The sequence below is a fragment of the Myotis myotis genome, unplaced genomic scaffold (genome assembly GCF_014108235.1).
Source record: "Myotis myotis isolate mMyoMyo1 unplaced genomic scaffold, mMyoMyo1.p scaffold_m19_p_4, whole genome shotgun sequence".
Lineage (NCBI taxonomy): Eukaryota > Metazoa > Chordata > Mammalia > Chiroptera > Vespertilionidae > Myotis > Myotis myotis.
The window spans coordinates 79,406,632-79,478,720 of NW_023416346.1; the positions used below are offsets into that span (position 1 = coordinate 79,406,632).

The following is a 72,089-nucleotide window of genomic DNA, read 5'->3' on the forward strand; positions in this document are numbered from 1 at the left end:
TATAAGATAATTGAAGAGAAAGTCCTTTGAAGAAGGTTCTGACCTTGGAGATCCTTCCTACCTTCTTTGGTTCAAAAGTTTGATGGGGGAGTTATATACATTTGGATACTTTATTAACATATCAAAGCTCTACCTGCCCTTCCTCCCTTTTCAAAACCAAACTAAACTAAATTGTTTTCTTTTGTTATGTTGTTTGTGGAGAATTTTAGCATCAGTAATTTTATTTACTTAAGGTCCCCATTTTAGATAACCATGGCGACCCATTGAAGTTATGGTTCCTGGACTAGAAATGAAGCCTATTTACAGTGCAGTATACTTTCAGATATGTTGCTATTTTCTTGAAATCTCCTTTTTCTAAATTTTAAGCCAGCTAAACCACAAAGATGTCTAGCTTTCAATCTTTTAAGACACGCCTTTTCCACTCCCTCTGCACCCAGTCTCCACCCCCTTGCTTTTTAAAGCCCTGCAATTTGCTGCCACCGCCATATTTCTTCTTCTCCTGAGGTGGAATGGAATCTTGCTAATGAAGATGTCTTCAGCCATGTGGTTCTTTCTGGAACATTTTCCAGCTCTCAACCACTCTTTATGGCGCATTTCTTTTAGAATATTCACCAAAATTCTATAAAATATTTTGAAAATTCTAAACTTTCCTCCAGCATTTTATTGAGACCTCCATATTTTTTAGGTATTTGGGATATTTTTATGACATTTTTCATTTTGAAAAAATTTTTGTTTGCAACAATTTTTGGTCGAGTCCTCTGTTTTATGATTTAGTTCTCTGTTTCCTCCACTTTTCTATATTTTGCCCATCAGGGTTGCGGATACCTGATTTTATTTATTTACTTTAAAAAATGTGCCCATCGGGGCCGCGGATACCTGCTTTTAATTTTTTTTCCCCCCCCCTTAGCCCATCGGGGCCTCGGATACCTGCTGTGTCCTCCTTTTCCCCAAACCACTGGCCCACCGGGGCCTAGGATACCTGCTTTTTTTTTTTTCTTCTTCTTCTTCTTCTTTTTATTGCCCATCGGGGCTTCGGATACCTGCTTTAATTTTTTTCTTGTCCATCGGGGCCGCGGATACCTGCTTAGATTTTTTTTTTAATCGCTCGAAATTTTGTTGTTTTCTGGGGTTCGTTATACTATCTGGAATGTCTACAAATTTTTGCTGCTAATCTTTGGTGTTGTGTGAGTGAACCTACAGCTTTGGCTGGGAGATGACTGCAGTTAGGCTAAGGGGTTTGTTCGGCTGGGGAGGAAATATGGCGGCTATGGCGGCTATGGCGGCCGGACGACTCGAGGTTTGCTTCGGAGCTCAGCTGATGGTAGTTGGTTGTGCTTGGTATAAATTAGGGAGGCAAGAGGCTTGAGCTAAGTATTTTGAATGACCTAATTTGCATGCATTGTGGTCTCCGGAGGTAGAAGAATAGGATTATCCTGTGCCGCATTACCGGAGGCTAGTTGAAAATGAGATCGAGAAGACTTACAGGGAGGGGTCAAAATGGCGGCTTGACTTTCGGTATTGCTCAGCATGGCTGTCTGCTTTGTTAGTGTCCAAGATGGTGGCTCCAATTTTGCGAGAGGCCACATCATGGTAGTGTCTTTGTTCTAATGCACAGCATGGCGTTGGAAATATTCTATTACATGGTGTAAGATGGCGGCTCAAGGACCTGACGCAGTGTTAAACATGGCGGACTTTTGTGTTTGCGGCAAGGATTGCCGGACCGGTTATGGCGGGCCTTTGTCTTCGCAGCAAGCATTTCCGGACAGGTTTTGCCGCAGGGGCATATAAGGGAGGACTTGTCTTGTGGTTGAGGACATCCTGGTGTTTGCGCGGGATTTGCTCCTGGTGGGGCTGCCGCATTGTTAAATATGGCGCACACTTCCGGCTTGCTGCAAAAAGTGAAAGGTGGCGTGATCTTTGCCGCCTGACCCACCCAATCAGACAGGGTGATACAATTGGGTGCAGCCAATTAATGGAGTATAGAATTAGACCAATCTAGCATGGCTCCTGGCTGCCATCTTTTCAGGAGGCAGAAGCTGAGGGGCCACTTACATAACAGCTGCTCCCAGTCGGAGGTGCTCAAGGTCTTTCCAAGGTCATTTGGCCTTTCCAGCTCCCTCCCCTCTAACCTGCTCCCTCCCCTCCAGCATTGCCTCTTTGCTCTCCCGCCCGGCCAGGGCTCCATGCCTGCCACGTGTAAATATGGCGGTGAGTTCAACATGGCGGTGAGTCGTGGCAAGGACCAAAATGGATCTTTGGCCAACAGGTGGCAGAAGAGGAATCCCTCCCTTCTTCAAGAGGAACACCTACCCTGTGGCTAATGCTGGGGTTGGATTTTGATTTCTACTTATTTCTTGGATGTCAGCCATAAATAGTTCAATTATGTGGTTTGCTAGGGTGATATTTAAGCCTCAAATGACTATTATGGCATTGTTTGTAGACTTCATTTCAATTAGATTTAATAAGCTTTTTTGGGGGGCCCTTAAAGTTTTCAATTGCTTTTTTATAAAAATGGCATACTTATTCATATCCAAAGTCAAATAATTTGGCGATAACATTTTTCATTAATCTTTTTTACTTTGAGAGTGACTTAATAACCTACTTCAGTTTGGATTTTTCAAGTCTTCTAACACATAAAAAGTTAATTAAAAAGTAAACTTTATGACTGAATATAAAAATATTTGAAGTTCCATTCCACTTCAGGCCTTGCTTTGTTCCCATCTTTAATGCTGCACTAATTGACTGTCTAACCTATCAGACAGATAACATGACTTGCTGTGGAATTGTTTCCTCTATTCAAACTTATCTTGGAGTATTAAATGCACACATAACAAATATTGTGATGCTCTGCCTCCACAATCCCCAGTTCCTCCCCACCCCTGCTCTCACAACCCCTACATCTAGCCCCAGCCCTTACCCCTTACCTGCCAGCCCTGCCCAAACCCCAGCCCCAGCCCCAGCCCCAGCCCCAGCCCCAGCCCCAGCCCCAGCCCCAGCTATCCCCTTCAGCCCTGCTCCCTAAATCATATACCATGGTGACCACCTAAAGTCTTTGCACTGAGTGAAATTTTGATTATCCATAATTCTGCCCATCATATTATATTCCAGGCAAAAACACCTTTGCATTAATCGTGGATGCAGAAAAAAAACAAATATTTTAGTCCTGTGCAAAAAAAACCAACAAAACAAAAAGGAATCCTACCCCATCACACTGTCTAGGAGTGAATATTGTTCAAGAACTCAGCTCTGGGACAATTTGCACAGTCATAGTTATCTGGAGTACTGTCCATTTAAAAGGTCCAGGGTAGCCCTAACCGGTTTGGCTCAGTGGAGAGCGTCGGCCTGCGGACTGAAGGGTCCCAGTTTCGATTCCGGTCAAGGGCATGTACCTTGGTTGCGGGCACATCCCCAGTCGGGGGTGTGCAGGAGGTAGCTGATCGATGTTTCTCTCTCATCGATGTTTCTAGCTCTCTATCCCTCTCCCATCCTCTCTGTAAAAAAAATCAATAAAATATATTTTAAAAAAATAAAAAGTCCAGGGTATCTCATTTGGTAGGTATAACGTGGTCCCATTACTCAAGGGTTCTTCTTTTTAGTTAATATATTATCCATACTTGCATTTGCAATCATGTGCAAAATTACAATCCCCAATAACTCCCTTCTGTTAACCTCTTTCCCCTTCCTAACTGCATTACCACAGAGGATTCTTCAGACAGTTAATGTGCTTATATGCCACTACTGTTCTTATCTTACTTTGGAACCCAGGGATCCTCAGTTTGCATTAAAACAGACTCCTTGGGGCAGTTAATGTTCTTAACTGCTACTACTATCTTTATGTTACTATAGATTACACCCATCCCCAATTTGCATTAAAATAGAAGAGGGTACAAGGGACAGTTGATGTACATAAATGGCACTACTGTCCTTATGGTACTGTAGAACCCATCTAATCTCACTTTGCATTAAAGCAGTCATTGGGCGATTAATGAACTTAAATGCAACTAGTGCTATCTTTATGTCACTATAGAACCCATCTATCCTCACTTTGCATTAAAATAGAAGGTCCTTGGGGCAGTTCATGTGCTTAAATGCAACTACTGTGCTTATATCACTCTAGAACCCGCATAGCCTCACTTTGCATTAAAACAGAGTCCTTGGGGCAGTTAATGTATTTAATTGACACTACTGCCTTTTATTGTGGAACCCACTCATCCTCACTTTGCATTAAAGCAGAGGGTGGGGAGGGGCAGTTAATATGCTTAAATACCACTGCTGCCCTTCTGTTAAGGTGGAACCCCACCCATCCTCACTTTGCATTAAAACAGTCTTAGAGGTAGGTAATGTACTTAAATGCCACCACTGTCCTTATCTTACTTTGCAACCCATCCATCCTCACTTGGCCTTAAGAGAGGGTCCTTGGGGCAGTTAATGTTTAAATGCCTCTATTGTGCTTATGTCACTATAGGACCCATCTATCCTCACTTTACATTAAAACAGGGGGCCTTTGGGACAGTTAATGTGCATAAATGCCAGTACTGTTCTTATGTCACACTAGAACCCATACTTTGATTTTGATTTAAAACAGAGTGCTTGGGGCAATTAATGTGCTTAAATGCCTCTTGCCATTATGTTAATGTGGAATCCACCCATCATTTAGCATTAAAACGGTCCCTAGAGGCAGTTAATGTGCTTAAATGCTACTACTGTCCTTATCTGTCTTTGCAACCCACCCATACTCACTTTGAATTAAAACAGGGTGCTCAGTGCAGTTGATGTGCTTAAATGTAACTACTGTGCTTATGTCACTCTAGAACCCATATGTCCTCACTTTGCATTAAAACAGGGTCCCTGGGGCAGTTAATGCATTTAAATGCCACTACTGCCTTTTAGTGTGGAATCCACTCATCTGCACACTGCATTTAAAGCCCAGAGTGGGGAGGGACAGTTAATGTGCTTAAATGTCACTGCTGTCCTTATGTTAAGGTGGAACTCACATATCCTCAATTTGCATTAAAATAGTCCTAGAGGCAGTTAATGTGCTTAAATGCCACAACTGTTCTTATGTAACTATAGAACCCATACTGATTTTGATTTCAAACAAAGTCCTTGGGGCAATTATTGTGCTTAAATGCAACTACTGTGCTTATGTCACTATAGCACCCAAATAGCCTCACTTTGCTTTAAAATGGGGTCCTTGGAGCAGTTAATGTGCTTAAATGCCACTACTGTTCTTATGTCATTATAGAACCCGTTCACACTTTGATTTTGATTAAAACAGTCCTTGGGGCAGTTAATGCATTTAAATGCCACTACGGCCTTTTAGTGTGGAACCCACTCATTTTCACTATGCATTAAAACGTGGTCCTGGGGGCAGTTAATGTACTTAAATGCCACTGCTGTCCTTATGTTAAGCTGGAACTCACATATTCTCACTTTGCATTTAAACAGTCCTAGAGGCAACTAATGCACTTAAATGCTACTACTGTGTTTAGGTTAGTGTGGAACCCACTCATCTTCACTTTGCATTAAAACAAGGGGTCCTTGGAGCAGTTAATATGCATAAATGCCACTGCTATCCTTATGTTAAGGTGGAACCCACCCATCCTGGATTTGAATTAAAATAGAACTTTCTTGGGGCAGTTAATGTACTTAAATGCAACCACTGTGCTATGTCACTATAGGACCCATCTATCCTCACTTTGCATTAAAGCAGAGGGTCTTTGGGACAGTTGATATACTTAAATGCAACTACTGTGCATATATCACTCTAGAACCCATAGCCTCACTTTGCATTAAAACAGGGTCCTTGGGGCAGTTAATGTGCTTAAATTGCACTGCCATCATTATGGTACTATAGAACCTATTCTTACTTTGATTTTTATTTAAAACTGAGTCCTTGGGGCAGTTAATGTGCTTAAATGCACTACTGCCTTTTAGTGTGGAACCCACTCATCCTCACTTTGCATGAAAACAAGGGGTTTTGGGAGCAGTTAATGTGCATAAATGCCACTACTGTCCTTATGTCACTATGGAACCCATCCTCACTTTGATTTTGATTGAAAACAGAGTTCCTGGTAGTTAATGTGCTTAAATTTAAATGCCAGTACTGTGCTTATGTCACTATAGAATTCCTGTATCCTCACTTTGCATTAAAGTAGAGGGTCATTATGCCACTGCTGTGCTTGTGTTAAGGTGGAACCCACTCAACCTCACTTTGCATTAAAACAGAGCATCTTTGGGGCAGTTGATGTACTTAAATGCAACTACTGTGCTTATGTCACTCTAGAACCCATAGCCTCACTTTGCATTAAAACAGGGTCCTTGGGGCAGTTAATGTATTTAATTGACACTACTGCCTTTTATTGTGGAACCCACTCATCCTCACTTTGCATTAAAGCAGAGGGTGGGGAGGGGCAGTTAATATGCTTAAATACCACTGCTGCCCTTCTGTTAAGGTGGAACCCCACCCATCCTCACTTTGCATTAAAACAGTCTTAGAGGTAGGTAATGTACTTAAATGCCACCACTGTCCTTATCTTACTTTGCAACCCATCCATCCTCACTTGGCCTTAAGAGAGGGTCCTTGGGGCAGTTAATGTTTAAATGCCTCTATTGTGCTTATGTCACTATAGGACCCATCTATCCTCACTTTACATTAAAACAGGGGGCCTTTGGGACAGTTAATGTGCATAAATGCCAGTACTGTTCTTATGTCACACTAGAACCCATACTTTGATTTTGATTTAAAACAGAGTGCTTGGGGCAATTAATGTGCTTAAATGCCTCTTGCCATTATGTTAATGTGGAATCCACCCATCATTTAGCATTAAAACGGTCCCTAGAGGCAGTTAATGTGCTTAAATGCTACTACTGTCCTTATCTGTCTTTGCAACCCACCCATACTCACTTTGAATTAAAACAGGGTGCTCAGTGCAGTTGATGTGCTTAAATGTAACTACTGTGCTTATGTCACTCTAGAACCCATATGTCCTCACTTTGCATTAAAACAGGGTCCCTGGGGCAGTTAATGCATTTAAATGCCACTACTGCCTTTTAGTGTGGAATCCACTCATCTGCACACTGCATTTAAAGCCCAGAGTGGGGAGGGACAGTTAATGTGCTTAAATGTCACTGCTGTCCTTATGTTAAGGTGGAACTCACATATCCTCAATTTGCATTAAAATAGTCCTAGAGGCAGTTAATGTGCTTAAATGCCACAACTGTTCTTATGTAACTATAGAACCCATACTGATTTTGATTTCAAACAAAGTCCTTGGGGCAATTATTGTGCTTAAATGCAACTACTGTGCTTATGTCACTATAGCACCCAAATAGCCTCACTTTGCTTTAAAATGGGGTCCTTGGAGCAGTTAATGTGCTTAAATGCCACTACTGTTCTTATGTCATTATAGAACCCGTTCACACTTTGATTTTGATTAAAACAGTCCTTGGGGCAGTTAATGCATTTAAATGCCACTACGGCCTTTTAGTGTGGAACCCACTCATTTTCACTATGCATTAAAACGTGGTCCTGGGGGCAGTTAATGTACTTAAATGCCACTGCTGTCCTTATGTTAAGCTGGAACTCACATATTCTCACTTTGCATTTAAACAGTCCTAGAGGCAACTAATGCACTTAAATGCTACTACTGTGTTTAGGTTAGTGTGGAACCCACTCATCTTCACTTTGCATTAAAACAAGGGGTCCTTGGAGCAGTTAATATGCATAAATGCCACTGCTATCCTTATGTTAAGGTGGAACCCACCCATCCTGGATTTGAATTAAAATAGAACTTTCTTGGGGCAGTTAATGTACTTAAATGCAACCACTGTGCTATGTCACTATAGGACCCATCTATCCTCACTTTGCATTAAAGCAGAGGGTCTTTGGGGCAGTTGATATACTTAAATGCAACTACTGTGCTTATGTCACTCTAGAACCCATAGCCTCACTTTGCATTAAAACAGGGTCCTTGGGGGCAGTTAATGTGTTTAAATTGCACTGCCATCATTATGGTACTATAGAACCTATTCTTACTTTGATTTTTATTTAAAACTGAGTCCTTGGGGCAGTTAATGTGCTTAAATGCACTACTGCCTTTTAGTGTGGAACCCACTCATCCTCACTTTGCATGAAAACAAGGGGTTTTGGGAGCAGTTAATGTGCATAAATGCCACTACTGTCCTTATGTCACTATGGAACCCATCCTCACTTTGATTTTGATTGAAAACAGAGTTCCTGGTAGTTAATGTGCTTAAATTTAAATGCCAGTACTGTGCTTATGTCACTATAGAATTCCTGTATCCTCACTTTGCATTAAAGTAGAGGGTCATTATGCCACTGCTGTGCTTGTGTTAAGGTGGAACCCACTCAACCTCACTTTGCATTAAAACAGAGCATCTTTGGGGCAGTTGATGTACTTAAATGCAACTACTGTGCTTATGTCACTCTAGAACCCATAGCCTCACTTTGCATTAAAACAGGGTCCTTGGGGCAGTTATTGTGTTTAAATGCCACACCTGTCCTTAGGTTAATATGGAACCCACCCATCCTCACTCTGCATTAAAACAGGGTCTTTGGGGCAGTTAATGTGCTTAAATTGCACTGCTGTCTTTATGTTGCTATAGAACCTATTCTCACTTTGACTTGGATTTAAAACCGAGTCCTTGGGGCAGTTAATGTGCTTAAATGCACTACTGCCTTTTAGTGTGGAACCCACTCATCCTCACTTTGCATTGAAACAAGGGGTTTTGGGAGCAGTTATTGTGCATAAATGCCACTACTGTTCTTATGTCACTATGGAACCCATACTCACTTTGATTTTGATTGAAAACAGAGTTCTTGGTAGTTAATGTGCTTAAATTTAAATGCCAGTACTGTGGTTATGTCACTATAGAACTCACTTTGCATTAAAGTAGAGGGTCATTATGCCACTGCTGTGCTTGTGTTAAGGTGGAACCCACTCATCCTCACTTTGCATTAAAACAGAGGTTCCTTGGTACAGTTAATATGCTTAAATGCCACTACTGTCCTTATCTTACTTTTGCACCCCACCCATCCTCGCTTTGAATTAAAACAGAAGTTTCTTGGGGGCAGTTAATGTGCTTAAATGCAACCACTGTGCTGTGTCACTATAGGACCCATCTATCCTCACTTTGCATTAAAGCAGAGGGTCTTTGGGGCAGTTGCTGTACTTAAATGCAACTACTGTGCTTATGTCACTCTAGAACCCATAGCCTCACTCTGCATTAAAACAGGGTCCTTGGGGCAGTTAATGTGCTTAAATTGCACTGCCATCCTTATATTACTATAGAACCTATTCTTACTTTGGTTTTTATTTAAAACCAAGTCCTCGGGGCAGTTAATGTGCTTAAATGCACTACTGCCTTTTAGTGTGGAACCCACTCATCCTCACTTTGCATGAAAACAAGGGGTTTTGGGAGCAGTATTGTGCATAAATGCCACTACTGTCCTTATGTCACTATGGAACCCATCCTCACTTTGATTTTGATTGAAAACAGAGTTCCTGGTAGTTAATGTGCTTAAATTTAAATGCCAGTACTGTGCTTATGTCACTATAGAACTCCTGTATCCTCACTTTGCATTAAAGTAGAGGGTCATTATGCCACTGCTGTGCTTGTGTTAAGGTGGAACCCACTCAACCTCACTTTGCATTAAAACAGAGCATCTTTGGGGCAGTTGATGTACTTAAATGCAACTACTGTGCTTATGTCACTCTAGAACCCATAGCCTCACTTTGCATTAGAACAGGGTCCTTGGGGCAGTTATTGTGTTTAAATGCCACACCTGTCCTTAGGTTAATATGGAACCCACCCATCCTCACTCTGCATTAAAACAGGGTCTTTGGGGCAGTTAATGTGCTTAAATTGCACTGCTGTCTTTATGTTGCTATAGAACCTATTCTCACTTTGACTTGGATTTAAAACCGAGTCCTTGGGGCAGTTAATGTGCTTAAATGCACTACTGCCTTTTAGTGTGGAATCCACTCATCCTCACTTTGCATTGAAACAAGGGGTTTTGGGAGCAGTTATTGTGCATAAATGCCACTACTGTCCTTATGTCACTATGGAACCCATACTCACTTTGATTTTGATTGAAAACAGAGTTCTTGGTAGTTAATGTGCTTAAATTTAAATGCCAGTACTGTGGTTATGTCACTATAGAACTCACTTTGCATTAAAGTAGAGGGTCATTATGCCACTGCTGTGCTTGTGTTAAGGTGGAACCCACTCATCCTCACTTTGCATTAAAACAGAGGTTCCTTGGTACAGTTAATATGCTTAAATGCCACTACTGTCCTTATCTTACTTTTGCACCCCACCCATCCTCGCTTTGAATTAAAACAGAAGTTTCTTGGGGGCAGTTAATGTGCTTAAATGCAACCACTGTGCTGTGTCACTATAGGACCCATCTATCCTCACTTTGCATTAAAGCAGAGGGTCTTTGGGGCAGTTGCTGTACTTAAATGCAACTACTGCGCTTATATCACTCTAGAACCCATAGCCTCACTTTGCATTAAAACAGGGTCCTTGGGGCAGTTAATGTGTTTAAATGCCACAGCTGTCCTTAGGTTCATATGGAACCCACCCATCCTCACTCTGCATTAAAACAGGGTCCTTGGGGCAGTTAGTTAATGTGTTTAAATGCCACAGCTGTCCTTAGGTTCATATGGAACCCACCCATCCTCACTCTGCATTAAAACAGGGTCCTTGGGGCAGTTAATGTGCTTAAATTGCACTGCCATCCTTATGTTACTATAGAACCTATTCTTACTTTGATTTTTATTTAAAACTGAGCCTTTGGGGCAGTTAATGTGCTTAAATGCACTACTGCCTTTTGTGTGGAACCCACCCATACTCACATTGCATTAAAACAGGGTCCTTGAGGCAGTTAATGTGCTTAAATTGCAGTGCCATCCTTATGTTACTATAGAACCTATTCTCCCTTTGACTTGGATTTAAAACAGAGTCCTTGGGGCAATTAATGTGCTAAATGCACTACTGCCTTTTTGTGTGGAACCCACTCATCCTCACTTTGCATTAAAATAAGGGGTTTTTGGAGCAGTTAATGTGATAAATGCCACTACTGTCCTTATGTCACTATGCAACCTATACTCACTTTGATTTTGATTTAAAACAGAGTTCTTGGTAATTATTGTGCTTAAATTTAAATGCCAGTACTGTGCTTATGTCAGTATAGAATCCATGTATCCTGACTTTGCATTAAAGTAGAGGGTCCTTACTCCACCTCTGTTCTTATGTTAAGGTGGAACCCACCCATCCTCACTTTGTATTAAAACAGTCTCTGGGGCAGTTAATATGTTTAAATGCCACAGCTGTCCTTAGGTAATATGGAACCCACTCATCCTCACTTTTCATTGAAACAGGGGGTCTTTGGGGCAATTAATGTGCTTAAATGCCACTAGTGTCCTTATGTCACTCATAGAACCCATAATTACTTTGATTTAAAACGGAGTCCTTGGACAGTTAATGTGCTTCAATGCCACTACTGCCTTAAAGTTAAGGTGGATCCCATCCATCCTAACTGCATTAAAGAAGAAGGTCTTTGGGGAAGTTAATGTGTTTAAATTATGACACTACTGCCTTTTAGTGTGAAACCCACCCATCCTCACTTTGCATTAAAACAATCCTTGGGGCATGTGATGTGCTTAAATGCCAGCACTGTCTTTATCTTACTTTGCAACTCACCCATCCTCTCTATGAATTAAAACAGGGTTCTAAGGGGAAAAAAAAAACACAGAGGGTCCTTGGGGCAGTTAGTGTGCTTAAATGCCACTATGGAACCCATCTATCCTCACTTTGTATTAAAACTGAAGGACCTTGAAACTGTTACTCTGGTAACTTTTATCCTCCCATTCCTCTGCTTTGCCTGAGAGTAGATCTGTTATTGAAATGTGCTTATTTGGTTGCTGTGGCACCTTCTTTTTGTCTCTTTCCATTTCCTCCCACTCCCTTTGCAGTATAGCAGAGGGTACTTAGGCCTGTTAATGGGCTGAATTATAGGATTCCCATGCACTCCTAGGCAGTTTGCATTTACTAGACATATATTTGGTTCTGTGAAGTTGCCTAATTGCAGCAGTGGTCCTTTTTGTCTAGGTTCCCAATCCACCTTGTAGCCCTTTTACAATACCTGGATGGGCATTTGGCACTGTCAGTGTGCTCAATTGAAGTTGTGGTCCCTTCTGTAATTCCAGGATCACATCCTGCCTTTTCCCTTTTCATTACCTAGGAGCGTTTGGGGACTGTTAAAAGCCCTTGGGGCTACTGTCCCTTCTACTTGTCTAAGATCCATCCCTCCCTCCCCCATCTCACTTGGCATTACAACAGTGACTGTTGTGCTTAATGTGCTTAAAGGCAGCTATAGTCCCTTTCCTTAGGCTGGGATCCATCCAGGCCCTTAAACATCTTTTGCATTACCATAGAAAGTACTTGGGACTGTAAGTGTGGTTAAATGCAATTGTGGTCCCTTTTGTTAATTTAGGAACATGACTTTTCAGTTTCTTTATATCATCTGGAAGTCATTGTAGATAAAGTTCTAATTGTAGCTGTGGTCCCTTTTGTCAATCTAAGATTCCTTTTTCTCCTGCTTCATTTGCATTACAACATAGGGTTCTTGGAACTATAAAGGGGCGTCTTGTCCTGTCACATATATTAAATTTTACAAAAGAGGATCTGAACACCAAAACCCCTTCTTTTGTACTGTTAATGTGGAATATTGCTTTTATCCTTTCTCCTCTGCAGTAGATATAGGCCTCACTCATTTTCCTTATATTCAGCAGTTGATGCCCTTTACTAAGGACCTTTGTACTTAATATAGTTAAAAGTGAGTCATAGTAGTTGACCACAATTATGTCTTTTATGAAAGTGGTTGACCTTCTTCATTTTACAAGAAGGTGTATTAATTACCTGTTACTTGCCTTATGTTAGAATAGCATCCCATTTCATTGCCCCATTTATATTATTGCAAGGGCTTCTGACTAGCCAAGATTCACTCTCCTGGACTGTTAATGTGCATACTTACATTTGCTCCTGTACCTGTACACCAGGTAATGCCACTTCCCCATCATATTTATACTCTAGCAGGAGGTGCCTACTACTGAAGACCTTACACATTTATGCAGTTAATGTACACAACTTTTATCTTGTACACACTCTCAGTAGTCCATAACTGTGCCTTTTCAACCTCTTGTACTTATGGAAGCAGAGGTTACTGACCTTAAAGCCCTCTCTTGGGACTATGGATATGTTTAATTAGTTGTCCATAATCTTTCGAATTAAGATGGGTTCCTGACTCTTCACACCCTCTTTGCTTTACTGCGTGGGGTACTGTCCACTTAAGGCCCCTTTCTCAAACTGTTAATGTGTATAATAATTACATTAGAATCCTTCCTCTGATTTCAATCTCTTTAAAATACCAGAGGGATTCTGACTCTGAAGGACCCATTTCTTAGCTCGTTAATGTGAATGTGCTTGTCTGGGTTTCTGTGTACTAGACAATGACACCTCCTCTCCCTATTCCCTTTCAGCATTGAGTGCCCTCTGCACAAGACTGTTAACACTTGGACAGTCAAGGTGTGAAATTATAGTTGATTACAACCTTACACCTGGGACATTAATGTGTGTAATTTCACATGGCTCATCTCATTTGAATAAGATCCTATATCCTCTCAGACCCTTATTATAGTATAGCAAGGGTACTGATCACATGAAAAGGTATCTTTTCATGGCTTATTGTGCATAATTGCATTTGTACATGCTCTTGTACACCAGATAAGGACACCCCTCTCCTTATTCCCTTAGCCTTTTAGCAAGGAGTGCCCACTACTTTAAGATTTTTATATTGGTACAAGGTACAAGGTTTTAATTAACTATACCATATCCCTTGGACATTAATGTACATAATTTCAACTTGGTTCATCCTACCTATTGCTCTCCGTTGACAGTATACCATAGTTGCTGAACCCTAAATCCCCTTTACTTGGCCTATTAATGTGCGTAATTGCATTTGTCTGGGTTCTTGTTCACTAGACTAGGACACTGACACACAACATACCCCCAACCTCCTTTGCCTTCTAGTAGGTAGCACCTACTATTGAGACCTTTGCATTTGGACAGTTAATGTGCAGAATTGCTGTTTTCCATATCCCTATCACTTCCAGGACTATTGTACCTCTTTTGCACTATTGCAGGGGATACTATTTTTTTCTCCAAGGCCCCTTCTAGTGGACTGGTACTATACATATTGAAATTGTCTGTTGTCTTTATTAGTAGGCACCTCCCCCTCCCCCGCCCCGCCCCCCGCCCCCCCAACTTCCCTTTGCAGTACAGCAGAGTGCTGATCAACCAAAGCCCTCATTGGACCTTTAATATCTGCAGTTACATTTTCTCCTGTTCTCTGCACTAGATAAGCGCATCACCTACTTCCTTAGCATTTGCATCAGACAGTGCCCACTATTCAAAAGATTTGTTCACTTGGAAGTTTCATGTGCACAAATGTAATTTTGTAAGTAAATCTTATATCAGAATGACTGTACCCTCCTTGCTTTAGAGCAAGGAGATGCTATTCAATGGGCCCCTCCCTCCTTTTCACTTTAATGTGCATAATTGCAATTGTCCTTGCTTCTGTTGGAGTAGGATTGCATCTCCTCATTCCCCCCTTTGTATTAGGGGCATGTTAACTATGAATGAGCTCTTCTATTGAGATTATTAATGTGCATAATTAATTGTATTTGTCTGTGGGCCTATGCAGTAGGAAAGGTGCTGTGTGCTCTATGCCCTTACCACTGCCTTTGAATTATTGCTGACCTCAGCTCTCGAACATTTATCCAAAATTGTAATTATTATACAGGACCCCATGCTTTCTTTGTATACATCATGTATGACCCCTTCTGTTGGAATAGGATACCATTCCATTATATCCCCTATGCATTACTGCAGGGGCTGCTGACCACACAAAACTTCTGCAAATGTTAATAGACACAATGGCAATTAGCAATGGGTTTGTCCTCCCTGATCTTACTAGGCAAGCACTCCCAGCCCCAATTTCTCATGGCATCATAAAGTGTAAACATTGCAGTATGCCCTTAACTTGTCCTTAAAAGAGCAACCCATACGCCCACTCCTTTTGCAATGCTCCAGGGCATACACTTCCAAGTAGTCATGGTCCTACCCTTATCTTCCCTCTCCCTACCTCTTGCCTGTCCTTGGACCCTTCGGTGGACCATTAATAATCACAATTTCAGTTGTCCATATATCCAGCCATTAGATAATATTGTGATCCCTCCTGCCCCTGCCCCTGCTCTGCCCCACCCCGCCCCACCTCATCCCGCCCTTTTGAATTGCTGGTGGGGAATGTTGACTGGGCAAGGCGCCCTTTCACTTGGGCTTAAATGTTAACAATCCCAGATGTCATTGGTTTACCCAATTTATATTGCTGTGGTGCTTCAGTTGCTCATCTGACATGGACCCTCCATTTCCCTTTTTGCATTGCTTTTCAGTAATGCTGACTACCCAAAGGCCCTTCTGTGTTTTTACTCAACACAGTACTGATTGTCCCATTTTCCAACCCATCAGCTCAAGACATCCCTACCACTTTGATGTTGTGTTTGTTTGTGCAGTGTTGTTTACCAAAAGCAGGCCTGAACTAGGTGGATGGGCCTTCACTCCTTTTCTTGCATTTGTTAATAATCTGAATTCCAATTACTGTCCTATTCTTAGGACAGGAGTTATCTCTGCCCACCTCTGTTACTGCTTTACTGGGCAAAATGCTCAAGGCAAGGCAAGCCCAAGGAGCTGGATTGCCACCCTTTACATTCTGGATTTTTAACACACACACACATATATATATATATCAGTTGAAAGTTGTCTACCCAGGAAGGAAGGTTAACACTATCTCTGCATTTTTCCTTCCGAAGCAGGTTGCCTGGCTGAGAATCTCTCCTCTTTGTATATTGCTATTCTACAGAGTCAATTGCCAGGATACAACCAAAAGTTATCGCTATTTTTTATTAAGAAAGACATCTGGATTGCAAGGTGGAATTGATGAACTGGGCATTAAACTTTTGAAGTTAAAAACCCATTTATACCATGTACCTGATGACCAGTGTCTCTCATTTTACTAAGGGTGGTGGGTCTGTGGATAGACCACTGTGACTCTTGCTATACCACCATTCTAAAACCATGCCATTTGGGTTTAACCACCATTCTCTTTTAGAAAAACTACTTAAATTTCCTAATCCTTAAATTTCTTCATCTGGAACACCAACCAGCCCCTACTTATTTCAAGAAGATAATAACTGTAAAAGGATGAAATGAGACAACATATACTGAGGTGCTTTTGAAAACCAAAGTTCACCTTATTTGATTAATCTATTACATAATGAGGACTTAAAAATGATGGGACCTGTTTCCCTGTTTTATATCAAAAGAATAGTAAACTAAGATCTAGCCATTCTTCCGGATATAAACTTGTTTGACAGTGCGCTGCCTGGTAAAAATGATTAGCCTAGCCTCTACTGTACAGGTTTTGGTGGCAGAGAAATATTTAATAAAGAGCTACTGAAGCAAATAACTAATCATCACAACAGCAGTTCTTTGTAATCACTGAAAAAGAATACTATTCCTCTAAGAAGGATGTCAAAAGGTCATCCCAGGTCAGGGTGCAGTTTATACTTCTAGCTCCTTGGACAGCTGTAAGAAGAGTCTCTGGCTCTTTAGAATTCTGTAAGTACTATTTTGTAGTTACTAAGTAATCTTTCCCCTGTTCTGTTTTCTCTTAGATACTACCCAGAGGTTTCCTGTTAAGTCTCTTTACCAATTCTCGCCTCATCTATAAATGTAGTCTCACCATATGAGTGAACCAACAGAATTATAAGAATTAATATTGTGTACCTGGTCCTATGCTAGGTTACACCTAAGTGAGGGTTAGAAATAATATAGTTCTATATATATAATCTCATCCCATAGATGGTAGTATTGTTGAGCTAATATAAGCACACTTGAAATAATTTTAGGAAATGATAATCAAGTGCTATCTTGTATGAATTATGTTAAGCTTTTGTAAAAGGAGCTCACCAGGGTTTGAAGTTGACAGGGTAAATTTAAAGAAGAAGTTGGGTTTACTTCTTCTCTTTGGTTCAGGATATGATTAATATTGCAGCCATCTGGGTAGTCCAGTTGGTTTATTTAATGCCATTTGGTTTTTACTTCTTTTGGAGGCATGGAAATTGATTAAAGAGATAGGCTTAGTCATTGTGTTTGGCTACATGCCAAATTGTTGATTGTTAAATCTCATAAGTTTGAGCTTTTCAAGGTTTGGGAATTGGGGATATAAATATGATATATTGGCTCTTTGTACCTTTTTATTCTATCTCTGCCCCAGAACAGATGAGAGTAGCAATGATGCCTTTTTAGTTTGGCAAGAGGGCAATGGAGAAGCATAACTTTTATAAGAAAGCCATGACCTTGCCTACTTTATGATGAAGTTAATATACCTTCTTCCTCTTTGACTTTTTCAACAGGTACCTTGATAAGCAAAAAAGCTTAGCCTCCCTGATATAAAACAAACAAACATGCAGCTGAAAAATATTAACATCAACTTTGAAACATTTTTTGTTCATATCAATATATCCTAGCAAGAACAAGAAGAATCATAATGTGCTGGGCTTCTCTTACTGCCCATTTTAATTCATATCCATATTTCCTCACAGCTAAATGCCTAAAGACATTATTTGTCTGACTGACTGGGAGTAATATATAAATATTCCTGAGCCTTTTTGGAAGCATGGTCTGTGTCATTGTTTCTCAAACTGAAGTTCCACAGGAACAAAATTCTTTGAGATAATAAAGAACATGTGTTTTGAGGAACACTGACTTAACAAAGTTATTTGAAATGTAAACATGTTTTCCTAGTTCAATATACCTTTGTGAAAGATATATATATATATATATATATATATATATATATATATATATATATATATAATGTTTTATATGATTTATGTAGTGGGGGATCCATGAGGTCCACAAACCTCCAGTGTTATTATCACCCCAATATGAGAAACACTGGTCTATGCTTATGATATTTTTTATTGCTACTAATCAAATGATCATTCAGTGTTAATATATAACTATAACTATTTATTGGAATTTGTTTTAAAGGGATGAATTCTGAGCCAGTTCTGAACCCCTACTTAGGAATGATGGGTCAATTGTAGGTGGATTGAAGTCTGCACTAGAAAGCATCCAAAGGTGAATTTTGAAGTTGTTTTTCAATTCATTGCTTGAAATAAAATCTCTAGTAGCTGTAAAAACAGGTATTCTGGCCCTATCCAGTTTATCTCAGTGGATAAAGCATCAGCACTTGGACTAAGGGGGTCTCGGGTTTGATTCTGGTCAAAGGCATGTATGTACCTTGGCTGCAGGCTCAATCCCTGGACTGCAAATGGCAGTTGGGGTGCATGAAGGAGGCAACCAATCTATGTGTCTCCCACATTGATCTGGAGAGACCAGAAAATTTGTTTCCTTTTAGGTATTTTAACTAGACAATATAAATGGATTTGGGCTTGGATTCATTTTAAAAGTTCTTCGGGGAAAAATTGTTTCCGGATGGAGTGTCTATTTAGCGTTATTAATGGGGTTTCAGGAGGGAGCACAGTAAATATGTATAATGTATAACTGGACACCTGTATTTGGGGATGAAGTATCTAATCTTATGTTAAGTAAGGATGGGAAAGGATTTTCAAAAAGATTTTGAAGCTTGTTCTGTTCATGTTGAGAACATAGTCTATATTCTGTTCATCATAGAGTATCAGTTTAGATTTACTGGACATTTTATCTAGAGAATATAGAGTTGAGTAAGTGATCTTTCACTTACTATTAGAATTTGTTTGATGTTGATAGAAAGTTCCTTATAAATATATGGCAATTCCTGATTAGAAATCTGGAAGTCGTATCTGATTCTTTCCACACCATACCACACTATGCAAAGTACTTTCAAGATTGCAAACCTGGCTTATACCTGCCCCAGTGAGCTCCTATCTTATAGTAAAGACAGCTAACTAAATATTAAAAATAGTCAAGGCAATTGTACCTCCAGGCAATAGTAGCAGTTTCTCTGTTACATTGCATCTTGAAGTATTTTCAGCAAGAGCATGACCTGTAAACCACAAATTTAGTCACCCACAGGTGGGTATTGGTTTGACCCATATTTTCATTTAGTTCTTTTTTTTACACTTGCCTAACCTTCAGTGATACTACCAGTGCTTGCCATTAATAGGACCTTAGGGAGACTGTACAGGAGAGACAGGACACACTTGTATCTAATGATTCGGGTTCATGCTTCCTAGGTTTTTTTCTATGTTGTTGAGACTTTCTCAACCTTTTTTGGTATCCTATCCTATCCTACTGAGGCCTTTTTTTTTTTTTTTTTCAAGGACATTCTGGATAGGTGAGACCTGAGGACTACAAGAAACTCTAAGAAGCTCCATATTAAGTACATCTTTTCTTTTGAGAATCTGGACAAGCTCCAACTAATTGAAGGATGGCTTGCAGACCACCTGAAGAAAAAGGTAGTTTGAGAAGTTTGTTGTGGTTATTCTGTCTTTGGCTTTAAGGACTTTAACTTCCTGCAAGAGCTCCTTTTTAAAACAGAATAAGAGCCAGTTTCAAATCCTACAGATTATATATATATACACATTTTGACTTTACAGAATGAATTTGGCGTATTATTTCATCTGCCCTTCCGAAGTAGGCTCCAGTGAGATCTATAACAGCAAGCATACTTGGTCCCCATTTTATAAATAAAGAATTAGAGATGCAAAGCAATAAATTGCTTCATTAAAAATCTCATAGCTACTTAGGAGAGAGAGAACAATCCTATGCCTTCTGATGAACAGGCCTCAAAAATTATTTCTACTTTCTTTTGGCAGATGGTACTAAGTGCTAAGGATTTGTTAATGAGTAGTACCAACGTGATCTGTCATAGCCCTATTTTGGCAGACCTAATTTCATTGTCCCTCTCATTGCCTTATTATTTTAAGAAATTGAGGGTTTATTACTTGAAATTACTAAAAAGTAGAATAAGAGACTCAAGGTCCTGTGTTAAGCTATTTACCAGATTCCTAGCCTTCTCCACCTTGTTTTTCCTTTTGTGTAATTTCCTTAGTTGTCATAACAACTAAATATATATATCGATTTCAGAGAGGAAAGGAGAGGGAGAGAGAAATAGAACATCAATGATGAGAATCATTGATTGGTTGCCTCCTGTATGCCCCCTACTGAGGATTGAGCCCTCAACTTGGGCATATGCCCGTGACCTCCTGGTTGATTGGTTGACGCTCAACCACTGAGCCACACCAGCACAATTGACGTTTTATATCACTGTAATGATTATTGGTTTCTCTGAATATCCTGAGACTCTGGTGGTGTCCCATCTATGTAAGCTGTTCAAGAAATGTCCGGTGTAGATTGAGTAGAAAACAATTGTTTCCATTGGTAGTGCTCCAGCATCTGACTAAAATGAATTAAAAGAGAGGAATCCTGCCCAACCAGCATGACTCAGTGGTTGAGTATCGATCTATATTGATTTCAGAGAGGAAGGAAGAGGGAGAGAGAGATAGAAACATCAACGATGAAAGAGAATCATTGATTGACTGCCTCCTTCACATCCCCTACTGGGGATTGAGCCCACAACCGGGAATGTGCCCTTTACTGGGATCGAACCTGGGACCCTTCAGTTTGCAGACTGATGCTCTATCCACTGAGTCAAACTGGCTAGGGCTAAAACTATATTTTAAAAGAGAAGAATCCTACAAACTAAGTGAGAGAGACACTTTGCGGTAAATTGTTCAGTTATTAAAAGAGTGCTTTATAAAAGAAGCCTGAGGGAATATGAAGAAGAGTTCTTATAGAACTCATAGGATCAGACAATATTGGAGCTTTTCTAAGTAGCTTGATAGCTCTTTTGGTTGAGAAAGCTTTATCCGTTCCTTCTATTTTCAACCCCTTGATTTTTTTTGTCCTTTCACTTTATTTTATGGTGAGAACACTAGAACATTAATAATCCACAATACAGAAGACTGCTCATTAGTAGAGACTGGAGAATAAAGTACAGTATGGGAATTTTGGTAATAATTCATCTCTAAATTCCTCTTTGTGATGAGGTGAAATTCAAGGGAAAAGCTGGAATGAGTAGTAGAAGCATTTGCTTTTCTCTAGGCTGGTAGCTAGAATATAGAGCTCTCCACAGTTCTTAATCTCCACCTCTCAATTCACATGGAAAAAAAGGGTAGGCATCACTTAATCTAATTATTAGTTGTTCTTTGAGACAGACTTTCCCAGTATACTGCATTTCAGTAATTTATTTTTCTTTTATCTCTTCTCCAGACCTTCCTTAGAAGAATAGGCTTGTTGCTTTGCAGTGTTAGTGACCTATTCCCTTTGACGATCCCTAGGTGGAGATGGGGCATGAGGATCCTCCAGGGGAATAGCTCACTACCACTGGGCAACAACCCTAGGCCAGGAGGTTCTACCAAGATTTTTTCCTGGGCCCAGATAGGAAGGTGAAGTCTCAAGACATCCTCCACACATCAGAGGTGGGTAAGCTGTTCCTAAAAGCACAATAAGGATACTGTCTTTAATGTTTCAGTATACATTGCATTTAGATTTCCACTGAAATTATTTTGATCATTATGAACTGTGTCTGCTTTGGTAAAAATAGCTTCCTAACTCACCTGGGAAGCAACTGTGTATGAGATGGGTGAAAATGGTGATGTGAGACAGGCTGATTGATTAGGTGGCTGCAGGTTGGGAGATGGTCCAAGTGTAGTAAGTCCTGATTGTAAAGGACAAGACATTTTCCTGTTTATGGCATAGTTTCCCATTCTATGAGGAAGTTGTATTAGTTTTACCTCTAAGGACCTAAACTTTATACATTTCTAAGCTCTGTAGAGATAGTTTCTATAACTCATAATTTGAATCTTCCCATAACTCTAGTGAGTACTCAGTTAATACTTCTTTATGCATATATACAGTTTCCTTTGTTATTTTCCCCCTCTTTTTTGTAGCTCCTGATTGTTCCCTTTATATCTACCAAATCGTTCATCCTCTGAAAAGCAATCCAGAGAGCAAGAAATTTGAACACAACAAAGGAAGATCAACATGCCTGGCACTCTAGCATTTTAGAATAGCAGAATAAAGTAAGTTGTTGGTGTTGTAATCATGTGAGGACCTGTTTGGAGCTAATAGCTGTTTGTCGGAGGTTTTTGTGCAATGGGCTATGGTGGTTTTTGTGCAGGAGGGGCCTGAATGTGAGATGGGATAATGACCAGTAACCTGCAAAGGCATACCCCAGAGATAATACAATTTGGTTTCAGACAACCACAATACAGCAATAAAATGAGTTGTTAGCTTGTTGCTGGTAGAGGATGTTGTAAAAAATGCAACATCTGTGAAGCACTGTAAAGCCAAGTGCAATAAAATGAGGTAAGTTATGCCTGTATTGCCAACTGGGTTCATTGAAGCAACTTAATGATTAATTAGTCTATACCAGTTGTGTTAAGGTTAGTCTCACCTTATCTGTTCTTTATCTTTACTGCATAAATTCTTTGCCACTCTTAGAGGCCTAAACATATAGAAACTTAAAACAAAATTTTTGTTTTGTTGCTGAAAGGGTGGCCCCTTTTCTTATATCATCTTGTGAGAGAATGTATTTGCAGTAGTGTTGAAGGAAAAGCAAGTGTTAATAATTGTGATGGGTGGGAAAATCAAGTTAGTTTTCTAAAGGGGTAGGAAAGGATGAAGATAAAAAATGAGGGCATTGACTAGGACCTCTTAATGGCCCTTTATATTAATATTCACTCATCTGTGGCATCTCATTTGGCTTTTGGAATTTCTTATAAACAGTTGTAGTAGAATATTAAAAAGGCACACATTCTGTGTTTAAATCCTCTGCCACTCATGTTGTTGTTATTATAATTGTTAATAGTGATATAAGTAGTATTGGTACTAATCATAGCTTATTGTAGTTATTAATGTTCTTTTTTTGTTTTCTTTTGTTCTCTTTGTGATGTTTCTCATAGTTGTTGTGCCCCTCACTATATCTTGTCTCTTCTACTTCTAAAAGTCTGTCTTGCCTTATCACTTTCACTCATAAGTGTGTATTTCTTTGCTTATCTATTTTTTCCTTGAATGTCTTTGGTCTTTGTTCTCTCAAGTTTCTTACCCAATTCCATGATCCTCTTGCTTGTTTCTTCTCTGTGTATCTTTGTTTCATTTTCTTTTTTGTTCATAAGAGTTATTTGTGCCTTGTCTTAGATGGCTCTCGTTTTTTCATTTGTTACTAATTGTCTTTGTTTTCCTAGCTCTTGCTCTTCTTTCACTGTTCTTCCCATTGTGTCTCTGAGTCTCATGCTTTTTGCTCATTCCTTGTCTTGTCCACCTCTTTTTTTCCTCTTTGTGAACTCTTGATTGTTCATCATTCTCTCCCATTTTGTTAGTTTGACATTTTACCTTTTTCTGATTCTGGCTTCCTTTCTGCTGTTTCTACTCTTCATCTTGGGTTTCTCTCTTCTACATGTCCTTTCTGCCTCTCTTGGGCCATTTTCTTTCCTTTTTCCTGCTCTATGTGCCTCAGTGTCTCTTTGTTCTTTGTGTCTTTCTATTTCACCTTTCTTCTCTCTGTTCTCTTGTTCTTTTGCTTTTTTCCCTCCACCCACCTTTGGGTACTTCAGCCTCTTCATGAGTCTGTGTCTTCCCCTTTGATTTCTTGCAATCCTCTCTCCATGCATATTTTTTTGTATATGTGTATGTGTACATCCATGTGGGCATGTTTGTGACAAAGGGGTTTCCTAACCCCTTACAATAGGTGCAGAGTATCTACTATCAAAATAAGCATTGCAGAGATGTTCCTTATGCCAGGCCGTCCTGTGAGATAAATCCAAAACTAGTAGAAGGCCCAAGGATCCAAAGACCTAAGATGTACAGAAGGTGGAAGGCCCCTAATGGATATAATTCCCAACACAGAAGACAGAATTGAGACCTGTGGACTAAAGTATAAAACCTGTGTCCCAAGATAGATGGAAACCTCAGCCTTGAGACCATCAGAAGCTCTAGAGCCATTATGTACATAAAGAAGGTGGCCCTTGTCGGATAACTGAGTTGGATGCAAGTCTTGTGTCTTGAGTTAGACAAAAGGCTGAAGACCCAGGATGAAAGAACCAAGCCTATGAGTGGGGATACATGGAAAGCCTGAGACCTGAGTCACAAAACCTGAGATAAAAAAAAAAAACTTAGCTTGAAGACTTAAGACCCAAGGATATGAGGTGTCACACACACATAAAGACCCAGGAGTCAAGTATCTCTATGTGGACTTGAAAGCCCAAGAGGGACTGATATCTTAAGACTAAATTAAGCTGGAGTTCCATGACCCTAAATCTAGGAAGGCTGGAAACCCCAAGACCAGAGGAAGTCCCAATATGAGGACCCTAAACCTCTATTCTGCTATCCTCCCTACCCTTGGATATTTTCAGTTCTTCCTTTCCAGTTTTTATATCTCCATTTAAGCCCACTAATTTTGTGATATCCTTTTTGATGTTGTTATTATCTTGAGATTGGCAATATTATGCCTGGGCCAGTGTAAGGTTCTTTTTATTATAGTTTTGAGTCATTTATTAAGTTTTAGGTATTTTTTTAAACTTTATTTTTTTCACCTCCACTCATTTGAGAGAGACATATCAGTGAAATTGTATTTCAGTCCCCCCTTTTCCTCAGAAGCTCTAGGCTAATGAGAAGAGGAAAGTGTCAGGCTATGTAGAGAAAATGTGAAGAGATGCCTCAGGCCAATGTGAACATTTAGATAGAAAATACACAGATGTGCCAGCCTGCTGAGAAGGATCAGCCAGTAACATGATTTCTTTGAGCTTGAGTGAACAGGATTCCTGGGGTTTGGGATTCCTAGTGATGGTTAGAAAAAAGAATGAGTAGTCCTGGAACAGAGTGATGTCCCAAGGAGACAGCCTGAACTCCCTGCTCATAGTAGTGGCCTAATAATTTGGTAGACTACACCAACCCTGCCCTAGGCTTTAATATCAACCTCTGGGCTTAAAGATGACAGAATTTGGAAGTAATCAGGTTTAAATCTCCTTTTTCTCCCCCTTATCATGAGGAAAGATAATTTAAATAACTGAGATATATATGAAAATAAGGTGTTTTCATTAATAGTGTATTGCCAGCTATGCACAGCTAATATGTATTATAAGTACACTGTCAGTTTTGAAGCGTTTTGTACATCAGGGATCATCACACTCTTTCTGTAAAGGGGAAAAGGTAAATATTTTAGTCTTTGCAGGCCTATGGTCTCTACATTTCACTTCCCCCTACCGCCAGTCCTTTAAAAAGGAAAACTATTCTTATCATGTTAACCAAGTAGATTTGGTCTGTGGGCCATAGTTACCCCTGATGTAAATGCTGAATAATATTAATTTCCTTGTGTGAGCCTGTCCCTGTTCTAGGCACTAAGGACTCAATGATTATCATCACATCCAGGTGGCCCAAATAAAAATGTGTGAATATGCTTTTAAACTATGAAAGTGCTTAAAGATGTATTAAGTTTCAGAGCTGATAAATATTGATTACATATCAACAGTATGTAATACTATGTAGATATTAGGAATTAAGTGATTAATCAATGAAAATTTCATATATTTGTAGCTGTGTTGCTGCTGCTTTGGTGATTTTGAGTAAATACAGTATTCCAAGTAGCAGAAAAGAAAACACATAGAAACTGCTTTTAAACTGTAAAATATACAGCAAACACAAGGGATTAAGCTATTTTGATGACTTACAATGGGCCAGATAACTTGCTAAACACTAATAACAGAAAGAAACAATCTCAATATAGAATTAAAATTTTCAGATAAGAAATGCATTTTAAAGTGGTTTGTAAACTAAAGCACTAAATATCAATGAGCTAAATGTTATGAATGAATGAATGAATGAATATTAACTGCCTTTTATGTGACAACTATTGTTTTGGGTTCTGTGAAATCTAAGGTAAAACTCCCAAGTAATAAGATGGAGGTTTATATTGTGCATTATTTATATGTAAGGAAATTAGATAATGCTTATTTTAATCAATCAAGACTTTACTGATAATATCAAGTTATTATTACCAGTATATTTTTCCAGATAACAGGAAAATGTAATGAATGAGACTGAGCTTTCTAAACTATAAAGTGCTATATAAATATGACATTAGGTATTTTCTCTGTGAATAAAATTTTTCATGAGATAAACATTCTTTATAAAATTCACCCACTATGAGAGCGGTAGTATAAATAGTTATGCAAACTTGAGGGTTTGAATACTTGTTAAATGAAAGCATATCAGTTGCCTACTATGTGAACTCACTGTTACAGGCACTAAAGAGATACACACATTTATAATTTTATTGTGCCTACAATTGAGAATAAGGCAATACATATGTTAGTGTTTTGTGAACTCTAAAGCACCATATAAATGTCACTATTAATTTTTCTCACTTGGTGCAAAGTACTATAAAAAGTTGGAAATATTTAAAGTATTAACTATTGAACAATCTGAATATAATATGTAAAAGATTAAATTTATGATGAATGCAAGACTGGGTAATAATTGTCTACTATGCCAGTCTTTTTGCTAGGCACCAAGGACCTGAAGATAAAACATCTTTATTGTGTCCTTGATAGCCGAACATAATGTCTGAAGTCAATTTATAAGTCTTGAACTGCCATAGATATGTAAGCAATATCTGTTTTATGAATATTGATTTTTTATTCTCATCCCCAGAGATAACAACTAGTGATGCAAAAATTCATCACCCTCATTATTGAATCTGTAACAGAGGTCTATGTGTAAATTTAGAAAACCTAGTGTTCTATATAGGTATAAGGAATTAACTGTTGGCTTAATGAATGATGAATGATTACTTTTTATGAGGCTTAAAACTACATATGCCCTAGTATATAAATACGATTTTATCCTCATGGGATGCTTATAGAAGGAAATAATGTAATAGGTGTGAGCTCCAGACTAAAAAGTACTTAACTACTGCTAGGCTTATTTAATGATAAAAACATTGAGAAAATAGAACTGTGCAAAACAGTATGCTAAATGCTGAGCTACATGGAAAGATACAATCCAGACCAAAAAGCTCCTTGCTCCCTCGCCTAATTAAAGAGATGGAAATTTTTTTTTTTTTTTTTTAAAAGCAAGCTGCTCTTGTTCTCCATCAGTTTTTTAAATGCTGAATGCTAAAGATGGAGGTGAATTAGCTCCACCTTGGCCTGGCTTAAAGATATTTAAGAAGTAAAAATAAATGGCTCAGCAGTGCTTTTAGATTTCATTTGATAAGCACAGCATATTTTGTGTGCAATAAATCATTCTAGGTCCTGAGCATAAGAGCAGTGAAATGGGCCTAGTCTAAAGGTCTTTAGATTGAACACAGATCATAGCTGCAGATATGAAAATATCTTTGATTTTTTAGTAAATATTTGAGTGCCTATTTTCTGGGAAGTATTATGCTCATTTAATGAGTTGAGTAGGTATGGCTCAGAAATCCCATTGACTCGCCTTGGAGATTAAAGAAAAAAAAGTCATGGTCCTTTTAATATATTTTCCCTAGTTCTGGATAGTCTCAACTTCACATGCTCAGTGACCTAAATTGAAGCCAGAAGACTGTTAAAAGGGCTCAGGATTTGTCCTTTAATTCATTAATTTAAGTTTCTGCTTCTATTATAGTTTAAGATAAGAATTAAGATGAAACAACTGGTTTTAAGAATATTTGCTCATTGGCCTAGCTTAGAATCAGGAAGCCACTTGAGCAATAAAAATGATTTTATCTATAAACATTTATTCACTCTGAAGAAAGTGCTGAGAGAATTAAGAGATTCCAAAGACCAAACTGCACTTTCATGTCCTCTAGCTTATGGTTGAAACACCCAGAATAAATTTTATCACTGCAGGTCTTTCATTGAGCTGCTGTGATATTAAGACACTGAGAAGGAATGATTAAATAGATCACCTTCTCTTTGACATGTTTTGTAGAATGGGAATGAGAGCTTCCTACTTATTCATTAATACAAACATTGAAGATGCTAAAAGAAATAGCATTTTATCTTGGAGATGCAATAAAAAACAAGGAATGGGATAAAACATTAAACAGAAGTGTCTATTTGCAATGTGCTAATTTCTAAACAAAACAAAAAGATCTTAACTAAAAGACACTTGTTTTTAACTAGCTTGGAGACTAGAATGTAAAAAGTTATTGTTCATTCACTTTTTTTCATTTATTCATTCATTCTACCAGTATATTTGAGTGCCTATTTTATATAAAGTACTTGTTAGGTACTCACTTGGCCCAAGAGACATGAAAAATGTATGCTTTCCCAGAGAAATTTTAAAAACTTTGCTTTTGGGTTGTTTTCGTTAGGGGTTGACTTAGCCCCTGAGTAACATTGTGTGGTTTAATTCCTACTCCATATTTCTCCTATCACTCTGGCCACTACAATAAGCAGGGTTTTCCACTGAGATAGCTCCTTAAGTTCCAGGAATCCTTTTTATAATAGACACTTCCTTTTCCTAGCTCATGAAAAATGATTGGCTACTGTTGAATAGAAGCAGGGATGACAACTAATTCCCAAACCACAGTGTCAATAATACCAGCCTTGGGGAGCCATGCATACTCAAGCCACAATTGGTTTTGAAACATTTAACAGTTTTGTCTATTTTCAATTCTTTATCCTTTACATTCTGACAAATATACACTGCCTAACTAGATCTGAGGAACAATCCCCAGATAGTACATAGCAAGACTGAAGATGGAGACATGATTTCTCTTTAACAACAGATTTTGACTTAAACTTTAGAAATCGCCTCTCAGTATCAAAACTGGGTCACGAAAGGACTTATATATGGTAGAATATGGTCAGTGAATGAAAGTGGCTTAACAATTTATCATGCTTAAATTTTAAGAGTAATAAAAATGAGAAATAATTGGCAAAAATTTGAGGGAAAAATACAAAAAATAAATAAATAAATAACCCAAACCTCTAAATCCAGGCCCCACTGGGCTTTGACCTTTTCTATTTTTAAATCACTCACAGAGGGTGGGATAGGAGGAAGAGTGAAAGAAAAGGTCAAACCTGTTTCTAAGGGCAGCCTGCCTTTTTTTGGATTGGTCTTATGAACTCCGGGTCTAACTTGAGGATTGCTTTGTCCTCATTCATTTCTTTGGCTGAATGATGATATTATCAATTAAGCCTTGGGTTTCATAATTATGTGATTTATCAATTAAATCAGTTTAGCCTCCATCATAAAGTAGTGTTAAATCGTTAAGTCTAAAGGCAAATTTCACTGTAAAAGAAGAGGACTTCATAGTTCACTGTAATTTATGATACTTTAAAAGCATATATACTTGAGTTTACATGGCAAGCCATTTATAACATGCATACATGGAGAAGAAAATGTGGAGGTAGCACATTTGAGAATTTGGGATGATTTTTCTGATTTTTGCTTTGTACATTTTAATTTTGACATCAGATACATCTGTAATGTTTGACTTTTAATATGTGGTATCAGCTGGACTCAGGAACACTCTTTTCTTCAGTTGGGGGTGGATTTTCATATTTGGAAAGTGCAAAGAAGAAAGTAGCTACAAGCCAGCCTTTTGTGGTTTCTGACATCCTGAGACTACCACTACTGATAAAACAAGAATAAGAGAACATGCTACCATCATCTGTTTTTTGTGGCATAAATAAAGTAGTAAACAAATCCATTTTTATAAGAATGTACTTATCTCCACCCTTCAACCTCAAAGGGAATATATGCCAAAATGCTCCATTAAATGAAAGAAATTCTTTGACTTGTGTACAGATGTGAAATGCAGAATCTCAGCCTTGGGTGGTTTGAAGATTGACAAATCTTGCTCAGCAAAGGTGATATCAAAAAGCAATCTAAAGCCATCACATAACAACTGAGATAAATTGGGGAGTATTTTTTCTAATGTCAAATAAAAGCTAATGTTTTGAAAACTTTGTATTTTGATGTGACAAGTTCTGCCTCATTGTCTCTTCACACATTATTTCCTTTTGTTTTTCCTTTTACTACTTTGGGTGATTAAATTTTTTGTGGTCTTATAATCAGACAAACAATGGGTCCATGCTGCCTGTCTACTCGAGCCAATGAAGCAGAGACAGGGTTGAAACATAATGAGCATTTAGTCCAAAACTGCTGGCACCAGCAGTACGGAGAGCAGCAGCTTAGCCACAGAAATCTGCTCTGCAGCTCACCATAAGTCAGTGGCTTATATAGCAAAAGCACAAATGAAAAGTAGACAAAAAGGCAGTTTACAGATGCAAAAGGACTAGGGGTCTTCAAAGGGCTTAGTGATATGCAAGGGATGGGGTTACATGGGCAAATAGCCAAAGGGAGTGCCGAATGGACAATTAACAGGTAAGCAGGTTTGCAAAGGACTGCAGGTATGCCAAAAGGGCTGGGGATCTTCAAAGGACTGGTATCTGTTTTCTGTAACAAATCTTTGTTAATCTTTTCATGATAATAGGCAGCTCCAAATGGGGGGAGGGGGGCAAGGGCTGCAACTCCAGATAAGCTCCAGCCTGGGTAGAAGTGCCTTCTCCATAAATAATGGTTAACAGAGCATGATTAATATTTCTTACAATCCTAGCTGGTCCCCCACATTCTATCTCATTTCCCCACTACTGTTTATCTCATTATGGATTTTTTATCAATTAAGAATTGTCAGTTGTGAAAAATCCACAGCTTTCTCTTTTTAGATAAAAAGAAAAAGTTTTTCATGATTCCTTATTGTTGCTAATTTCTAGCTTGTTAATTTGAAGTCAGTTCTTGTAAAAAAAAAAAAAAAGAATTGTCAGAAAGATTAAAATAGCATATTCCTTTAAATTCCTCACAATTATGGTTATGCCACAACAACAAATAATGTATTGCTACCTGATTCTCTAGAACTGCCTCACCTGGCTCAGCTCTTGATTTATCCCCTGTATAGCCCTGGAAGTGGCATTCAGGGCTTTTTCCATGCTATAAGCCAGCCAGGTCACTTCTATATGAAGAAAGCCTACCATTATCAGCATAACAAAAATGGTTAAAGTAATATATTCAGCAGGGCTCCAGAGGTGGAGATCATTGAAGTCCAGTGCCATGGGTGTGAGAAGGTCTCTTTTGGTTTGGGCCCTGTGATGTTTCTGAGACAAAAAGACAGTAATCCTAAGGAACAAGGCCCCCGGTGCTGTTGGCAGCAATATGAATAAACAGTACCCCACACATCAAAAACTAACTAGCCAGAAGCTTAGTATGTCCATTACTATAAGGGAGGGAGGAACTATGAGCACAATTTATATTTTAATTATTAGATACTTAAAGACAATAACTAGAACACCCAGTAAAAGTCAGACATCCACTACAAGTTACTGCAGCAACATTTAGAGAAAACATTCCTGCATCCTTTTCCCAGACAATGGGTCCCAATATATAAAGGTCCCCATTTGTGACTTTCCCCAAATGAATAGAATAATTCTATGTATTAGCAATATGTGTTCCAACTCCTACTAGGCAAGGTGTAAAGGTCCATCCTGCATATAGGTTCCTCCATTGCCAGCTTCAGAGCAGTTGAAGTGACAAGATACATGTCTCAGGATCCTGTCCATTTCTCCAGTTGGCCTATTGTCTTTACTCTGCTTATGTCTGTCTAACTGCCTACTGCATCCCCTCAAGGACCTTGGCTCTGAATTCTTTCATGGGAAAGAGACACAGAGTCTCTTCTGAAACTGCTTCCTGCTGAGGAGGGGCAAAGGTTTCTCTCAGAGCTAAGAGATCCTTGCTCTCTGTCAGAGGGACAATGAGGCCTGGGCACTGAAGGAGGTGGCAATGATGTCTGGAGGTGGTATTCTCTAAGTGCAAATAGGGCTGTAACCTGGTGTAGACACTGTGTTATAACAGTATTATTGGCCAAAAGTTAGAACAGCAAAAATTACAATAAATGGTCTGGTGAAAGGAAACCCCCCTGCCCGACACACATTTCAGTTCTAATAATCCCCCATTGAAACACAATTTCTCCCCCTAAAATTGCCCTTGTTTTCATTAAAGTGCCAAATTAAGGCCGATTTATTTACTGTATTAAGTCTATTTTCAATTTGGCCTGATCATTTGCATGAACACAATAAGAATAACAGTTGAGTACATAGGCCTTTAAATAGATAGAGATATAGGTATAAATATGCTTTCCTGGAATTTATGTTCCAACTTTAATTAGCCCCACAGGGCAAAGAAGCTGAGCCACTTACCTGCCATCAGGCTTGCCTGCAATAATACCTGTATACTTGGGTGAATTCCTCAAGTTCTTGAGGTCCCCAATGATGTCTTGAGGTTCCTTCCTTGCCAGCTTTCAGGAAAGTAACCTTCATTCATTCCCTGGAAAGACTGCTGTGAACCATGTGACCAAGCAAGGTACCAGGCTTTCTCCAAGGTGCTCTTATTGGGTTCATTCCTTAAAGCTTTCTGGTGACAACCAGAGTCCAGACATGTTACACATGACATTCCAAAGTCCTTAGTTAATAAAACCACAATTGGAAACTGGTCTTATTGAATTAATGCATAGGAATGCATTGCCATGACTCACTCATTAAGAATTGCCAAATTCTGTGGAGGAATCAGATGGGGAGAAAAATATAATTAACCAAGTTGCTTTAAAAATGCTTCCTTATATCTGAAAAACAAAAAGATTAAGGGTCAGCAATACTTTCCACAAAAGTTAAAAAATATATATATTACTAGAGGCCCATTGCACGAAGAGATTCGTACAATAGGCATTTCTTCCCCCTGGCTGTTGGCACCAGTTTTCCTCTGGCACCAGGGACCCAGGCCTTTGCTCTGGCCACAGTGGAGAAAGCAAGCCTCTTCAGTCTTCAGTCTTCGCTGGGGCTGGAGCCTTCAGTCTTCACTCCAGGCCTGTATATGCAAATTAACTGCCACTGTTGTTGGGTTAATTTGCATATCCATCCTGATTGGCCGGTGGGCTTAGCAGAGTGACACCAATTTGCATGTTTCTCTTTTATTAATGTAGATTAGTATATAGATTTTCAGTTCACTGAGTCCCATAGTCAAATTTTGTTTCTCCTGATTTTTCCTGTTAATACTTTTATAAATTCAGATACTTCCTAGAGTTGTAATAAATTTCATTCAATTCAGAGGAGATGATCTGAAAAGGTCAGAGTCCTTTCCATGGGTTCCTCTGAAAATGTACATCTTTCCAGATGCATTATAACAAAACAGCGACTGCCTCTAAATAACAAGAAATTTAAAATGGCATAGTTATGGATTTGATTATATTGCAAAAGACATGGAATCCTGTCCTTTCTGTAAAACACAGTATTCCACAATATTTTCACTAACAGTTATAACTGAAAGCATATCAAAATTTACTTATGATATGATATATAAATAGAACATAATTATTACTTCTTAATTTGACAAAGCTTCCCATGTACCTTAACTATAAAATGTCCTTTCATAAAGAGAGAAAACAAATCCTTGAGGCATTCCAGGGCCTATTGGAATGACCTAAAGCCATTTCTAGGTCAAAAAAAGTTTCTTAAAATTGAAATCCTGGGAAGATTGTTAAACTTATTTTACCAAAAGATTATATATCATCATCATTTTTATGAAACAATATGAGGCTATTTATTCATTCAAAATGACACAAACATAGGCTAGCAAAACTTTACTTCCCACAATTAAGAAGATCCCCTTTTTTTAAAAGTAATTAAGTACCTGATTGAAAAAACACTATATATATATATATATATATATATATATATATATATATATATATATATACACACCTGGCAGGGGAGATACCATGATCACGAAGGTGGTTTTCCCAGGGTGAGGCTTATCCATTGCACTCCGGATGTGCTGACCCCTGCGATTTCCCCAAATGTGGGAAACTCGACTGCATAATTTGTGGTAGTGGGGGAAAAAAAACAAACAAATAAAAAACACAATATATAATTATTTCAATACTTTATATAACTTTTGCTTCCTAGACAAATACAGGAAAAACTTTTCCCCTTTTAACAGACTGGAGAAAGACTAAACAAATTCTGTATTTGCTTACTTTAGATTCATTTATCTAATTAAATTTATTCAGATTACCTCTAATTTCTTTTTAAGATTTTTCTTCACAATCCTTCTATAACTTATATTATTAACTCTATAAATCTTATTATTAATTAGCTTTAGAACAACTTAATTTCCTTTCCCCTTCAAAACTGCATGTCTATACCTCATGTCTTCTACTACCAAAAACATGTAATTTATTTTCAATTAGTTAGAATTTTTTAACTCTTAGAAACCTTAAATTTTAGGTGATAAGAAATTACATAACATTTCTCAGATTAGCAATACACTCACATTTTTAAGAGATATATTTGAAATAAAATACAAGAGTGATTCATTAATAGATTCAAATCTATCTTCTTGATTCTCTATAATGAAAATCCTAAAGTATGCAAACTCAGATTAATTAATATTTGAGTATCCTGTTATTTCAAAATACCTAGATATTTAACTTTTATTATTTAACCCAGCAAACTCCAAAGTTTTAAGTTACCAAAAACTTTGAAAAACTGTTTAGGCATATATAATTATCACTGAAAAGCTTTATCATAAACCCTTCATTTTAGTTACATCTATTTATTATGTCTTAACAACTTTGAGATACTAGAGCCAATTATTAATACCCAAGGCATTTTCTTGGTAAATTTTGTGACAGCATGAAATCTTGCATATGAGCAGAGATCTTAAAAACAGAAAACAAATAAGCAAACAAAAATTCTACAGTAAATAAATATGTACTCTTGAAAGGATGGACTGCGTTAGTCTTAGAGAATCTTATCTCACATTAACTCATCACAGCAAAATGACCTTTGGGTCTGAGTGGCACAAAGCCCACACAGCAGAGACAGAGGATTCCCTATGTTCATAAACTGGCAAAGAACATCAACAACCAAAGTTACATTATAGACAGACAGACAACTCTCAAAATTCAAACCCTGAATTTCTGTCTGCTGATGTGTTGAAGTTCCTGCAGTCCCTGCCATGGGGGTTCAGCCTGCCCACAAGCAGCTGGGTTCTCAGCAAAGCGGGAAGTGCCCCATCCTTAAATTAACCCAAACAACAAAGAGACATGAAGCAACAGTCAACAAAGACATTCTTACATATAATATTTATAGGTGCACACAACCTACAGATGAGCTTCACACCGAGCTCCTTGTCTGTAGCCACAGACATCACAGAATGCCCTGCATAAATAATAAAACAAAACAAAACACCACAGCAGAGCAATGTCTCTAGTCCCAGAGGGGATCAGGCCAAGGGATAGGAGACCCAGCCAAGGACTGCTGGAGGTCCCTTGCCAACTGGAGCTGATCAGGCTCAGGAAGATAAGCGGCAGTACAATGCCTTCCCTGCCACCACAGTACACTCAGTACACTCAGCACATGATTCCTTACATAGAAGCCCAGACAGAAGCAGCCACTGCTTCTCATGCCATACAAACACACTTGATTCCTCCTACGAAAACGCTTGATTCACTTACGTGTTCGGTGAGATGACAGGGATTGTTGAGGTTGTGGCTGGGACTCAAAACCGGACAATTCCTGGCAGCGCTGCAAACAAGAGTCCAGGCCTCAGCTCCAGGAGCCCCCAGTCCAGGCAGCAAGCGGGATCCCTGGTACTCACCCCAGCGGATTCCTTGCTTACATCCCTTCGTGGTTGCTGGAATATGTAACTGGACAAACAATGGGTCCATGCTGCCTGTCTACTCGAGCCAATGAGGCAGAGACAGGGTTGAATTATATATGAGCATTTATTCTAAAACTGCCGGCACCAGCCGTATGAGAGAGCAGCAGCTTAGCCACAGAAATCTGCTCTGCAGCTCACCTTAAGTCAGTAGCTTATATAACAAAAGCACAAAGGAAAAGTAGGCAAAAGGGCAGTTTACAGAGATGCAAATGGACTAGGAGTCTTCAAAGGGCTTAATGATATGCAAGGGCTGGGATTACATGGGCAAATAGCCTAAGGGAGTGCCAGATGGACAATTTGCAAAGGCCTGCAGGTATGCAAAAAGGGCTGGGTTTCTTCAAAAGGCTGGCATTCTGAAACAAATCTTTGTTAATCTTTCCATGATAATAGGCAGCTCCAAATGGGGGTTGGGGAAAAAGGCTTCAACTCCAGGTCAGCTCCAGCCAGTGTAGAAGTGCCTTCGCCATTTAAAAAATGGTTAATAGAGAATGATTAATATTTCTTACAATACTAGCTGGTTCCCCCCATTCTATTTCTGCCCCCTTTCAGTCTCATTTCTCACTTCATTTCCTTTGGTCAGGAATACCAAGAAGCACAAACCCAATAAACTGTGAGAAGCAAAAACATTATGAGAAAAGGTCAGGATGGGACTAGGGCATAAAAAACTATTTGTAAGTTTGTGACAAGTAGGATGTATTCAGGAAGGAAATGACTAAGTAAAGAAGTGAACAGCCCCAATGCCTCATTACATGCAGGGATTTATTGGTGTTCCTAGAATTCTGAGTGACTAAAGACTAAAGACCCAAATGTTAGATTGATGACTTCATAGTCATATGATTCAGTGCAGTCTTTATAGGCAAGAGTTTCTATTCCTTTCTTGGCAATTATACTGGTGGCAGCTTCTATTTCCTTGGGTGGACTTCCAGTCTTATCATTTTATACTTACTGTTTAGTTTGTGGTACCTTTGGTCCTCAAGATGCTCATTCTACAACAATCCTGAAATGGAAAGGAAATGACAAGCACCATTTTTCTGTTTAGTGAGGAAAGATCAGACAACAATTTTAAAAAGGGCAGCAGGAATATTTAGAAAATAAAGTATTTGATAGTACTCTTTCAGCTTTTGTATTTTCTATGGGTTAAAGATAGGGTGATCAGTGCTCCTAGTTATATTTTTTCCATGCTAAGCCACTCCCACAGATTATTTTGTGCCTCCTGTCAGATTATTACTTAACTCTTGGTCATGAGAAGTTTTTCTCTGGTTTCTTTGGGACTACTGGACTTAGGAAAGCTAACACCATTTCAATTCGAAAGTTGTGTAATACAGGTTGGGTCTAATATTGAATCAGCCATTTTGTTAGCTGTCTATGAGTGGGCAGTAAAACTGATAGTTATAGGTGCAACTTCTAAAAAAGATAAAAGGGATAAGGAAAAACAATTGAAGGACCTTGAGACAGTTCCTAGGAATTCTACCAAATGATGGAGCACCAAGACATTTACATGGCCTGGCAACCATATGACTAGGTTTCATACCTTCAACCTCTCAGTTGTATTGTTTTCCTTAGCTTGGTAAAAGCAATCTCATGAGGGGTTACTATTGCCAATAGTTCCTAGATTTGCCATAGTCTTTCACCCAGTTACCAGCATTCCTAATGATTTTCCATTTACCCAATCTGGTTTCTTTTCTGCGTGTACTCTAAATCAAAATCAACTTGATTGGAGTGAAAGTTCTCATCATTTGAATGCATAAGGGAAGATCAAAGGAGTAGGGCATTGTAAAGCAAGGTAGAAAAGAACCTGGATTTGAGGGGACTTGCATATAGTTTGCTACTTAGGTAGATTCCTGTCACTTTGTGAAACAGCGTGGAAGCAGAATTTGCAGGTAGGATGAAAAATTATGGAAAAAAATATGTGGAAGAGGAATGTAAAAGGTAGGTTGGGTTGTGAGAACTTCACTTTATAATCTACAAGAACCATTTAGATATACCCCTCAGGCCTAAAATAAATCCTCTCCCCTTTTCTTTGGAATTTTTACATAGTTGATTTTGACCATATCCCTGGAAGGCCAACTGCATTATAATGAGAATAGAGAAAGGTGTGGGATGCATCTATGGCAATGAACTATTGTGCCCTCCCCCACCCTCAGAAAACATTTGACAATAGTGCTGGAGGTTAAGAAATTGCTCTTCAATTACTATGCAGTCTCAAGCATAGTTCGGTTTTACTACAGTTAAATTCCACCTCACTTTATTTTGCTTTGGTGCATACAGTGCTGGCTATGTAATTCTCATTAGGGTAATTATAATTTTGTATATAAATGTACATGATGTAGATGTGGCACCTGAAGTTTGTAGGACTTGCTCAAGTGTCAGTATAAACATTGTTGAGGTGAACCCAGATCTAAGATCACTTAGTTTCAAAACTATTTCTTACTATATATTCTCTACATATCATCATGCTTATCAGGAAATATAATCTTACGGAATGTGCAAGGGCATGGATTATAATTGCAATAGCAGCCTTGGGAATCATTGACTGATTTTATAATTTCCTATTGCCACTTTATGAATACAAATTCACTGCATCTTTTTTTTTTATCAGTAAAATAGGGATGTTGCCTATCTCATAGAGTTGTGGTGGGCTTTAAATTAGAATATACATGTAAGTACAATAGTGTGTGTCAAACAGTAAGCAAATTAATGCTAGATTTTTAAAAATATATATTTTTTATTGATTTCAGAAAGGAGGGGACAGGGAGAGAGTGAAAGAGATAGATAGATAGAAACAGCAATGATGAAAGAGAATCATTGCTTGGCTTCCTCCTGCACACCCCACACTGGGGATCCAGCCAGCAACTCAGACATGTGCCCTGACCAGGAATCTAACCGTGACCTCATGATTCATAGGTCGACGCTCAAGCACTGAGCCACGCTGGCTGGGCTAATGTTAGATTTTATATTTTCTAGCTATATGGTTGAATTGGGCAAGACTACCTTTTGGTGACTCACTGGCTCATTATAAATGGGTTTCTTATGGGATTTGGGGGTAGAAGTCATGTGGTGAGCATTTATCTAAAGAAGTGGTGAGGCCCAGCTAGCATGGCTCAGTGGTTGAGTATGAACAAGTAAGTCAGGGTTCAATTCCTAGTCAGGGCACATGCCTGGGTTTCTGGCTTGATCCCCAGTTGGGGGTGGGGGTTGCAGGAGGCAGCCAATCAATGATTCTCTCATCATTGATACTTCTATCTCTCTCCCTCTCCTTTCCTTTCTGTAGTCTTTCTTATTTTCCAAAGCTGTTAAAATATTAACAAGGTAAACTTTTAGAGCTGACCTTTTCCCAAGACCAATCTATCCTTTCCTCCTGAGCAAATGCTTCATGGTTCTTTTGGGGTTTTTTTTTTGAAGAATTGGCCAGAAAGCCTTGGAGAAGTGGCAGTTTGCCCATGATATTAAGGTTATTTTTATGCAGGTAGTCATCTTGGGCCTATCAGGAAGAACTTGCCATTTTTACTGTTTGCAACTACATGGTTCCAAGGGTACAGATTCTATTCAAGTGAGAGAATTACGAAAAATGTCAAGGACAGGGTTTGAAGTATGGAGTTTTAATACCGCTCCACATGGAGGTATAAAACTCCGTATGTGAATAACATTCTATATCAACTCAAAGCAGATCAGGGGACTGCTTAGTAAATTCTGTAAGCCTTGTCTGGTAAAATAACCCATGGTATTTAGTTTGTAGACATAGAATAGTTGAAACCTTAGTCTGCAAGGAGGTAGTAAGACCATGAGAGGCATTTGTCAGAGTACTTTGGATACCATTTTATTGTTTTAAATCCATCTTCTCACTGTCACCTCTTTCTTGATTGAATAGTCATTGTAAAGAATGGGTCTTGTCCAGCTGGTGTGGCTCAGTTGTTGATTGTAGTCCTATGAACCAAGAGGTCATGGGTCAGGCCATATGCCTGGGTTGCAGGCTCGATCCTCCAGTAGGGGGCGTGCAGGAGGCAGCATATCTGTGATTCTCTCTCATCATTGATGTTTCTATTTTGCCCTCTCCCTTCTCTGAAATCAAAATAAAAAGAAGAAAAAAAAAGAATGGGTTTTAGCTAGGAATTAAGTTAGCTTTGAACTATAAGAAGTAAAAAGATATAGAAATGGATTTGAGCTGTCCTCCCCATATAAGCTGCTGCCTCCAAAGGGAAGAAAATAAAAAAGAATGTACAAGGAACTGACTAATATTGGCTCAACTACACTCTGATGGAAGAGATTTTTTTGTAAAAGCTATTACCTGTTTTTTATGTAGCAACTAGACATCTATTTAGGATTTTTAAGATAAGGGCTCTAACCATGGCCAGCTAAGGGGTTGAGAAGCAGGACCTGATATATGGGACTTACCTGAACTGTAGCCAAATGTGAATGACCACTGGTTACTGTGGATGGCAGGCTGACTTTGGAGAGGACCCAGAATAAATAGTAAACCCCACAGTTTTCAGAAGGGAGTCTGCTACAATTCTACAGGATTTATAGAAAATAGCTCTAGTAGCAACAGCCCCATTAGGCACTAGATTAATTACCAGTTCTCAAAATACAATAATCATACCATTAGCTATTCTGAAAAAGCTAACTAAGCAAAAGACAAAGAAACCCCCCAACCAGTTATGACTTCCCTTCCAAAGCTAGTCTAGAATCAGTCCCTTTATTTCTTCTCTTCTATCTCTTATCCTTTCCCTACATTGCTATGAGAGTGCATTGCCCCCCCCCCAAAAAAAGTCTGAGTGATATATAAACAGACCCTAGATTAAGTAGTGTACAAATATGCCATGTCGGAAAAAAAACTAGAATAGCTCCTTCTAGTCAATACCAAGATTATGCTAAATTAGGCAGTTGTACCATCTTATGCCATTCTTTTTAATTATTATCATTGCTTATAAACAAAAGTAATTTATTTCTCACATTTTTAGAGTCTAGAAGTCTGAGATCAGGATGCCACCATGGTGGATTTGTGGTGAGAGTCCTCTGGGTTGCAGGGTGCCGACTTCTAGTTGTATCCTCACATGGAGGAAGGGGAGAGGAAGTTCTCTGGGGTCTCTTAAAATATATATATATATATTTTAGAGAGGAAGGGAGAGGGAGAGGGAGATAGAAACATCAATGATGCGAGAGAATCGTTGATCAGCTGCCTCCTGCACACCCCACACTGGGGATTGAACCTGAAACCTGGGCATGTGCCCTGACTGGGATTTGAACCATGACTTTCTGGTTCATAGGACACTTAACCACTGAGCCACACCGGCCGGGCTCTCTGGGGTCTTTTACATTGAGATGGTGACAGTGCTCAACTCCCTCTTTTCAATGCCAATCCATGTGTACTTTTTTCTCCATCAAAGTTTTTTACCTTTCCATCTATGGAATAAGATATGCTGGATGAATGACCAGTGTTAGAGGAAATAAGACTCTAAGGGAAGGTACAAAAAAGGCAGCAGTATTTAGGATAGCAAGGCACAGGAGGATCCTGTTATCAACCTGGTGCTCCCAAACACGTTAATTTGAATAGGAGGAGAGTCTTTTACCTGGTAAGCTGATTAATCAGATAATAATGCCATTTAGTCCCCTCTATGACCCTTGCTTATATTCTGATCCTTTCTGACCTTAGTGTTTGCAGATTTTACCCTGCCAAATGCTGTTTCTGTCCATTGTCTAATATCTCTGAAACACCACAATCTCATATATACAGGGTTGGGCAAAAGTAGATTTATAGTTGTGAGTATGCAAAAGCTTATTCTTGTATTATTATTAATTATTGTATTTTTTCATATGAACAACTGTAAAGTTACTTCTGCTCCACCCTGTGTGTGTGTATATATAATTTAGAGTTGGCATGCAAGTTAAAATTTATCATTTAAGCACTAGTGGATAAGTTATTAAGAGTAGATCCTATTTGGAAAGATTGTGAAGAAGCTGGGAACAGAAGGCCTTCAGTCTATGAGAAGAAAAGAAAAGGTATTAAAAGACACTGGAAGAATACAGAGAAACCTTACCTTTATAACCTTCCATTAGGCCTGCTCTAAGGTTTGCAGTATAAGTGGGGAAGATGTGCTCAGAGAAATAGTGCCTTTAGTTTCAGGCAAATGGCCAGAGGGAAAAGAGAATGTCAAAAAAACAAAAGTACCATGAAGCATTTGCTCAGGAGGAAAGGATAGATTGGTCTTGGAAAAAGGTCAGCTCTAAAAGTTTACCTTGTTAATATTTTAACAGCTTTGGAAAATAAGAATTGGCACTAGTGCCCTAACTGGTTTGGATCAGTGGATAGAGTGTCAGCCTGCGGACTGAAGGGTCCCAGGTTTGATTCTGGTCGGGGGCATGTACCTTGGTTGCGGGCATATCCCCAGTAGGGGATGTGCAGGAGGCAGCTGATTGATGTTTGTTTCTCTCTCATCGATGCTTCTAACTCTCTATCCCTCTCCCTTCCTCTCTGTAAAAAATCAACAAAGTATATTAAAAAAAAAGAAAGAATTGGCACTAGTTCACCCACTATAGTACGAAGTCTACATAAAACCTATCAGGGAAACTCATGGACGTAAGATAATGTGTTTAAAAGAAATGGGATAGGCCAAGAGACATGAAAAAAATACTCAAAGTCACTAATCATCTGAGAGATGCAAATTAAAAAAGCAATGAAGTATCACTTCACACCTGTCAGAATAGCTATCTATAATTAACAAATCAACAAATGACAATGGCTGATGAGGATGTGGAGAAAAGGAAACCCTAGTACATTGCTGGTGGGAATGCAGACTGTGCAGCCACTGTGGAAAATGGTATGGAGTATCCTTAAAAAAAAATTAAATATAGAACTGCCATTTGAATCTATATACAAACAGTCCTCAAGTTACCTCAGATTGACATACGTCGTTTCGTGGTTACGTTGCCATCTACCATTTATTTATAAAAAAAAAAGTTCCATCATTTCAATGTATGTACATATGTGCTTTATGTTTTTTATTATTTATTTACCACAAGTAAAGGTCAGGAATTGTCTTTCTTTTAAATTTTTTTTACTGTTTCACTTCATTACTGCTGTGTAATGTATGTGCTCCATGTGAGTGATGTAGGTGCTTATGTAGGTGGGTTCCGACTTACGGCGAAAATCGCATTACGTCACACCATATGAATGGATCTCCAACGTAACCTGAGCACCTACTGTATATAAAAGCCTAAGCGACTGGCTGACTGGCCAACCATCCGGTAGCTATGATGCGCACTGACCACCAGGGGCAGACGTTCAACGCAGGAGCGGAAATCACAGGCATGGAAACATGGAACAGATTGATGAATCTCAGAGGGAATGGGGGCGGGGGGAGGGTGGGAAGAGATTAATGAAAGATCTTATATGCATACTAGAGGCCCGTTACACAGATTCATGCACTGGTGGGGTCCCTCTGCCTGGCCTGTGGGGATCAGGCCGAAACCGCTCTCTGATAGCTCCTGAGGGGTCCTGGATTGCGAGAGGGTACAGGCCAAGTTGAGGGACCCTCACCAGTGCATGAATCTGTGCACTGGGCCTCTAGTATATCCTAAGAAGCCAGAAACACCAATCAGAAAGAATGTATGCACCCCTATGTTCATAGCAACACAATTCACAATAGTTAAGATCTGGAAACAGCCCAAGTGCCCATCAGTAGACAAGTGGATAAAAAAAAGTTGAGGTACATTTACACTATGGAATACTATGTAGCAGTAAAAAATAAGGAACTCTTATCCTTTGAGACAGCATGGAGGGACCTATAGAGTATTATGCTAAGGGAAATAAGCCAGTCAGAGAAAGACAAGTATCACATGATCTCACTCATATGTAGAATCTATTGAACAAAATAAACGTGTACAAAATAGATCCAGAGACACAGAAGCATGGAACAGACTGGAATTTCAGAGGGAAGGTGGGGGTGGGGTAGGGGGGTGGGAAGAGATCAACCAAAGAACTTGTATGCATATATGCATAACCCATGGACACAGACAATAGGGTGGTGAAGGCCTGCAGTGGGGGTGGGCTAGAAGGGGTCAATGGGGGAAAGAAAGGGACATATGTAATACTTTCAACAATAAAAATCTTTTTAAAATTAGCCTGCTGTATTTGGTCAAACATTTAATTAACTCACCCTTAATGCCTTGGCAGGGCCAGCCCAAATGACTTCTCAAGCTTGATACCGCCTCTGGACATTCCCCACTGTGTAAATGTGTATATGTTCCCCCACGTCCTGCGTGGTTCAGGGTTCGGGCTCTGGATGAGGGGCCACACACAAATGAAAGAGATGAGACAATAGATAATAATTTGGAAATTGGGGGGCCAGGCGAGAGCCCATCCCAAGAGGATGGACTCCACTTGTGCTCAGGCCTTGCCATCCTCTTATTGAGTTTGGGAGACACCCATAGCCCTTAGGCAGACACGTTCCAGTAACAGGCAGACTATCTTATCGGTAAGGATTTACATGACTATCTGGTGGGGAAGTTGCTTCAGCTACCATTGTCTCAACTAAACAGTGGGTGCATAGCTCTGACCTTTACCAGGGCTTCAAGGGTCACCAGCCTTCTGGGCTCCTTGGCCACACCTCTCTGCCAGTGAACACAATAGGCGGCTTCCCACACCCCACCCCTGCTCTAGGGGATGAATCTGTTTCCTTCCCTTTTTCTGCTTCTAGAGGCCACCCATGTCCCTTGATTTATAGCTGCCTTCTATATGAAATCTAACAATGGCTCATAGTCTTATGCTATCTCATCCTGATGCTGACTCTCCTGCCTTTCTCTTTCACTTATGAGGACCCTTGTGATTATACTGAGCTTACTCTGATAATCTCCTCATTCAAGGTCACCTGATTAACAACTTTAATTCCTTCTTGCTATGCAACATAGTATATTCATAGGAACTAGAGCTTGGACATCTACCTATTTTTCTGCATTTATACAGGGAATAATATGCATGATTATCACAAAACAGAAAATTTCCAAATCATTCCTCTCTCCCACATTTAGATACTCAACATTTATTTTCTTTCTTTCTAAGCTGTGCCATTCCTGAGCTATATTATTAGTGACTTTTGGTTCATCTAGGTACTCTGAATACAGCAGAAGGAATGTGGAGTACCCATAATACAACAGACTTTTTTTTTTTTTTATTTCAGAGAGAAGAAGGGAGAGGGAGAAAGGGATAGAAATATCAATGATGTGAGATAATCATTGATCAGCTACCTCCTGCATGCCCTCTTCTGGAGATTGAGCCACAACCCGGGCATGTGCCCTGACTGGGAATTGAACTCTGACCTTTTGGATCATATCTTGATGCTCAACCACTGAGTCATGCTGGCTAGGCAAGGCAAAAGATTTTTGATTAGGCCTTTTCTTCAAATTCACATTCTATGGTACCTAGCCGGTGTCTCTCCCTCTCCCTTCCTTTCTGAAATCAATAAAAATATATTTTTAAAAAAGAGCTTCATCTCTTTAAAAAAATCTTTTGTCTTGAAAATATCATACAATCTCACTTATATGTGGAATCTAATGAACAAAATAATCTGATGAACAAAATAGGGCCAGAGGCATGGATACGTGGGATAGACTGAGAGATCTCAGAGGGGAGGGGTTTGGAGGGGACTAGAAGGGATTAACCAAAGAATAGCCCAAGGACACAGACAATAATGTGGTGAAGTTCTTGGGTGGGGCAGGGGCTGGGTGGAGGGGGAAAAAGAAGTGGAGTGGGGGACATCTGTAATACTGTAAACAATAAAAACATTTTTTGTCTTCCACTTTTGTTACCAATGGATTAATAACACACTTGAGCAGGGGTCCTCAAACTTTTTAAACAGGGGGCCAGTTCACTGTCCCTCAGACCGTTGGAGGGCCGGACTATAGTTTTAAAAAAAACTATGAACAAATTCTTATGCACACTGCACATATCTTATTTTGAAGTAAAAAAACAAAACGGGAACAAATACAATATTTGTATTTGCATGTGGCCCGCAGGCTGTAGTTTGAGGACCCCTGCACTTGGGCCTGGCTGGTGTGGCTCAATGGTTGAGTGTCGATCTATGAACCAAGAGGTCACAGCAATTCCCTCTCAGGGGATATGCCTGGGTTTTGGGCTTGATCCCCAGTGTGGGGCGTGAAGGAGGGAGCAAATCAATGGTTCTCTTTCATCATTGATGTTTCTATCTCTCCCTTTTCCTCTCTGAAATCAATAAAAATATATTTTAAAAAATAACACGCTTGAATTACTTTTTAAAAATATATATATATTATTGATTTTTTTACAGAGAGGAAGGGAGAGGAATAGAGAGTTAGAAACATCGATGAGAGAGAAACATCAATCAGCTGCCTCCTGCACACCTCCCACTGGGGATGTGCCTGCAACCAAGGTACATGCCCGTGACTGGAATCGAACCCGGGATCCTTGAGTCCGCAGGGTGACACTCTATCCACTGAGCCAAACCGGTTAGGGCTTGAATTACTTTTGAATTTCAATCATTTCTTGTCCCTCAGAAATAAAAAGAGCCCCAAACTAAAATGCCTAGACTCAACTTCTAGTGCCTCTCAGATGATGAGTGTGCAGTGTAAGATGTTCTCAGTTATATCAAATGCTGCCAGTGCCTTTTAGCTATAGCTAATCTGTGGTTTGGCTTTAAGAGTAAATATCCAGCCCTGCTGAAGTGGCTCAGTTGGTTGATCGTTGTCATCCTGTACAAAAGGCAACTGATCAAGCCAACTGATTGATGTTTCTCACCTCTCTTTCATTCTCTCTCAGCATGTCCTCAGGTAAGAATTGGTAAAAAGAGAGTGAACATCCACCCTTACCCCTTTCCTCCATTCCTCAAGTCTTTTTTAAATGGAATTAAAACACTTGATTATAAGTGAGTTTCAATCCAAAAATATGCAATTAGAAAGGCTTATAGGTTGGAGTAATAACACATTGTTTTATAGAAAAATGGCAAAAAAAGGTGCATTTGAATTTTCAAATCTGATTCCAAGATCAGGAATTGGGAAAGTTATTTCACTTAATGCAAGCTGAATTCTCTACCCTATACCATACATATCAAATTTACACGTTAATGATTTCTGTAACAAAACATCTGGACAGAAACTGAAATGCTTGGTTTATTTACCTAACTTTTAGTTATGACCTTATAAAAAAATGTCCCTCCTTCCTTCCTCAACCTACTTTCTTCAATGTATGTAATATTCTTAGTTGTATTGTTGAGGCCAACTGCTAAATTTTCCACTTTGCTTTCCAAGAAAATCAGAGAAATTCCAGAACTCAACTATGATAACCTTACATCTCATAGACCAGATCAACCATGAACTTGTTCATAATGTGGAAATGGGAAGGAGATGGACCTAAGTTCATCGAGCCATAGTCTTGGCACTGCTTGGCACAGTAAACCTTCGAGGTACCATTAGTAAATTCATAATTAAAATAATGGAATAGAAAACAGAATGGTTGTTACCAGAGGGCAAAATGTGTGGGAGGAGGGCAACGTGTTAGGTAAAGGGGATCAAATATATGGCATTGGAAAAAAGCACACTAGACTTTGGGATGTAAGTTTGCAAAAGAGCACAGAGATGTCAATTATAATCTTGTACCCCTGAAAATTATATAATGATATTAACCAATGTTGCTGAAATAAATTTAATTAAAAAACAAACTAGATGGATTAGCACCTGTAAATAATCAAATTTCAATAGAGAGGAAGGAGGCTGAGGAATATATTTAACAAATATTTGTCAAATAGTTATTAAATAATAGTGAGTGTTTGGCACTACTGAATAAAACACCAACAGACATTGTCTCTGACAAAGTAACTTAGAATCTATTGGAGGAGACAGACAATAACCAAGAAAATAGAAACAATTAAACAGGGTGGGGCAAAAGTAGGTTTACAGTTGTTCATATGGAAAATAATACAATAATTAATAAGTAATAAGGCACACTCCAAGGAGGGTGCCCCAGTGGCCTTCTCTCAGCAAATGCTTTTAAGTCTGGGGCCCCCATTGGACTTGTAACTAGGGGAACAGCAAACAGCAAAGCTCCTGAACCTGTCTGACTTTTCAGGGAGCCAATAGCAGCCCCATCTTGTTTCATTTCCTTCCTCTAACATTTCTAGAGAGCCAAAACTGCCCCACCTAGGTTCTCCCCTGTTGCTTCTTCTATCCTAAACCCTTCCTTGTTTTACCCTTCCCAGCTTTAATAAATGTACTCTCTAAAAAAAAAATAATGCAAGAATAAATAAACTTTCACATACTCACAACTCTAAACCTACTCTTGCCCCACCCTGTACATTGGATAAGAACATTAAAGGGAAATAAGATGAATTGATAAAGAAGGAAAAGGGGCATATTTACTTTAGAAAGGGTGGTTAGAGGAGAAATCTGTGGGAAAAGGTCACATTTAAAGCCAAAACGGATAGTTACAGACTTCTGGTCAAGATGGTGGCATAGGTAAATGTGGTACTTGCATTCTCCCACAACCATAGCAAAATTACAATTCAACTACAGGACAGTCATCATTCAGAATTTCCTGAAATCTAGCTGAAAAGAAGTCCTATAACTAAGGCTATAAGGAAGAAGCCACGTCGAGACTGCGAGGAGTGACTGGAGACATGGGATGGGCTGCCCCCACACCCACGTGTGCTGAATAAAAATCAGGAGGGATATCTCAGCTGTAGAGGTCCATCTGTGAGGAGTTAGGGGTCCCAGTCCCACACCAGGCCACAGCTTGGGGTTTGAGTGCCAGGAAGGGAAGACCTCAAACTTTTGTCTCTGAAAAACCAGTGGTGATTGTGGCTGAGAGAGCTGGAGGACTGCTAGAGTCACAGATGTTCCTCTTAAGAGGCCCATGCACGGACTTACTGGGATTCATTAGCTCTAAGCCTCAGTGCTGGGGCAGCAGCTTGAAAGTTGCCAGGGACATAAATGGAGGAACTGAATTGTCTGGCTTTGAGGTAAGAGTTGGAGGGACATTTTTTATGCCAGACAGAAGTGCTGGCAGAACAAACGGGACTACATCAAAATATAAAGCTTCTGCACAGCAAAAGAAAACATAAATAAAATGAAAATGGAGCCCACTGTATGGGAGAACATATTTGGCAATGATACATCTGATAAAAGGTTAATATCCACAATATATAAGAAACTCATACAACTTAACAGAAGGAAGACAAACAATCCAATTAAAAAATGGGCAAAGGACCTAAATAGACACTTCTCCAAAGTGGACATACTGATGGCCAAGAGACATATGAAACAATGCTCTAATACCCTGGCCAGTGTGGATCATTTGGTTGAGCATCCTCCCATGCACCAAGAGGTTGTTTTGTGGGTTTGGTTCCTAGTTAGGGCACATACCCAGGTTGTGGGCTTAATCCCCAGTAGAGGGCGTGCAGGAGGCAGCCGACCAATGTTTCCCTTTCATAATGTTCCTCTCTCTACCTCTTCTTTCCTCTCTAAAAATTAATAAAATCATATTTTAAAAAATCATTTGATAAAATCTGGCACCCTTTTTACGTTTTAAAAAAACAAGTAAAACTAAGAATACTGTGGGACTGCCTCAGTTTACTAAGAAGCATCTGAAAAACACACAGTTAACATCAAATTTAATGTTGAAAGATAAAATGCTTTCTTCTTGAACTTAGAATCAAAGCATGGAAACCTACTCTTACCAAGTTCATTCAACATAATACTTGGAATGCTAGCCAGTGTAATAAGGCAACAAAAGGAAATAAAAGGCATTCAGAGCAGAAAGGTAGAAATAAAAATTTATAATTTCTTATGCATAAAATTCCTAGGAATTTGCACCAAAACTCCTAGAAATAGAAAATTATTAAACCAATGTTGTAAAATACATAATTAGCATATAAAATTTTAATTACATTTTATGTACTTTTCAATAAACGTGGAAAGTGAAAAAGTACAATATCATTTACAAGTGCTTATAAATTAAATAATTACATACCTTATAAAGTTGTACAAGACTTATCTGTTAAAAATGGAAATGCTAGTGAAGGAAATCAAGAGAAATCTAAATAAATGGAGAGACAATGTGTGTCCATGGATTGGAAAACTCAATATAGTAAATATTTCAATGCTTCACAAATTAATATATTGCTTTAATGAAAATTCTTTCAAAAACCCCTGTAAGATATTTTGTTGATATAGACAAGCTAATTCTAAAGTTTATATGAAAAAGCAAATGAAATTGAGTAACTAAGACAATTTTGAAAAAGAAAAGTAAAATGGAAAGAATCAATCTACCCAATTTCCAGACTCATTATATAGGTATAGTATAAAGACTGTGTAGTCTGGTGGATGAATAGACATAGATCAATGGAACAGAACAGAGAACCCAGAAATAAACCCACACAGGTCTATGCAACTGAATACAAAAGCAATTCAATGGAACATGCATATTATTTTCAACAAAATGATGCTGGAGTAATTGGATACCCATAGGCAAAAAATTTCCATTAAATGACACATGAGAACACATAGACTTAACTGATATATGTAAAACATCTATTCACAAACAGCAGAATACACATTCTTTTGAATTGCACAAAGAACATTCTCCAGGATAAATCATGTTAGGCCACAAAACAAGTCTCAATAAATTTAAGAAGGCTAAAATAATATGAAGCAACTTTTCTTATCACAACAGTATGAAACTAGGAATCAATTATAAGAAGAAAACTGGAAAAACCCCCACAAACATGTGGAGGCTAAAGAACATGCTACTAAACCTATGGGTTAACAAATAATTCAAAGAAGAAATTTTTAAAAAATATCTTGAGACAAATGAAAATGGAAACATAGTTCCAAATGTTATGCAAAACAGAAAATAATTTCTAAGAGGAAAGTTTATCATGACACAAGATTACCTCAAAAAAATAAGAAAAATATCAAATAAACAAACTAAGCTTAGACCTAAAGAAATTAGAAAAAGAACAAACAAATCCCAAAGTTATTAGAAGAAAGAAAATAATAAAAATTAGGTCATAAATAAATAAAATGGAGACTAAAAATAGGAAAAGATCAATGAAAATAGGAATTGGTTCTTTGAAAAGATAAATGAAATTGATTTCTTTAAGTCAGACTTATCAATAAAAAAGAGAGAGGGTCCAAATAAATAAAATCAGAATTGAAAAAAAAGAATTTCAACCAATATTACAAAAATACAAATGATTATGAGAGAATACTACAAACAATTATAGGACAACAAATTGGATAACCTAAAATAAATAAATAAATTCTTAGAAACATACAATCTTCCAAGACTTAATCTGTCTGGTGAAACAGAAAATCTGAACAGACTGATTACTAGTAACAAAATTGAGTCATCAATTTAGAAATGCCCCAAAACAAAAGTCCAGAAGCAGATAGCTTACAGATAATTCTACCATACATTTAAGGAAGAGTTAATGCTTACCTTCCTCAAATTGTTAAAAAAAAATTGAAGAAAAAGAAAGGCTTTCAAACTCATTCTACAAACCAGCATTACCTTGATACCAAAACCAGACAAAGATACTTCAAAAAAAGAAAATTACAGGCCAATATCCCTTATGAACATAGATGCAAAAATTATCAATGCAATATTAGCAAACCAAATTCAATAATATATTAAAAGGATCTTATATCATAATCAAATGAGATTTAGTCCAGAGACACAAGGATTCAATAACTGCAAATCAGTTAACATAATACACATTAACAAAACAAAAAATAAAAATTATATGCATTTATTTGTGATAAAAGCTTCCAACAAAGTAAGTATAGAGAAAATATACCTCAAGATAATAAAGGCTATATATTACAAGCCGATTTCTAATGTTAACATAAAAACGTTCAAGCCTGTAAAGAATTTTTGTAAGTTTATTTGAGCCAAACTGTCAACAAATGCCAGGAAGCAGAACCTTAAAGGGTTGAGATAATGCTCTGGAGAATGGCGGGTTACATCTTGATTTATACATTGCAATCAAAGGAAGGGACATAGGTGGGTTACATGAAATCCATTGGTGATAGATTAAAGAGGCAGGAGAAAGCAAAGCGGGGAAACACTTGAGATTGGATAAAAAGTAAAATGATAGACACATACTTAGCTGGTGTGGGAACAATTAACATGATAACAATGAAGGAATTTGTGGTATCTGTCCTGGCGCCCAGGCACATTAGGTTGTGCCCCAAGTGGTCCAGAAAAAGGGAAGTTAAAGTTATCCAGACATTTCAAGGGTATCCTATATAATAAAAGCCTAATATGCTAAGTGTCCAGTCGTCCAGTGACCTGTCAACTGTTCAACCAATCAAAGTGTAATATGCTAATGATATACCAAGGTGACTCAACCGCTAGCTATGATATGCACTGACCACCAGGGGGCAGATGCTCCAACTGGTAGGTTAGCTTGCTGCTGGGGTCCGGCCGATTGGGACTGAGCAAGATGGGCCAGACACGCCCTGGAGCCCTCTTTCGGTCCCTACCTGGCTGGCCAACCTCCCACGTCCCCCCCAAGCCAGCCGAATCTGATCAGCCTTAATCAGGACTGGACGAGTCGGGGCTGGACATGCCCTGGAGCCCTCCCCCAGTCCCTCTCCTGCCCTGATGGTGCACCGGTGGGGTCCCTTGGCCTGGCCTGTGCCCTCTCCCAATCCGGGACTCTTCGGGGGGATGTCGGAGAGCCTGTTTCAGCCCAATTCCGCAGGCCACTCCCCTTGGGAGGGCATCAGACACAGGGCTTATGGCTGGGGCGGCATCAGCCTCTCCCGATCCGGACTCATTGGGTGCGAACCCGAGGCAGGCGCAGTGGGGCCGGGATGAGCGGATGAGCAGGAGCGGCAGGTAGGAGCTGCAGGCAGTGTTGAACTGTGGGTTTTGGCCTGATCCCTGCAGGCCACCCTGAGAGGCCCCACCTAAGCACAAATTTGTGCACTGGGCCTCTAGTGTTATTATAGATGCAAAAAGACAGATAGGCTCCGTTAAGGTAAAGGATGACCTTGTCAGTGAAGATACCAGCCTAGGATGTAACTACCCACCATAACTGCTTTCAGTTAAAGTTTAATTTCAAACCATCCTTTATGGTTACTTTAGGTCTCTGAGTTTGCAAGACTGCCATGCAGGCCTTCCCTGAGCTTGTCAGGTTAGCATGTGGCCCCTTTCGTCCACACTAATATACTCAATGATGGAAACCTGAAAGCTTTTCCTCTGAAGTCAGAAACAAGATAAAGATGCCTACTCTCACCACTTCTTTAAAACTAAGTTTTTTTATTGTTGACACTATTGCAGATGTCCCCTGTTTCGCCCTCTGCCCATCTCCACCCACCCCACCCCACTTACCTTGGTCCTCACCACACTATTGTCTGTGTCCATGGGCTATGCATATATGTTCCTTAGCTAATCCCTTCACCTTCCTTTATCCAGTCCCCCTCAACCTCTTTCCCTTTCACATTTTTAAGCCTGTTCCATGTATCATGCCTCTGGTTCTATTTTGTTCATCAGTTTATTTTGTTCATTAGATTCCACATATTAGTGGGATTATATGGTATTTGTCTTTCTCTGACTGGCTCATTTTGCTTAGCATAATAATTTCTAGGTTGATCCATGCGGTCCCAAAGTGTAAGAGTTCCTTCTTTTGCTATGCAATTCAGATGGCCCACACTTTGGAACCACTGGCAAAGAAGGTCTTTAAAGGAGTTTTGGTAGCTCAATTTGTGGCTGTTTTGGAGCATATATTATGTTTAATAAGATGGACACAAGACAAGATTTCAGGCAAACAATGAGCAAGAAATTTCATTCCATCTTGGAAATTTATTACAAATCCATTGAATATTCTGGAATGCATGGAATCAGAGAGCAAGATTAAGAAAAATAGTTGAAAAACACAAATTAGAAATTTGGAAAAAAAGTTAGAAATTTGGTTCAAAGTATCAAGCAAGATTAAAATCCCAAAGTTGACATGGACAAATTTTGGAATATTTAAGGTGAAATGTAAATTCTAATTAAGCCAGAGGTTTTATTCTTTGGACTAACTGTGAAGAAATTTATGGAAGGTATGTTTATTATGTTATACTACTCAAAAAAAAAAAAAAAGAGTTCCTTCTTTTTTACAGCCAGGTAGTATTCCATGGTGTAAATATACCACAGCTTATTTATCCACTCATCTACTGATGACACTTGGGCTGTTTCTAGATCTTAGCTATTGCAAATAATGCTGCTATGGACATAGGAATGTATATATTCTTTCTGATTGGTGTTTTGGGAATCTTAGGATAATACCCAGAAGTGAGATCATTGGGTCAAAATGCAGTTCCATATTTAATTTTTTGAGGAAACTCCATACTGTTTTCCACAGTGGCTGCACCAGTCTGCATTCCCACTAAAAGTGCACTAGGGTTCCCACTTCTTCATATCCTCTCCCGCTCTTGTTATTTGTTGATTTATTGATAGTAGCCACTCCGACAGATGTAAGGTGATACCTCATTGTAGTTTTAATTTGCATCTCTCTGATGATTAGTGACCTTGAGCATCTTTTCATCTGTCTGTTTGCCATCTGTATGTCCTCTTTGGAGAAGTGTCTATTCAGATCCTCTGCCATTTTCTTTTTTAAAAAATACATCTTTTAATCCTTACCTAAGGATATGTTTTTATTGATTTTAGAAAGAGAGGAAGGGAGAGGAAAAGAGAGATATATTGATATGAGAGAGAAACATTGATCAGCTGTCCCCGTATGCACCCTGACCTGGGATCAAACCCACAACCTGGGTACGTGCCCTGATCAGGAATTGAACCCACGACTTTTCAGTGTATAGGACAATGCTCCAACCAACTGAGCCTCGCCAGCCAAGCTTTGCCCATTTTTAAATTGGATTGTTTGTCTTCTTGGTGTTTAGTTGTATAAGTTCTTTATAAATTTTGGAGATTATCCCCTTATAAAATGAATCAGTAGTGAATATGTTCTTCCATATGGTGGGTTCCGTTTTCATTTTTCAGATGGTTTCTTTTGCTCTGAGGAAGCTTTTAACTTTGATGTCGTCCCATTTATTTATTTTTTCCTGTTTTTCCTTGCCCTCAGAGATGTATCAGCAAACATTTCTCTGACAGAGTTCTGAGATTATACTGCCTATCATTTTCTTCTGGGATTTTTATGATTTCTTGACCTACTAGTACATTTAAGTGGTTTATATATTTTGAGTTTATTCTTGTGTATGGTGTAAGTTGGTGGTCTAATTTCACTGATTGAAATTTTAATGGGGATTGCAATAAATCTGTATATTGCTTTGGGTAATATGGACATTCCCATTCATGAACATGGAATATCTTACCATTTCATTGTGTCCTTTCTAATCTTTTAAATGAATTGTTTGTAGTTTTTAGTACATAAGTTTTTCACCACCTCTGTTATGTTTATTCCTAGGTATATTTTGTGTTGCTGCTGCAATTGCAAAAGAAGTTGTTTTCCTTTTTCATTTATTTTTCTGAAATTTTATTGTTAGTGTGGGGTGCGGCTACAGTGTTTTGGCCAGGTTCAAGCCTCAGACTAATGAAAGGACAGGGTCCTCTCATTGCCACGTGCAAGTCCCAGCTGGAAGGGCAGGGCCCTCCCGGCACAGTTATAGCCAACAGCTATAGCTGTAAGCTTGAACCTATGGTCTGAACACGTGGCCCCACGTGCCTTGTGATAGAGTTTGGGTGCATGTAGTTGAGTGGGGATGAAACTCACGAGAAGGCTGTAAACAACGTGATCATGACCCTACTTTGCCTCATGGCATCTGCTATAAAATAAAGACACGGCTTGTGGGCGCTGTCGTTGTCTCCTCATCAGGGAGGCAGCGTCCCACCGAGACCCAGCTTTCATTCTCTTGCCTGTCTTTTCTCAATCCTTTCACCCCCCCCACTCAGGATCACCTTTGGCTGTAAGAGTTAGTATGTAAAAATGCAGTGGATTTTTGTACATTGCTTTTGTATCCTGCAACTTTACTATATTTATTTATTGTTTCTGATAGTTTTTTGGTGGAATTTTTAGGATTTTCAATAATAATAATCAATGTCATCTTCAAAAAGTGACTATTTTACTTCTTCATTCCCAATTTGGATGCCTTTTATTTCTTTCTCTTACCTGATTGCTCTGGCTAGGACTTCCAGTTCTTAAATAGCATTGGTGAGAATAAATATCCTTTCCCTGTTCCTGATCTTAGAGGAAAAGGTTTCAGTTTTTCACCATTGAGTGTGACATTAACTTTGAGGGTTTGTCATATATGACCTTTATTATATTGAGTGTTTTAATCATAAACAGATGTTGTGTATTATCAAATGCTTTTCCTGCATCTATTGACAAGATAATACTTTCATCCTTTGTTTTGTTAATGCAGTGTACCACATTGATATATTTGTGTATGTGGAACCATTCTAGTGCCCCTAGAATGAATCCCAATTAATTGTGACATATTGTTGTATTCTGTTAGTATGCACTGTGACTGGGAATCAAATCCCCAACCTTTTGGTGTGCAGCATGATGGTACAACCAATTGCACCACTCGGCAAGGGCTGTTTTTTTGTGTTTTTTTTTTTTTAATTTATTGATTGATTTTAAAAAGAGAGAGGAAGAGAGAGACGTGGATTTGTTGTTCCACTTATTTATGCATTCATTCATTGTTCCTTATATGTTCCTTGACCGGGGATCGAACCTGCAACATTGATGTATTGGGAATTATGCTGTAACCCACTAGGCTACCCAGCCAGGGCTCTGTCTCTTGTTTTTGTTTACTTTATACTTTCCCCCTATGATTCCCCCTTTTTAAGTTATCTTGCTTCTTTCTTCCAGTGTTCAGGTCCTTTAAATTTTTAAAAAGTATACAGGCAGTCCTCGGGTTACGTCAGACTCGACGTACGTTGTTTCGTGGTTATGTTGCCATCTCCCATTTATTTATAAAAATTCCGTTATTTTGACATATGTACATATGTGCTTTATGTTTTTTATTATTTATTTACCACAAGTAAAGGTCAGGAATTGTTATCTTTTAATTTTTTTTTTACTGTTTCACTTCATTACTGCTGTGTATGTGCTCCATGTGAGTGACGTAGGTGCTTATGTAGGTGGGTTCCTACTTATGGCAAAAATCAGGTTATACAGTGGGGCCTTGACTTATGAGTGTCCCGACTAACGAGTTTTTTGAGATACCAGCTGTCTCTCGGCCGATTTTTTGCATTGAGTTGATAGAGTAATTTGAGTTAACGAGCTCCTTAACGACCTCGGTCTCAGAACGAATTAAACTCGTAAGTCAAGGCCCCACTGTATCACGCCATAGGAACGGATCTCTGATGTAACCTGAGGACCTACTGTATTTTTATTGATTTCAGAGAGGAAGGGAGGAGACAGATAGAAACATCAATAATGAGAGAGAATCATTGATCAGCTGCCTCCTGCAAGTCCCACACTGGGGATCTCGAGCCTGCAACCTGGGCATGTGCCCTGACTGTGAATCAAACCGTGACTTCTTGGTTCATAGGTGGACACTCAACCACTGAACAACACCGGCCGGGCTAGGTTCCTATCTTTGATAACACTATTTCTTTCTTCCATCCTGTGGTATCACCTGTAGGCAGATGTGCTCACAGTGCAGCTTTGATGGGTGGGAGTGGGGTGAGCTGGGGTAGGCTGGTTGGTACCTCTGTTTCTTGGCTTTCTTGGTAATGACAGATAGAACCTTGTAGTCTTCCTATTTGTGTCTCTACCTAACCCTTACATTAGTCACAGGGTGTGCCTGATTGTTCTGGCTGCATATAGGGTTCATATGGGGACAGCTGATCAATGTTTCTCTCTCATATCAATATATCTCTTTTCCTCTCCCTTCCTCTCTCTCTCTAAAATCAATAAAAACATATCCTTGGATAAGGATTGAAAGACTTTTTTTTTTTAATGGGCAGAGGATCTGAATAGACACTTCTCCGAAGGGGACATATAGTTGTCGCTCAGGTTTGTAGATACTGTGATTTGCAACGTGACACTGCCACAGATTCTTTTGGCGCCTGCTGCTGGCTCTGGGAGGGTAAGTGGAGGCGGACAGGCGCTGTGGCTTTGTTTCTCTGTCAGGAAAATTGATTGGCAGACGACTGTGGCTGCAGCTCGGTGCTTTATTTCTGTCCAAGTCCCTGGGCTCAGCTGCAGCTTGTTCTGCCCACTCAGGTAGGAATGCTCCCAGAATTTCTTTGCTTCTCTCATCTGAAGGCAGTGCCAGAGGTAATCTAATCCCTCCCCTTTCCAGACTGAGCCCCACAGTGAGCTCCAGGCTTCCTGTGTCTTGCACTATCTCAGCTCTTTTCCCTTTTCACGTTTCCAGCTAACTCCCACTTGCCCACCTTCAGATGTTTCAATGTGCGGATTTCACAGACATGTTTGTGCATTGAGCAGCGAATTCTTTATTGGTTTATTATAGCTGTTCAATATGGCAGGCGTGCTGGGGCTGTGGCTTCCTCTCCATGTCCCGCAAGGAGGGGGAGACTTGAACCGGTTCGTGCAAGTAGGAGGCGCTTTCAGGATTAAAGAATAATAAAAGACAGACATAAAATAGATTAAAAGCTTGGTCTGGGTGTGGTGCCTGCCCTCTGGAGGGACAGAGCATGCAGAGAGAGCCAGCTCCGAAAGCTGATTTATTACACAGTGGGGCCTTGACTTACGAGTGTCCCAACTAACGAGTTTTTCGAGATACGAGCCATCTCTCGGCCAATTTTTTGCTTTGAGTTGCGAGCTAAAATTCGGGTTACGAGCCAGCTTCAGATACCCCACCGCTAGTTGGCGCAGCGAACGTAACTGAATGCCACAACATCAGCCCAGCATCATGTGTCTCACTCGTTCACTTTTTGATTTGACATACGAGTAATTTGAGTTACGAGCTTCATCACAGAACGAATTAAACTCATAAGTCAAGGTCCCACTGTATACTCGAATTACAGGAAGTTACATCACATCTGGATGGGCCTTTGACATCATGAGATCCATCCCCTTAACACTGGGCGGGAGAGTCAGACTGAGTGGCTCCAGTCTTTGACTGGTCCCGCCCTCAGGAAGTGGCTCTGCTGTCCCCCGAGTCCCAGCTGATATAAATTAAGCCAAGTGTATTCTAATGGCCCTTAACAGTTCAAATTGTTGGAACTTCAAGGGGAGAGACCAAAGGGACCTCTCAGGCTGCCATTCCTCTGGTGTCACTCATGAATATTTCTTTCTGTTTTATTTTTGAGAACACTCATATAAGCACGTAACTGTTTAAGCCAATTTAATAGAGCTTTTTAAAAATTAACAATTCCAGGTCTAGCTGGTGTGATTCAGTTGGTTGGAGTGTCGTCTTATACACCAAAAGGTTGTAGTTTTGATTCCCATTCAGGGTACATACCCAGGTTTTGAGTTTGATCCCCAGTCAGAGCACATGAGGAAGGCAACTGATCTCTCTCTCTCTCTCTCTCTCTCTCTCTCTCTCTCTCTCTCTCTCTCTCCTTTCCTGTCTCTAAAATCAATAAAAGAATTTTTAGATTAACAGTTCCATCCAGATATAGAAAATACCACAACACATAAATACACAGAGAGACACAGATCTTTTAGCCATGAAATGACACCATAAGGAAAACTCACTAATGTAGAAAAGAACAGCTGAAATTAGTTAAATTTATCTGCTCAGATGGCTCAGATTTTTAAAAAATATATTTGGGAAGAAAGCACTTAAGATACATATTTTTCCCCTGGTAAGGGAGTGTTGGAGTCATAGAAGCAGTTTGTGCTTTCAAAAACACCCCAATCTCCCATTTTTTTTTCTTTAGTCGTAGGAATTGGGGATGATAAAGGTAGGTGGGCTTGAACTGTTTCTAGAGCTGCATTTCCAGTTTCACAAAGATGTGCAAGATATGGACAACTGCTTTCAAAATTTGGGTTGAAACTTAATGGACATTAGTTGACCTACCAGTCTAACTACATAATCTTTAATTTGCTTTTTTTTCCCCTCTGGGTATATGCTCTTACTGTAGCTTAAGGAGGGGACTCAGAGTAGAAAAAAAAATCCCTATTAAGCTCTGACATTAGTTTCCAATTTGACCAAATTTCTGATAAAAAATTATTAAGTTATTTCACATATCTTATCAGGTTTCAGCTGGGAAAAACAATAAATATTTCTGGCATTATTAAACAATTCCATGGATTCACGAGGGATATAAGACCTTCTAGAGCAGTGGTTCTCAACCTTCCTAATGCCGCGACCCTTTAATACAGTTCCTCATGTTGTGGTGACCCCCAACCATAAAATTATTTTTGTTGCTACTTCATAACTGTAATTTTGCTACTGTTATGAATCGTAATGTAAATATCTGATATGCAGGATGTATATTCATTGTTCTAAATTGAACATAATTAAAGCATAGTGATTAATCACAAAAACAATATGTAATTATATATTGTGAAATATTTATTTCTAATTACAAATAAATGAAATTTTGTCTTGAAGCATGGTGTAGCATGGGTAACAGTCTTAATATAACAACAGTAAACTACATTGCTACATTTTGCGACAGTATGCATAAAAAGCCAACGTCAGTTAGAAGGTTGAGATTGCTTCTTTCTCACCAGATCAGAAATTCTTGGGGCAGTCTTTGCAAGAGCACAACGAAGATCATCTTCCACAACAAGTCTACTTCTGTATTTAGACTTGATAACCAACAAGCTGGAAAACCCTGTTTCACAAAGATATGTTGTTGGAAATGCAAGAAGAAGGCGCAACATAGTCTCAGACAGAACAGGATATGACTGCAAACACTTGATCCAGAATTTCGTAACTGGCATTGTAGAAAAATCAGTTCTCGCTGCATCATTGTTAATAAGTTCAATGAACTCCTCTTGTGCTGTCTCAGGAACATCTTCAACTTTGATTGTGAATGGGCTTCTGGCAAGTGCAAATGGGGTGTCAGGTAGATTTGGAAAGTACGATGACATTTCGTCTGCAAGCATGTGCAAGTGTTCTTTCACAGAAATTATCATCGTAATCCTTTTGTCTGCTTCAATGTCATGTTCCTCAAAGAAAGCAGATAAGGTAGGCAACATGTAAATTTTATTTTCATCCAATTTTTTTTTGCCAAAACTGAAGTTTCATTTGTGCCAGAAGCTGGTCCATCTTTGCTGCTTGACACAGTCGCTGCAGGGAAGAAACATCTGCACAGCATATGTTTCAAGGGACCTGGCTTATATGGCATACTGTTCTTAATATGTTTGCTCCCCTTCTTGGTGCTATGTATTTTAACCAAGGTCACCTCTCTAAGAAAGGTTGTTTCCCCAGGTAGGGATTTTTCCCTGAAGTTAGGGAGGGAATAAAACCCCTTAACTAAGTGCCAGGCGGGTAGTTAATCACTTTAACTATGAACAATCACGCTTAAGCTACATAATCTTTAGTCCCTGGAATGGAGATAAGAAACGCCCTAACCTTTGGAATAGAAATTGATAGAATTAAAATCAACTGGTATAGCTTCTTCTTTTCTGACAAAACACCAAATGGCGGATGACGCCGGTGCTGCGGGAGGGCCCGGAGGCCCCGGGGGCCGGGGAATAGGAGGTCGAGGAGGCTTCCATGGAGGATTTGGCAGCAGCATCCAGGGCCGGGGTCGTGGCCGGGGTTGGGGCCGCGGAGCTTGTGGAGGCAAGGCCGAGGACAAGGAGTGGATCCCTGTCACCAAGCTGGGCTGCCTGGTCAAGGACATGAAAATCAAGTCCCTAGAGGAAATCTACCTGTTCTCCTTGCCCATCAAGGAATCGGAGATCATTGACTTTTTCTTGGGGACATCCCTCAAGGACGAAGTCTTGAAGATCATGCCTGTGCAAAAGCAGACACGTGCTGGCCAGAGGACCCAGTTCAAGGCATTTGTCGCCATTGGGGACTACAATGGACATGTCGGTCTGGGTGTGAAGTGCTTAAAGGAAGTAGCCACTGCCATCCATGGAGCCATCATCCTGGCCAAGCTCTCTATTGTGCCCGTGCAGCGAGGCTACTGGGGAAACAAGATTGGCAAGCCCCACACTGTACCTTGCAAGGTGACTGGCCGCTGTGGCTCTGTACTGGTGCGCCTCATCCCTGCCCCCAGGGGTACGGGCATTGTCTCGGCCCCTGTGCCTAAGAAGTTGCTGATGATGGCTGGTATTGACGACTGCTACACTTCTGCCAGGGGCTGCACTGCCACCCTGGGCAACTTCGCCAAGGCCACCTTTGATGCCATCTCTAAGACCTACAGCTATCTCACCCCAGATCTCTGGAAAGAGACTGTGTTCACCAAGTCTCCCTATCAGGAATTCACTGACCATCTTGTCAAGACCCACACCAGAGTTTTTGTGCAGAGGACCCAGGCTCCTGCTGTGGCCACCACATAATTTTATACAAGAAAAATAAAGTGAATTAAGCCTGAAAAAATAATAAAAAAATAAAATAAAATAAACTGGTATAAATACAGATGTAACAAGACAATAAGAGACAGAACCTGGCTGGAGAACCTAGCGAGAAAACATGGCAAGAGAACCTGGACAGAACTTAGCTGGAGATCCTGGCTAGAGAACCTGGCTATGCTGATCAACTGAACACTGCTGCCTCCATGTCATTCCTTCTTCGCCGACTCCGTCCACACCTTTGGGAACCCCTGTACCTGCTGGGGCTAGACCCCAACACAATTGGAATGATCGGGTCTTTGCAGACAAATCAAGGCATGTTGCATTTGGTACTTGCAGTGATAAATTTAACTCATTCAAGATGGTAAAGATGTCAACCAAGTAAGCTATTTTCTGCAGTTCACTTTTATCTCTGAAAAGTGCTTTGAACTGCGGTCTTGCTTCCTGATTAAAAAACGTTTTGAGTTCATCATGAAGCTCAAAAACACATTTTAAAATTTTTCCTCTCGACAACCATCTCACTTCAGTGTGAAATAGCAGAGCATTGTTCGGCACATCCAACTGGTTGCACAGTTGCGAAAACAGTCGACAGTTTAAAGTGCTTGCCTTTACAAAATTGACACAACTTATGACGCTTTTCATTACTTCTTGTAACTCTTGTGGCAGCATCTTTGTTGCTAATATTTGACGATGAATCATACCGTGAGTTCCGACGACTTTTGGTGACTCATTCTGTACCAAAGGTTGAAATCCAGATCGACATCCTAGCATAGCTGGAGCACCATCTGTGCAAACACCACAAACCTTTTCCCAAGAGATCTTATGCTCTTTCAGAAATGAACCAACTGTGTCAAATACATCACGTGCAGTAGTTGTCATTTAAAGAGGTTTGCAAAAAAGAAACTCACCTTTAAAGTCGTCATCATTAATATACCTCACATAAACCAGTTACTGTGAACAGTTTGCAATGTCTGTAGATTCATCAAGCTGGATACTAAATATTGGAAGTGGAGCAGATTTAATTTCCTGGATTACCTGATCAAGAATATCAGCAGACATGTCATCTATTCTTCTGTGGAGTGTCGTTAGAGAAGGAAATTGCACTCAATTTCGTATCAAATTAGTCTCTGATCATAACTCGAACAATGTCTTTGGCCACTGGCAACAGTAAATCCTCAGCAATGGGGTGAGGTTTCATAGCTCTGGCGATTCTGAGTGCCACCAAATATGAAGCTTCAACGGCTTCTACATTTTGTTTGTGGTACTTGCCACCAGTGTCACGTCTGGCTTTCTTGAGTCCATTAGCTTTGCTTCTAAAATAGTTGATATCCTTGTCGGCAAAGCTCGGCTGCTTGCTATCAAAATGGCGTGTTAGTTTGTTCGGCTTCATAGATTCGGCTGATAGAACTTCACAACAAATAACACATTGCGGTTTCTCAATTCCTGCTGTAATTATTGAGGTAAAACCATACTGTAAAAAATCCTCACTATATTTTCTTTCCTTAACGTTCTTCTCTACACGATCCATTGTCATGGGATGGTTTGCTAATGAAAATAATATATAACAATAGCTTTAATAATACCAAAGATGATACATGGCATAGTTTAGTCAATACAGATCATTAAAGTTTCCTATGATTTACCATTCTGTGTTGTTTTTTTTACATACCTGTTACTATCACAAAGGGGCAGTATTCACATCAACCACAGCTAAATATTAAAAGACCGATCAGCATCCAGATTAAGTTCCCATGGTACAGATATTTTTTTTTTTTGCCGTAGTTGATGATTTTACAGTACATGATTTTACATTTACCCAGTAATTATAATTCATGAAGTGTTGTTTTACCTCCAATACTGCTGCTTTCAACAAGGTAGCTGCTTTCAACACAGTAGCTGCTCTCTACACATGTGTGACTGGTCCGCATAAGTACATTACGGTGCCAATCCTGTCACATACACCTGTATTTGTATGGGGTGTATGTGATGGGGTTGGCGTGATGATGTCATCATGCCGGGTACTCGTATGTGGGCGTATCTGTATGTGGGCAGACCCGCCTGGAGACGGGTAGAGGAGCAATGTCTCGGTTCCTAAGACCATTGAAAATATGTGTTTTCCAATGGTCTTAGGTGAGCCCTGTGAAAGGGTCCTTCGATCCCCAAAGGGGTCGCGACCCACAGGTTGAGAACCGCTATTCTAGCGTGTTTCCCTGTAAGAGAGAACTGACAGCCTTCATGAAGTGACCCACGTCCTGCGTGGTTCAGGGTTCAGGCTCTGGATGAGGGGCCCCACGCAAATGACAGAGATGAGACAAGAAATAATAATTTGGAAATTGGAGGACCGGAGGGGGGGGGCATTCCCAAGAGGAAGGACTCCGCTTGTGCTCAGGCCTTGTCATCCTTTTATTCAGTTTGGGATACACCTATAGCCCTTAGGCAGGCAAGTTCCAGTAATAGGCAGACTATCTTATCAGTAAGGATTTACATGGCTATCTGGTGGGGAAGTTGCTACAGCTACTATTGTCTCAACTAAACAGTGGGTGCATAGCCTCGACCTTTACCAGAGCTTCAAGGGTCACCAGCATTCCAGGATCCTTGTCTACACCTCTCTGCTAGAGAAGACAATAGGCAGCTTCCCACACTTCATGTCCCAGTTCCCCAATAAGACGCAATGTCTATTTCTACAATACAATCAGGTAAAAGAGATGCAGTCAATTAAAGTTGTCATAACTTTTTTTCTAACATAAAGCCAGTTTAAGTGTTCCAATTTTTCTAATTGTATCAATCTTTACATTTTCATATTCTTTCATCTAATTGTAGGGTTTTTTTTCTTTCTTTTTTTTTTTAATTAAATCTTTATTGTTCAGATTATTACATTTGTTCCTCTTTTTTTCCCCCCCATAACTCCCCTCCTCCCAGTTCCCGCCCCACCCTCCGCCCTCACTCCCCACCCACTGTCCTCATCCATAGGTGCACGATTTTTGTCCAGTCTCTTCCCGCATCTCCCACACCCCTTTCCCCCCCAGGAATAGTCAGTCCATTCCCTTTCTATGTCCCTGATTCTATTATAATCAACAGTTCATTCTGTTCATCAGATTATTTATTCACTTGATTCTTAGATTCACTTGTTGATAGATGCATATTTGTTGTTCATAATTTGTATCTTTACCTTTTTCTTCCTCTTCCTCTTCTTAAAGGATACCTTTCAGCATTTCATATAATCCTGGTTTGGTGGTGATGAACTCCTTTAGCTTTTCCTTATCTGTGAAGCTCTTTATCTGACCTTCAATTCTGAATGATAGCTTTGCTGGATAAAGTAATCTTGGTTGTAGGTTCTTGGCATTCATCACTTTGATTATTTCTTGCCACTCCCTTCTGGCCTGCAAAGTTTCTGTTGAGAAATCAGCTGACAGTCGTATGGGTATTCCCTTGTAGGTAACTGAGTTTCTTTCTCTTGCTGTTTTTAAGATTCTCTCTTTATCTTTTGCTCTTGGCATTTTAATGATGATGTGTCTTGGTGTGGTCCTCTTTGGATTCCTTTTGTTTGGGGTTCTCCGCGCTTCTTGGACCTGTAAGTCCATTTCTTTCACCAGGTGGGGGAAGTTTTCTGTCATTATTTCTTCAAATAGGTTTTCAATATCTTGCTCTCTCTCATCTTCTGGCACCCCTATAATTCTGATGTTGGTACGCTTGAAGCTGTCCCAGAGGCTCCTTACACTATCCTCGCATTTTTGGATTCTTTTTTCATTTTGCTTTTCCGGTTGGGTGTTTTTTGCTTCCTCGCATTTCAAATCATTGACTTGATTCTTGCGCTCCTCTGGTCTGCTGTCGGGAGTCTGTATAATATTCGTTATTTCAGTCTGTGTATGCTTAATTTCTAGTTGGTTCCCCAATATAACATCGAGGGTCTCATTAGTTTTCTTGTAGATCTCATTAAGTTTATCGGCGGCTTCTAAACAGTTCTTGAGAGACCTTAAAAGTGTGGTTCTGAACTCTATATCTTCCATTGACAATTTTGTCCTGTTTCTTTGTCTCCGCATTTTGTTATGCTTCCTTGGTGCACCCCCTAGTGGTCTTTGTTCGCAGTCTTATAGTTAAATCTTGATTGTTGTAGCTAATTCCAGGGAGGGTTTGACCTCCAGGCCAAGTGGCTATGAGAATCAGCTGTGTCAGCAGTGAGAGAACTTCTGTCCTCTAGGGAGGTGCTAATCTAACCTTTGCCTGAGGCTATCCGGCAAATGCCTCTGTGCAGGGCTTGGGCGGGGCAGGTTGAACAGAATCAACAGGGTGGGCCTGAGAGAGCAGTTATGGCGGCTCTCAGTCCTGTCCCCAGGGGCTCTGCCTCGCTGAGTCCCAGCACCCGCTGCAAAGCTCGGAGAGAAAGCTGCACTCGCTCTGACCGAAGCCAGACAGTCCCGCTTCTCCCGTTTGAGTCTGGGTCCCTAAAGACTCGCCTGTATCTGGAGCTCAGAGTCTGTGACTCCCTCCCAATTGAAAACGCCAACCGCGCCCTCCGCCGCCAGCCCGCTTGCGCACTCCGCACCTCAGAATTTGACTTCAGCACTGCGCCTCCTCTGAGTGTCCGTATGCGTTTCTCTTTCCTCCTAGTTGTAGGACTTCCACTCAGCCAGCGTTCCTGTGGTTCTGGGTGATGTCCCTTCTGTTTTTTGGTTTCACTTTTGAAGTAGTTGTTCAAAGCAGCAAACTCCGGCATTAACCTATGCCGCCATCTTGGTTCTCCCTAATTGTAGTTTGAGTCAGGTCTTCATCAAATGGATTTTTGTACCACAACTCAGGAATATGTTATGGAATTGATGCGAAAAAGGCAACAGTTAAGCACTCGGTGGTATCAGGAGAGACCTTTAATCCAGCAGCACTGCTGGCTCAGGGGATACAAAGATCCAAAGCCTGAACAAGTGATACAGTGAGATTGCCCCATATATATATATATATATTCCTAGGTTTCTTTGTTTTCTATGTTTCCTAACTACCAGGTTTTTGTGGTGGGCTTCACAGCCCCTCCTGAGTCAGTTAGAATGGGGAAGTTAGATTGTATCTAAATGCCTGCTCTGGGTAGTGCCTCTAGCTAAGCTGTTACATTCTTTGTTTATGGCCCTTTGTAAATTGGGAGTAATTAGAAAAATAGGTCTTGCTAGACCAGAGTGTTAAGAAAGGGCAGTGACTTAATCATAGGCTACCAAGAATATACACTAGGATACTGATTAACAAACAGAGTCAGGTTGCTAGTCTTTCTATAACCTTTCTCATCCTGCCCCTCTCCTCCCTTGATCCTCAAGCTAACCTTAAGGCTTGGGGATAATAGAAGACTCAGAAATTGGGGTATGGACGACTACCGCTCTAACTGCTTCCGGCTGAAGGGAGTCGTTGAGATAAAGGGGGTTCAGCATGCCGAGTCTTCATCATCTTTCCCAAGAGGATCATAGTAGTGCAGGGTCCTGGCTTGTAGCACCATTTGGAACTTAAAGGATTCTAAAGGAGAAGAGACAAACTATGTCAGCACATTGAGTATACAAGGGCCAAATAGCAGAGCTAGGAGTATCATTAGGAGGGGACCTGCTAGTGGGAGTGCTCATGAGGCCCACCTCCATTTATTACTCCAGGAACTCCAAGATTCTGATAATCCCTTTATTTTTGAGGCCCAATCAGCTAGTTTCTGGGCCCCATCCCTTACAATGCTGGACTGGTTGGCATAAACACAGCATTCCTCCTCAAGGAACATACACAATCACCCCCTTTTCTGCTGTTAGTAGGTCTAGTCCTCTTCGATTTTTTAGGGTGACCGCTGCCAGCGAATCTATCTGGTCTTGTACTGCAATAATGCTCTGAGCTATTTCCTTTAAGCTGTCTGCAAGGTCTTTGGATAGGGTTTGGTAATAGAAAAGTGAAGTTGCCAACCCCCCTATCCCAGTGCCCAGGTCTATAGCTATTTCTAGTCCAGCAAGAAGAGGGAGGAGGGTGATGGCCCTTCTGGTTCCAGCATAGGCAGTGAGTGGAACCTTAAAGGACTGATTGTTGGGGGCAATGTCTATTTTGGGTGCTAGGTAAACCAGAGTACAGGTCCCAGTCCAGTTGGCAGGTAGACAGAGATAGGTATTGGTGCCACAGAGGAAGAATGTTCCCTGGGTCTCCAGACAGAAGGTATTCTCAATGGTAAACAGGAGTGTGAGCTTCTTGTTCTCCCATTCCCAGACAGAGAGAGTTCCTGCCAAGGTTGCCCCTTGTAAGGGGCTTAAAGGGGCTTTGGGGATTGTTTTGTGTAGCCCCAGAGGTAGTGTTTTCAAAGAAAATAAATTTCCTGTCAGTCTCTACCCAGAATTTAGACTGTGTGAGCCAGTGGGAAGGGAGGCAATGGCATGAGGCCTGTCAGTTTATTGTGCAATCCTGCCATGGGAGAAGCCTTGAGCAGGTGAGGGGTCGACCTGAGCAGAACTGAGAGGTGTCCATGGTTGGGAAGGCCACTAAGATGGTGGGCCCTGCTGAAAATCGAATGGGGTTCCGAAAGGGAGCTGTTTGGGTGACAACATAGTTAGCCCAATTAGAAGCAGGTTTTTGGTCAAGAGTAAAGTTGCAGAGGTGTTGATCAAGATGTCTCAAAGCCTTTCTTTAAGGGTGTTCTCTTCTGATGCAGGGGGGTGAGTGAAATGCTAAGGCAGTGATAGTGGTTGCCGGTCCAAGGATAGGAACCTTGTTGGATTGGTGTGGTGTTATATCATTTAAGTAAGTCTGGAGCAGCTGAATGGCCCTGCCTGTAAGTGTTCCTTTTGTATCTCTGTGATTTGGAAGTCATAGAGTTCACTGAGGCGCATAAGTTGGAATGGTGGTCCTCCATGTACCTTATAATGGAAGGACAGGTTATAATCAGACCATGCGTGCAGGGAGGTGGGGGCTGCCATGTAGCTTGTTGAGGAGAGGGGAAGACAGAGCCAGCAGTCCTTAGCCAGCCCAGGGTTGGTCAGACTGAAGAGGCGATGAGTTAAGTTGAGGGTTTGAGAGAGATAGTGAGGGCTTAGAAAATCCTTGAGAGGCAGAGTGTAGACTTGAGATTTGTAAGAGGCCATGGGGCTACAGGAAAGGCCTGACCCCACTTCAAGTCATGTAAAGGACATGAACTTGGCTTGCACCCCAGTTCTTGTGATTTAGGCAAGCAGACATTTTGTCATAGCAACTGTTTGTCATAGCAACTGTCAAACATAGATGGAACTAGACAAAGCTTGCCCAGTCTTGCCCAGTCTGTAACGATCTGCTACTTCCCCATGATAGGCCAAGCCCTAGCAGTGATCTATGAAGCATGACTAGCCACAGCTTAGCTATAAAACAGTGTGTGTAAAAAATAAATTTGCTGGTGCTTTGTGCTAGTCCTCCTAACCCCGGTCTCTGGTGCTTTCATCCCACGCCACCTCTACCCTGCGGGACCCTTGGGCGCGGGCCTCCACAGAGATTAGTCAAGAATAAAAGAGTTAGTAACAGTAACAGAATAAGTCTCATTTTAACCAGGGACAGCAATAAATTCCTTTGTTGTGGAAGAGGTGGTAATTTAAAGTGTTTCTGTGTCCCAGCAAAGGTAGAAGAGTTCTCCTCCAGGTACTAGTCAAGGGTTCCAGCAGCACTCATAAAAAGACAAAATAAGAATTATAAGAAAGATAAAAACAATGATTATCCAGAAATACCAGAGCATATTACTTTTAGGGAGAGACAAGAAAGAAATATTAGTGTAAGGAGGAATTCAGCAGGGTGTCATCTGAATTCCTTGGAACAGGTTGGTCAGTCAAGTCTGCTGTCTTCTTGAGGGTGATCAGCAGGGGGTGTTTCTGGTCAGAGGTCACCTTCTACTCAGACTGGATGTCACTCGGCTGGTGGGCTGCCTTCACCCAAGAGTGGTGGATCCAGGTGTTCAGTCCTACAACCTTGAGAGCCGTGGGGGTGGTTAGTATGACTGGATAGGGTCCCTCCCAAGTTGGCTTTAAGGGGCTTTTTTTTCCAACCCTTTATCCAAGCCTGGTCTCCAGGCTTATGAGGACGCACGGCTGTTCCTAAAGAGATGGGCAATTGGTCAGTAACCCATCTGTGGACTTCAAAGATAGTTTTCCCAAGTTCTTGTAATTGCTTCTGAATTTCTAAGTTTCCAATTTCCCCTAAATCTCCCTTTGGCCGAATCAAGGGAGGGGGTCTGCCATATAGAATTTCAAAGGGAGAAAAACCTACACTGGCCCTCAGGGCACAGTGTACCCACAGGAGTACAAGGGGCAAGATATCTGTCGAGGGTAAGGTTGTCCCTTGACATAGCTTAGCCATAGTCTATTTGAGAGTCCAGTTCTAGCATTCTACTTTCCCTGAGCTCTAGGCTCTGTAAGCTGTATGTATGTTCCATTTAATTCCTAAGGCCTTAGCTACTTGCTGTCCCACTTTGGCTACAAAGGCTGGGCCATTATCTGATCCTATGGTTAGAGGCATTCCATACTGCAGAATTATGTCCTTCAGGAATGCCTTAGTGACTTCTCTTGCCTTCTCTGTGCGAGTAGGGTATGCCTCGACCCAGCCTGAAAAAGTGCCGAAAAAGCCCTAACCAGTTTGGCTCAGTGGATAGAGCGTCGGCCTGCGGACTGAAGGGTCCCAGGTTCGATTCTGGTCAAGGGCATGTACCTTGGTTGCGGGCACATCCCCAGTGGGGGATGTGCAGGAGGCGGCTGATCGATGTTTCTCTCTCATCGATGTTTCTAACTCTCTATCTCTCTCCCTTCCTCTCTGTAAAAAATCAATAAAATATATTTTTTTAAAAAGTGCCAAAAGAACCACACAACTAAGATATTTATTCCCTCTGCAAGGTCCTACTTCTGTAAAATCTACCTCGTAAGTCCTCAAAGGGAGTGTCCACCAACCTTCCTTCATCTTCTTACCTTCTTGTCGGGCCCATTCCTCTTCCTGAGGAGTGTATTACAGAAGTTCAGATAATTCAGGGGCCAACATGGTCTGTGATGGTGCTACTTGTTCTTTAGCAGCCAGCTTGGCTGCTGTGTCTGCATGACAGTTTCCTTCTGACACTGAGCCCTCTTTTTGGTGACAAAATCCTGCTGCTCCCAGGAATTCCCGAATCTGCCACTGGGTGCTGGGGACTGGAATAGCACATACTGCCTGCATTCCTTTCAGTCCCTAGTCTTCGTTTCCCTTGGGTGAATCAGAAACCTAGGTACTTGACTTCTCTCTGACAGATTGGTGCTTTTTCTTGGACACCTGTTTCAGTTAAGAGTCTCAGAAGAGCTCGCGTTCCATCCCAGCACTGAGCTCGCATGGAGTTACTCAGTAGGAGATCATCTACATGTTGGAGTAGAACACACCCCAAGTCCTATCCTAGGAATTTGGACAGATTAGATGCTAGTGCTCTGCTAAAAAGAGTCGGGAGTTCTTGAACCCTTGTGGCAGTCTGGTCCAGGTGAATTGCTCCTTGGCCCCCGTAGTTGGGTTTTCCCCACTCAAAGGCAAACAGGGGCTGACTGGAGGGTGCCAACTGAAAGCAGAAAAAGGCATCTTTAAGATCTAGACATGTAAACCATTCCGCCTCTGATGGAATGAGTCCCAGAAGAGTGTAGGGGTTTGGCAGCGCCCAATGCAGGGTTATAACAGCCTGCAGGTCCTGCACTGGACAGTTATCATTAGTCCCAGGCTTTTTGACAGGCAAGAGAGGGGTGTTCCATGGAGACTGACACCATTTGAGAAGTCCCTACTGAAGCAGCT

At 40.1% G+C, this 72,089-nt stretch overlaps 1 protein-coding gene, 1 long non-coding RNA gene and 1 pseudogene across 4 annotated transcripts; all 3 read left to right on the forward strand.

Moving 5' to 3' along the window:
• Positions 1 to 510: 510 nt before the first annotated feature.
• LOC118653710 lies at positions 511 to 30,110 on the forward strand. 3 transcript variants are annotated; one of them, XR_004966872.1, is made up of 6 exons: positions 511 to 685; positions 18,202 to 18,291; positions 19,476 to 19,610; positions 21,427 to 21,635; positions 22,107 to 22,238; positions 23,121 to 30,110. It is a non-coding gene; the product is annotated as an uncharacterized LOC118653710 (long non-coding RNA). The 3 variants fall into 3 exon arrangements; XR_004966871.1 differs by lacking the exon at positions 511 to 685 and adding an exon at positions 717 to 2,328; XR_004966870.1 differs by lacking the exon at positions 511 to 685 and adding an exon at positions 14,346 to 16,764.
• Positions 30,111 to 33,942: 3,832 nt separating this feature from the next.
• On the forward strand, positions 33,943 to 34,094 carry LOC118654918 (annotated as a pseudogene).
• A 27,360-nt stretch (positions 34,095 to 61,454) lies between these two features.
• On the forward strand, positions 61,455 to 62,360 carry LOC118654646 (40S ribosomal protein S2-like). The gene has a single exon (XM_036306052.1). It carries the CDS (start codon positions 61,458 to 61,460, stop codon positions 62,325 to 62,327), a length of 870 nt encoding a protein of 289 aa, XP_036161945.1. The 5' UTR covers positions 61,455 to 61,457; the 3' UTR covers positions 62,328 to 62,360.
• Positions 62,361 to 72,089: the final 9,729 nt, after the last annotated feature.

Coding starts and splice junctions, on each gene's coding strand:
- LOC118654646 (XM_036306052.1), top strand. CDS start 61,458: ATGGCGGATGACGCCGGTGCTGCGGGAGGGCCCGGAGGCCCCGGGGGC.